Source organism: Micropterus salmoides, unplaced genomic scaffold (assembly GCF_014851395.1).
Source record: "Micropterus salmoides isolate LMB-PRFRI ecotype aquatic unplaced genomic scaffold, ASM1485139v1 Ms_hic_scaffold_9, whole genome shotgun sequence".
Classification (NCBI taxonomy): Eukaryota; Metazoa; Chordata; class Actinopteri; order Centrarchiformes; family Centrarchidae; genus Micropterus; species Micropterus salmoides.
Genome location: NW_024044681.1, coordinates 27714741 through 27785342, shown reverse-complemented (window position 1 = coordinate 27785342; position 70602 = coordinate 27714741). Strand labels below are relative to the sequence as shown.

At 39.4% G+C, this 70602-nt stretch overlaps 6 protein-coding genes across 20 annotated transcripts in view; 3 read left to right on the top strand and 3 right to left on the bottom strand.

Moving 5' to 3' along the window:
• nufip2 (nuclear FMR1 interacting protein 2) overlaps nucleotides 1-3743 on the bottom strand; it is an 11891-nt gene extending 8148 nt beyond the window's left edge. The window contains exons 1-2 of one of the 2 annotated variants that reach the window (XM_038707935.1): nucleotides 3308-3743; nucleotides 1-1665 (exon numbers count right to left, since the gene is read on the bottom strand). The exon at nucleotides 1-1665 is cut by the window's left edge and continues 24 nt beyond it. In XM_038707935.1, coding sequence (XP_038563863.1) covers nucleotides 1-1665; nucleotides 3308-3473 — 1831 coding nt within the window. In that variant the 5' untranslated portion in view covers nucleotides 3474-3743. The remainder of the gene's footprint in view (nucleotides 1666-3307) is intronic. The other variant, XM_038707936.1, reaches the window with a different exon arrangement.
• A 1275-nt stretch (nucleotides 3744-5018) lies between these two features.
• Nucleotides 5019-13494, bottom strand: glra4b (glycine receptor, alpha 4b). 2 transcript variants are annotated; one of them, XM_038707939.1, is made up of 8 exons: nucleotides 12901-13494; nucleotides 10458-10681; nucleotides 9502-9584; nucleotides 9284-9421; nucleotides 8965-9179; nucleotides 7669-7827; nucleotides 6994-7086; nucleotides 5019-6863 (listed from the first exon to the last, which is right to left on the bottom strand). In XM_038707939.1, the coding sequence occupies exons 1-8, from the start codon at nucleotides 12997-12999 to the stop codon at nucleotides 6591-6593; spliced, it is 1284 nt and encodes a 427-aa protein (XP_038563867.1). In that variant the 5' UTR covers nucleotides 13000-13494; the 3' UTR covers nucleotides 5019-6590. The 2 variants fall into 2 exon arrangements, with proteins under 2 accessions (XP_038563867.1, XP_038563865.1); XM_038707937.1 differs by having other exon boundaries at nucleotides 6994-7089; nucleotides 12901-13491.
• Nucleotides 13495-16151: 2657 nt separating this feature from the next.
• On the bottom strand, nucleotides 16152-28227 carry aifm1 (apoptosis inducing factor mitochondrion associated 1). 12 transcript variants are annotated; one of them, XM_038707922.1, is made up of 23 exons: nucleotides 27974-28227; nucleotides 26360-26490; nucleotides 25989-26109; nucleotides 25808-25831; nucleotides 24897-25007; nucleotides 23667-23738; nucleotides 23437-23508; nucleotides 22713-22784; nucleotides 22437-22508; nucleotides 22256-22333; nucleotides 21729-21850; nucleotides 21439-21569; nucleotides 20927-21017; nucleotides 20644-20728; nucleotides 20490-20566; nucleotides 20100-20208; nucleotides 19880-19987; nucleotides 19695-19783; nucleotides 19476-19616; nucleotides 18727-18869; nucleotides 17005-17129; nucleotides 16699-16889; nucleotides 16152-16598 (listed from the first exon to the last, which is right to left on the bottom strand). In XM_038707922.1, the coding sequence occupies exons 1-23, from the start codon at nucleotides 28059-28061 to the stop codon at nucleotides 16527-16529; spliced, it is 2325 nt and encodes a 774-aa protein (XP_038563850.1). In that variant the 5' UTR covers nucleotides 28062-28227; the 3' UTR covers nucleotides 16152-16526. The 12 variants fall into 12 exon arrangements, with proteins under 12 accessions (XP_038563850.1, XP_038563853.1, XP_038563854.1 ...); XM_038707925.1 differs by lacking the exon at nucleotides 23437-23508 and having other exon boundaries at nucleotides 27974-28226; XM_038707926.1 differs by lacking the exon at nucleotides 23667-23738 and having other exon boundaries at nucleotides 27974-28226.
• Nucleotides 28228-30500: 2273 nt separating this feature from the next.
• gab3 (GRB2 associated binding protein 3) lies at nucleotides 30501-43884 on the top strand. 2 transcript variants are annotated; one of them, XM_038707920.1, is made up of 10 exons: nucleotides 30501-30727; nucleotides 33611-33911; nucleotides 36015-36168; nucleotides 36267-36727; nucleotides 36909-36958; nucleotides 37815-38061; nucleotides 38643-38733; nucleotides 39151-39232; nucleotides 40955-41074; nucleotides 42692-43884. In XM_038707920.1, the coding sequence occupies exons 1-10, from the start codon at nucleotides 30569-30571 to the stop codon at nucleotides 42809-42811; spliced, it is 1785 nt and encodes a 594-aa protein (XP_038563848.1). In that variant the 5' UTR covers nucleotides 30501-30568; the 3' UTR covers nucleotides 42812-43884. The 2 variants fall into 2 exon arrangements, with proteins under 2 accessions (XP_038563848.1, XP_038563849.1); XM_038707921.1 differs by having other exon boundaries at nucleotides 30503-30727; nucleotides 42695-43884.
• Nucleotides 43885-44145: 261 nt separating this feature from the next.
• LOC119895091 (APC membrane recruitment protein 1-like) lies at nucleotides 44146-50885 on the top strand. Its single transcript, XM_038707918.1, has 2 exons — nucleotides 44146-44640; nucleotides 46077-50885. Exon 2 carries the CDS (start codon nucleotides 46184-46186, stop codon nucleotides 49304-49306), a length of 3123 nt encoding a protein of 1040 aa, XP_038563846.1. The 5' UTR covers nucleotides 44146-44640; nucleotides 46077-46183; the 3' UTR covers nucleotides 49307-50885.
• Nucleotides 50886-50999: 114 nt separating this feature from the next.
• zc3h12b (zinc finger CCCH-type containing 12B) lies at nucleotides 51000-68693 on the top strand. Its single transcript, XM_038707919.1, has 6 exons — nucleotides 51000-51559; nucleotides 56408-57202; nucleotides 57339-57478; nucleotides 57664-57898; nucleotides 59027-59133; nucleotides 59245-68693. Exons 2-6 carry the CDS (start codon nucleotides 56571-56573, stop codon nucleotides 60669-60671), a joined length of 2541 nt encoding a protein of 846 aa, XP_038563847.1. The 5' UTR covers nucleotides 51000-51559; nucleotides 56408-56570; the 3' UTR covers nucleotides 60672-68693.
• The last annotated feature ends 1909 nt before the right edge of the window (nucleotides 68694-70602 follow it).

Below are 70602 nucleotides of genomic sequence, written 5' to 3'. Positions count from 1 at the left end.
CTTTAACATCAAAGGATCCCCAGCTACACCTTCTGCCAATGTCTTTAGACTGGGCCTGTTCTTTAGATGAGCCAAACAACAAAGTGGTTTGTTGGCCCTGTGCAGGCTTAGCACCGTTGTCTTTACTGGGGACCAACATAGAATAACCCGCACCCTTGGCCTCAACTTTCGTCTTTTCCTGGCCACATGGCTGTAGCTTGTTCTCCTTGCTCATCGCACAAGCAGGAAAACAAGCATTAGACACATTGCAAGGTGTACAAGTCCTTTTCTCGGGGTCTTCAGCTAAAGTGCCAGGCTCTAAGAATGATGGGCCAACATCAAAGCAGGGCTGTGCAGCCTTGGATGCGACAGCCTGGCACTCGCTTTGAGGAGTGACCACAGTAGTCTTGTCCTCTGCGAGCACCTGGCCATTTCCTCCTTCTGGCCCCAAGTTGGGCTCATTTATGAAGGAAAGCCCCCACTGATTCTGGAAGATATCTCCCAAGGCTTTCTGATTTGTCTGAGCAGCCGGAGGGTCAAGGTGACGAGCGCTAGGGAGCACAGGTTGCATATTTAAAGGGTAAATTAAAAGAGTACACTTTCTAAGCTCATATGCTTCTCCATCTACTGGACTAGTTGTAGAGCTACAGTTACTTTCCAAAGGTGATGCTACATTCTCGCCACTTGGGATAGATTGGGCTGATGGAATACTACTAGCAGCAGGAGCAAAGAAGGTACCCACTGATGGGCAGCTGTTTCCATTTCCAGAAACAGGACCATTAGTAAAGCTAGCTGAGGTGATAGTTTTCAGAGCAGACATGGGGACCTGTGACAGTCTGACAGGAGGAGGCAGTGCCTCTCCTCCACCTTGGGCTACTTTGTTGAGGTTTTCTTTTACTTTACTTGCATAACTGATCTTGGGAACAATTTTAGCACTGCTATTGTCCACAGGAAATACTGGAGGGGGCTTGAACAAAGTCCATGGGTCCTCTTTTGAAGGCGAGGAAAGTTTGGCTTTGGGCCTTTCCTCAGTCTTTTTACCAAAGGTGCCAACTGTTTTGCCATCAGAGTTTTTCCTCTGAGATTCACCCAATGAAGCGTCTGTCGCGATAGCCCGTCTAGCTGCTGACTGGGCTTCTACTTTATGGGCTCTGAAGCCATCAAGTCTGGAAGTCACTCCCTTCTCAGTTGTCTCAAGATTCAAAGCCCCATGCTCCTCTGTAGTGTTGCCCTGCTGCATGTCTCTCTCCCTTTCTCTTATCACATTATCAGTGTTCTTGGCATTGTTACATCTGGCCTTGCGTTTCTTCGGAGTAGTATATCCACCTTCGGAGCCGCTGCCATCATTGTCCTTGCTAGAATAGCCATTCGTAATATAGCCACAGTTTACAACGCCATTTTGAAGCAACATAGAGTCTTTCTTATCCAAAGGTTGGCCATCATCATGTATCAAATCCACTGCCTTTTCATTGTCAGTTTTAAGGTCCATATTCTTCTTATGATCCAGTCCTTTGCTGCTCACTTTTGGAACAGGCGTGTACAGCTTTTGTGTTGACTTCAGCTTCACATTTGGAATACTTGCGTTTCTGTTACCATTGCTGTTGGGGGGATGCGACATACAAACAGTATCAGACAGATGCGGATTCTTCTCCCCCTCTTCCTCACTGATGTTTATTTTTTTATTGCCTGAAAGGGGAAACAAAATTAGTTTATGCTAAAATGTTAAAAACACTTCAATCACACCTCAATTCCACTACCTTGCCGAAAACTGCCCCAATTTCTAGCAAATGAATTAAATTGAAAAATGATTAAAATACTGCACACACACACACCACATTATCTTCGTATGCAAGTCATATTCAAAATAAAAGTATGAATTATCCACATGAATTATCCATTTGGTATTAAAAATGTGCATCTGCTATCCACACAGACTTAAACTGGTCTTTACAAATCACAAACAAGTCTGACAACAATTCATTTGTTAGTGAGACAAAGACAGGACAAGTACTGGACAACAGAAGAAAATATTGCTTGTTTGTTTATGGTGTTGTCTGAAAATGCATCTCATAACACAGGTTGCTCACTCTATGTAACAAGTTATGCACATATCCCCAACTGTCAGCTGCAGACTCACTGAACTGTTAGCTGATGAACTTTCTAGAGAATAGCTGAGCTGACATCAAAGGCCAGTTGATTCAAGGTGTAAAAGGAGGGCTAACAGCAGCATTTATGAAATACACTTAGACTGACAGCGAACCACAAATAAATCTATGTATGGCACAGAGGCATGGGAGCTGCTGTGTCAACGAGGGACTTCCAATTCAACGGTATGGCCCCTCATATCTATGGGCACAGCACACACAAGCTTCTACATACAGCTTCGCTTCTCTTATTCTTACCGAGGCAGGCTCTCGCTCATTTGCAAGCAAATGTATTAACAGAGCTACCAGTAAACGTTAAGTCGATAGTTACAGTGTCAGTGCTAAGCTGCAGCAAACCATATATTTACCGAGTGCTCACAATAGAGTTGCTGCGTGGCTTCACGTTGACTGGACAACATGCAACAGGCCTGTCAGAGATGACTAGCTATGGCTAATGTCAACTAGCCAGCCACTGGTTTAGCATTAACACGCCCTGGTTGGTTGTGGCGTAAGATAGCCGCCTAACACCAGCGACACAAGCAGGCAAAGGACGACAACGACATGCCAGTACAGCAAAGTATCGTGGTTGTACTTTTTTATTTATTTATAGCCAGGTAACTATAGCATTAGCTCGCAGTGATATTCTAACATGGCCGACAGGAAATGGCAGCTGAGAACATTCCAGTGGAGCCGGCTCGCTTTCCTAAACTGGACACAAGCATGCTCAAATGTTGCTCAAATGAAAAGGCTTTGACTACTGTTGAACGCAAAACGGCATGCACATTTAGCAGCTACTGGGTTTAGCACACATGGAGACAGAGTAGGGTTTTCTGAAATTATTCAGTTGGCTAGTGCAAAAGAAAAATGGGTGGTGAAACCGGCGCACAAGGTCAATCCCCGATATGTCAAACCACCACCAGCGACAACTGTCACGCAACGTCAGCTAGCCAACTAGCCAGCTAACTCAATGGTTGGTTTCGGGACCGGCAGGAGCTAATCGTCGGTCCAATCAGCGACTCACCAGTTGTAACGCTTCTTAAATTATTGCTGGAAACATTAGTTTTAATAGATAGCTAGCTAGCTAGCAGGCTACAGCCCACGATCACGACGGAGTTCACATTAGTTAGCAGATGCTAGTCGGCTCGTTGACATTAGCTGACTAAGGCTAGCAAGCGTTAGCTCACTTTTCCGGATGGCCCAACCTGTTTTCTTCGTCTGCGTTTCCTGATGCTGGCGCTGGAAGTGGCTCTGATCATTTTTTAGACAAGTTGTATGTTGAATAGAGTTTCTGTCCTCCCCGTGCTGGTGATATTGCCTTTCTTGTGCCCGATCTTTGGGCTGTTCCTCCATTGAAGTGTAGAATGTCGGACTTGTTCAGCCACTGCTAGCTCACACTGGGTGAGTACAGAGCGGTCCAATCACTACCAGTGTAAAACGGAAGCTATTTGAAGCCTTTGGAAACGTCAGCAGTAAACGTCTAAAAATGGCACTGTTTGGGGTGGTCACCGCCACCAAAGTCCATGTCTAGGATTTGGACTAAGCTATGCAGAAGTATTTAGCAGGACTTTTCAGGTTTTGGCAGATGTCTAACACTTAAGTAACAGACAAGTGATTAAAAAAAATCTTTTCAGGGTGAGAAAAACGGGGTGGGGTTCGTGTGACGGGAGGCGCTGCCACGTCTCCAGCCTGTGGACACTTTGGTGGAGGGTCCCGGTGAGACCAGCCCCACTCCCAAAATGGAAAACCGACTTATTGCAAATTCACTACCACTTTATGCAGATATTCCCTATTTATTTGTAAATATTTTACTACATGTGGAATGAAAACAAATTCCTGTTGCTGTTTCCTACAGTTTTGCCAAAAGGAGCAACATTAATATTGTAATCGCAATACATGTGCCCAAATCAGTCACGTGCAATGTATACGTCAATTTGCATATTTTCTGTGTGATATGTTTTATATGCTATGTATCTTGATTGCTCAATTTTATATCCCATTAGAAATACCAACATATATGGAAAAATCCTGGGTTCAAACTAATCCCCATATATCTGCCTAGATCCAAAAAACCACGAAGACCTATCTATTAGAAAGGATTCCTTCATCACCAACAGATTTTATCCTCAGTAAGTCTGGATGGAGCAGTGGGCAGAGTAAGTCATTGTGGTGTTAATATATTGTGTGCAATGGTTATATAGCTTTATATTTCCTCAGTGTCTTCCCTCCTTCCAACATTTTTTTTTAAATTGCCCCCTTAACTGCCCCACAATTAAAATGTCCATCAGGACCGGGCTACCATTTTTATCCGGAGACATTACTAAGTGAGTGAAATCACCCTCTTGTTTCATGTGTGAATCTGACTTAATTGCTTAAAATTCAAACAAAGAGTAAATGCACACTAAAATGTTTTGAGGCCGGATTAGAATAGCTAACTCACACTTGGTGTTAGCTATAGTTTAGGCTGACATTTGGCAGAGCTTGAAGCAATTCAAAACCTCACTCAAAAAAGTAGAAAAATAAGAGCGGTTCTTATATTGGACAATACACATTTCAATAACTAATAATTTGCCAGTTAATATCACATACCAGAAATATAAATACCAAATGAAAATTTAATTTAGTAATTAAGTCAGTCTCAAACAGCAAGAGATCCTCACCTCACATTAAGTAAAAAGGAAACTGCTTATATGGCCTATGTGGGCAACAATGATCAGCTTGGACATAAAAGAGCGAACAGCACCCTCTTGTGGCAAGAAATAATACAAATTCTCAGATTTAAGAGATGCATCCGTGTTTCACGCAGATGCATAGTGCTGATATATGCAGCATGCTCCTTCTGCTGTATATCCATGTGACTGCTACCTTTTAAATGAAACATTAATATGACAGCTTTTTTTATGACAAGATTTATTTTTAAAATGAGACTAGGTTTCTAGAGATGGACCTGGTCTCCATGCAGATGTGCCCACAGGAAAGCTAATCTCTCAATATGTTAAAATACAGTGTGAGGTACTGGGCAAGTCATGGAAACAGTTCAAGAGACAGTTATTACTGTGGCATTTTGCACTTTTAGAGTGAGGATTGAGATTAACAGTGACTGAGGAAAGTATTGGAGGGAAGACAAATCTAGTAAAAAGTCTTTCATTGCTGGTTAGATGCTTCTGGCCATAGAGAAAGTCTTACTTTTAACATTTTAATGTCATGATAATTAAGTGTGTAAATTAAATGTAATCCTTTGGTTTAGTTTGTCAAAAGCTGTTAAATTTATGGAGGAAAAAAAATTACCTCATCACAATGATGCATAAGAAAGGTTACAATATGTTTTCATATCATAGCATTTCTTTATTTTATATTGACCAACAAAGAGTTTCAGGGATGTGTTTGTTTCTTAGGAAAAAATACACAGAGACAATTTATTCTCAGCGTGCAGGCCTCAGGAGAACATTAGTTAAGCAACATGTTTTGATAACTGTTCTCATGCAGCCAATTCCCATTACCAAGTAAGCCAATCTCCAACAACCTGAATTCAACCTTTTTGTTGATACAATATATTTAATATGATTATTTGTAATCATTTTGATATGAATAAAAACTAGCTGGCATTATACACCACTCTCCAGAGCTCGTTAGCATCTAATCCACATTTCATGTTATTCTTGTTAAAGGATTGAATATTGGTCATATAAATCCCTGGAAAGTATGCAGGTTTGAAACTGAAGACTGAGATGGTTGAGGTTGAATAATACGTATTACTTAATTTAAATTTGAAAGACATTTCAAAAAACTTTCCTGTTTATATTACAGGTAGTCTTGGAGGGTTTGAAACGTAACTGATTACTATTATGATAGATAAAATAGCCATGTCAAAAAAAATAGCATTCAATCCTATATTTCTGCAGCATACAAAGAAACTAAATGTTTCCATTAATGTATTTTTCAGCTCTGTAAAGTATGGTTAATGTGAGAAACACGGTAAAGATGTTTCTGTTTCAAAGTGTAATTCCTGCTTGTAGTGATATGTTTTGTCTGATGATAAGAAACCTGTAGCTCTGGACACTGTTGACTGTGCCACCAGTTAAATTAGTGCATAATAAAAAAAAATGTAGACCTGGTAAGGGTGTGCTGTAGTCCAAATACATGTGAATCTACAGTAACTGCACACACAGAAATGTTTCCAAAAAAGTGTAAGTTGAAATACTTAAGATGCTGATTGTACACACATACTGTTCACTGACACGTAATGCATAAAGCATCCATGCCAATAAAAAGTGCATATCTTTGGAAGTATTAAAAATTAAAAGAAACCGACGGACTGTTCCATGTCGTGGAATTTTCCAATTGCATTGGACATGCAGTCAAAACGCATCTTGCATGGCTCAGCTGAGGACTCTCAGCATGTAAATGTTTCAGTGATGAGAGTAGAATTAAAGGTATCCGGTGTCTTAATGGTCCTCAGTTGTTGCATTGTCACAGTGTGGCTAGAAGGTCTTCATGTCGTAGAACTTTGTAGGTAAGCCAGTAAAGGACATTAAACATGAGGAAGCTCATGGGGAAGAGAGCTCGGGAGATGGTGTCAATCCTTTTTGCCCGATCCACAAAGCGCCTACGTATGTCATAGAAACCTAAGCCAGGAGGTAAATCAGCAAATACTGGTGTTGCATCCATTTCCGGTCCACTTCCTGTTGACAGCGCAAGTCCAAAACTCTGGAAGAGTAATCCCTGCTGTGCCAGCTCCTCCTCCTGGAAGAAAAAGACACCGAATAACCATCTGCACTCTTTGAGACGAATCACACAGCCAAACTGTGTTGTTTTTCTTTTTGAGCCACTGATTGGCTGGTGCTAAACTAAACCAGGTGACAACAGTACATACCTTGGCACAGACACTGCACCGCTGGGCTACGTTCCCATGAGGAGCATTGTTGCCTGACATTTGGCTTCCTTTCACCTTACTGTCACCACTTGCCTGCTGATGGGGCAAAAAAGGAGCACATAAATCATCACACAGACTGCATTGATCGAACAGTCTGCAGCTGCCTCGCTGTGCTGCATGTACGTTTCAAACATTGTACAGTAAAAAGCAATCATCATCTCTTTCTTACAAAATGAATATAAGTCTGACATTAATGTGAAACGAAACAGCTTGAACATGTAGTTAGAGAAAATTTCAGTGACATTGCATAATCCCAACAAAGGATTCAAGCAGATGTTTGGTGTATTATAAATATTCCAAGGCATTAATGAATCCTGCAGCTTCTGTCGTACTGCTTCATTTAAGAAATATTTTATATTTAAAGGTGATTTGTTCTATTTTGGCTTCCTAATTTTTCCTCTTCTCATTTGATTCAAAGTGAAGCCACAATATGTTGAGAACATTCAGCCAACAGTAGAATAAGGTGATGGCTTGAATTAATTACAGGTCAACGCTTTCTGCATTTCCGCGGCTGGAGCGCAACATGCAGCTGAGTTGTGTAGCTCGTGCATAGCTGGGCGTAGGGAATAGCAGGTGACAGCGGCCCGAGGGGCTGAGTGGGTGGGTTGCACTCACAGTTCTCTGTCGCTGTTGTTCTTTGAGCTTCTTCCTCAGTCTGAAGAACTCCTTGTGCTGGCGTGAAACAAAATTAACAGCTGCATACTCCAGTAGTGCGGCAAACACGAAAAGAAGACACACTGCCATCCAGATGTCGATGGCTTTCACATAGGACACCTGTGAAACCATGAAAAGCAAATCAGCAAAATCACTCTGTGAACATTAGTGTTCATGTCATGCTAGGCAGCCACATTAAAAAAAGATGGAATTACAAATCCTGTGTCAAGATTCACATGTAGCTTCATTGATATTAAACAGTGGGGGAAGATTTTAACTTAGCAAAACAACACAATTAAAATACTACTATACAAGAAAAAGTCTTAGAGTCAAAATTCTACTCAAGTAAAAGTACTAAATGTACTTGGAAGTATCAAAAGTTACTATGCAGAATTAATTGGTCAAGTAGGAACTTAGGATATTTTATAAATTGATATGTTTTGTGTGTAAAATAAGAATCTAGTAGCTTTAGATGTGAGATAAATGTAGTGGAATAAAAATATATACAATATTTGCCTCTCAAATGTAATGGAGTAGAAGTACAAAGTAGCACAAAATAAGAATCCTCAAGTAAAGTATGAGAACCTCAAAAATGTAATTAGTTAAAATTACCTTCACTCTGACCAGCTGTGGCCTCAAAATGTATATTAATGCAGGTATATTTTTGAGAATAGTTATATTACTTACGTACATTTTTTATGCTTTTAGATGTAGTGGTAATACTACAAAAAAGTGGTATTACTACTTTATATTACTGTAAAAAAATATCTGTGATGATATCTTCTACTGCTGCCTTTTGAACCATTTCCTGTGAAAATTTCCTTCCTTTTAATGCATTAAAAAACTGATCAGGGCTCAATGCACCATCAATACAACTTGGGTTGAATTGACTAAAACAGACAGCGACAAACCTGTGGTCAAAAAGTAAAGTGGCTCAATTTAAAGCTTTTTACTTGGCCAGTCACAAAGCCAGGCCTGGGTGCTACAAATGTCAACTCCTGCCTGAACTTAGGCTGAGTTTTTTCTCAGATTTTATAAACTTTTTAAAACCTTTGCTTTCTTGAGATTATCTCTGCTTCCAGTAACAATAAACAAATGACAATTATGCAGCACTTCTATTTGTCCCATGTCAGCTTCATATATGGAAGGTTTGTTCTTATGAGTAGCCGTTTCAAAGTTCACATGTCTAATCTTGTAACCATTTTTTTTCCTGAAATCATCCCAGAATGTCTAATAAATAATGAATAACAGTCTGACCTTGGGCAGGGAGGCTCTGGAGCCAGAGCTCTGTGTCGTCATGGTGAGCACTGTAGTGATTCCCAGTCCCACTCTGGCCGGGGCTGCATCCATGTTGATCCAGAACGACACCCAGGACAGGATGACAGTGAGCAGGCTCGGTATGTACATCTGGATCAGGTAGTAGCCCATTTGACGCTCCAGGTAGAATTTGACCTCAATGCAGGTGAATTTACCTATCCACAGGAGGAGATACAGGTACAAACTGACAGTCTTATTAGAAGTTGATTGGCAGTATCTATCAAGGATGTTGGTTGGCAGGTCGTCACGTGTCATGTACCTGTGTTGTAGTTCTTGGTGCAATAGCCGAGGCCTTTCTCCTCTTTCAGCACAAACTGAGGGAGCGTCAGATCATCAGCCACCTGCACCGCTCCCACATCCAGCCATTCAAAAATCAGATCATTCATGGTGTAGCCAACTAGAAGAAAGACAGATGGAAGGTTTTATGACAACATTTATGTGTAATATTTTCAGGCCTTCCTTGAAAGATTAACTCACAGCTTTCAAGCTGCATCGTACACGTCTGGCTGTCCATGGGGAAGTTTTTCAGATCCATGGGACAGGAAAGGGTAAGCGTCAGCCTGGAAAACAGAGACAGCAACACCATAATGGTACTGGAATGGTGTGTAAAATAAAAAAAGGTGATACCCTCTCACTGCATCCTAGCTGGAAACCCAGCTAGCCCACATCACTAAACCCACAATACCAGCCGTGTCCTGCTTATGTGTCACTCAAAACCTTTTTGCACATTCACCTTACATTAAGGGTCACATCAAGCAGCTCCAACCTCTCGACACCTGTCCTCCTTTCCATCTGTCTACTCCACTGTGCCCCACACAAACCTCACAAAGGACTGACAGGTGCTGACTGACAATGTCAGCCTTTATGGAGGGCTTGATGTAAAGTGGGCTGAGAATACAGCACCGCAGTCAGTAAAAATAGAAGAGTGCTTCCACCCTCACATGCCAGAAATCAAGAATTTTGAGAACATTACATTCACAGTCCATGCCAACACCTCAGTAGATGTGTTGGTATGGACTTTGCTGATGTCTAATGTATTGAGTGTCTGTTGCTGCCACTGCTGTTTTTGTTGGGTCTTTTGGTTCATTTTTAACAGAATTACGGATACGGCTTTAAAACATTTCTTCCTCTTTGTTATATTCTAATGATAATTCCTCACCATTACGCTACAGTTCACCGCTGCTTTAGTGCCACGTTACTGAACTGATTCTGTTTTAGCCTGCAGTTATTTTTTAATGTGAACTTATTCACAGTGGGTGCTGGACAATACAATGACAATTGAACTGAACTGGAGTGAAACAAACATGTTGTTGGACCATATATTTAGAGCTGGCATCTTGACAAACCATGGAACTGGATTTGTAATGTCTGATAGAGGTATATAGTGGTGTATTACTCAGCCAGAGCCACAATTTTTTTTAAAAAGCAATCACCTGATGCTGTAGAGGACATTTCCATTCTGGAATATCCGAAGCAGTTTGTTGTCTGTTGTAACCTCGTGAAAGTTTGCTCCCTTTTCATTTGCAAAGAACAGGTCAGGTTTCCAAATAGAGTCCAACATTGAGGGATCCAGGTCCAGAGAGTCATCTGGATATTCCTTATATGCTAGTCGAGGGTCATTCCACTGCTGTCGCAGAAATACATTGAGCCTGTAGTCCTATGGAATTAAATTATAATTAGAAATTAAACTAGTTATAGTTATAAATTACTGAAACAAAATACACTGTCACAAGTGGCAATTGTGGAGTTCAGGCCATAGTATTATATTGAGAAAAACACAATTAATAACTAGACTATTTTGCATATGTCTGTGCATCTGATTATGGTGTAATTTTATTATAACCTTATGAGATGGTCAAGATCAAATGAACAGGAATAAGTCACAAGCAGGAAACAAATTAACCTGCAAAAAACAAGAAAGAAGCATAAACGCTGACAAACAGACTTTAGTGCTCATAACCTAAACGACAGAAAACTCCACTTACAATATCACCAATTAAACTTTGATGGCCCTCCCTAGACATATTTTAGAAAATGCATGAGTTTTCCTAACTCTAAACTTGAATACATAAATAATAATGTCTCCAAACACTCTGCATGGGTCTCATAAATAAGGGATAGTCCCTTATTTGACAGATACAGAGATATGAGAAAATCATAACTGACATTATTTACTGAACCTACAAGATGGTGTTTCCCATCATTAATTAGTCATAATCTAATGGCAGTGTGTTTAGGCATCATGGAACTTGCTTCAAATGGCCTCTCCAAACAGAGGGAGAACAGCCAGAAACGCTTCAAATGATTAAACACCAACGGGTCTGACGCGTCTGATAAATGAGCATTCACTAGCTCGGTTGTCCAAATAACAGACTGAAATCCCTGCATTGGCAGCAAGTTAAACCAGCTGAGGCCTTTTGAAGCACAGTTAATATTTCTAAAGAAAGAAAGTTAATTCTGATATGTGACTCACTAGGCTGCAAAGAGTAATGTTTATTATGTTGTTAAGGAACAGCTAAGATATAAATTAGGTGACTACATATTTAAATTACAATACATTAAGGTATTATTAACCACATGAACTCAAGAGAAAACATACATACTCAGTATGTGTGTCTCCTGGCCTGTATAATGGCACTGGAACAAATTCTAAACAGTTCTGCCTTAAATTTGGACATTCAAATTGAGGAACTGAGTAATTCCATGTTTTGCCACTTTGTACTTCTATTCCACTACACTTGAAGTGTACTTTCTACATTTATTTGACTGCTTTAGTTACTAGTTGCTTTCAGATTCAGATTATTGATGATTATGTTATTACAAAATGTCAACAAATAAATTATGATATATTGTTATACATTAAGCTACCCAGAATTATACAACATAGTTAAACCCCAATCTTGCAAGATGCAACATAAAAGTTAGCTTTACACATTAATAAATCAATAATTAAAATCCAAGAATATAATATATTATTCTGAAATGGGCCATTCTGCATGAGTACTTTTACTTTTAGTATGTTAAGCATATTTTGAAGCTTATGCATGTCTACTTTTACTTTTGTAACATTGCAACAGTGCACGATGTATTTCTACACTGTGATATTTTTACTTAAGTAAAAGATCTGAGTACTGAGTAGACACTGAAACATGATGCTCAACACCTGTGACAAGAATCAGTGGTGCAGTTACAGTACATGAGTCGGGGGGATTATTTTTGAGTAGTACCTGTTGAGTATAACAACCTATAACGCAGAGACAATATGAAACTGATACTGAGCAATAATATGACTATGAAACGGACTACTACATACACCTGAGTAGTTTTTAGGCATCACTTTTACAGTCTTTCCTATCAAAGAGACACCTTGAAAGACAGATGGAGAGCACAATTATTGTGCAGAGCATAGCAAGAGAAAGTAGGAGTAGGATAGTGTTTAAGACCTCGCTTTCTCTTGCTACTACCACCCTACACAGCTTAATAGTGGTGCAAGCAGTTATATGAAAGAACAGCAGGCCTACTTCATCTAAAACCTGATAGTGGAAGACCAGTTAAACTGATATAGGTGCCAAAACAGATCCATTAGTGTGCACTTGTGGCTGATATAAAGTGTAAAACCTTGACTTCATGTCCATGTAGACGCTACTGCTAAATTATATATTTAAGATAAGTAGCCTATAATGTATATAGGCCTGAAGACCAGAATTGCCACTTACTTACATTTATTGCTGAAATATTTATCATACACTTGATGTAATTAGATGATAAAAGCAGACGTTCATCTGTTGTATCTTCCAGATGATCTGATTTTTTTTTTTCAGCATTAGACCATCCAAAGAAAGTGCAACCACTTAGGGTTATAAAGACAATTCTCACCATAGTTGTTTCAGTGATGGATCCGAAGCTGTTGATGAAGATGTTACAGGTGACATTGACAGGAGGACCTGACAGAAGCACATTGTCATTACACATCATAGTCACACTGGTTTCTTAAATACCACTGATGTTTTCTGAGGAGGCTGCATGAAGTATTGAAGCCGGTATAGAGCAGAGCGTTCCCACAAAACAACATCTGCTAGTTCTCTTCATGATATCCTGATAAATAGACTTATCCAAGATGACCAGCATGAAATTGTGTTGTCATTTTCCAGTACGCTCCCATTAGTGTATTCCATCTGTCGACCACCGAAACCTTAAATATTTCAATGACTCATTTCCTAAGAGGCAATCATTTATTGATTCTCCTTTAGTTACATTAGTGTATTTATAGATAATCAGCCGGGATTTACCCAGCATGCACTGACAAGGATGTGGAGCAAGTATGAAATATATATGAAATGCGACCCCAGAGACTGAAGGGGGGGAAGTATGTCAGAGAGAATCTGCTGGCTCTACTCACAACGAGAGATTGGACTGAAATAGGCCTGTGGGGTAACGTACGAGGGGAACTGCACATTTCTGACAAAAAAACATTCTGAAAGAGAAGTCTAAAAATATCACAACCTAAATCTGTGGGTCAGCATAAAAGCAGTACACATGAAATAAAAACAAAACACAAGGCTCCTGTGTAAAAACATCATGGCCCGCAGCATATCTCACTCCTGACCCATCTGTGAATGATTTGTGCCCCCTCACTGCCCAGATTGTTGTGCAAAATGAGCAGCGTATGTTCTCACACCTGCCCTGCCCTGACGGAGGAGGTCCTCCCACTGCATGGCAAGGTGTGTTACCTTTGAAGTTTGGTCTGATGCGAGCGTCATAGCCAGATGTGCGTCCCATCAGTTTGTCCAGAAAGTCAGATGGAGAGGGGGGCTTGGTTGTCCTGCTGGGGAGCTTCACCTCCTTACAAAGCACAGACCTGCCAGGTGACGGGACAACCGACTCTGGATAAACTGATATACATTTTTTTCCTTTATATTTAATACTTCCAATTTTCCTTCAGTAAATCCACTCATCTAATTTATACTAGACATGTACAATATCTATAATTCTAGCTGGAAGGGGGTTTACTGGTTGGCACCATAGACATCATGTGTTGATAACTGTATGAGAAAATTTTTTTAAACTTCTTTATACAAAGACCCAGCTTTAATAGCAAGTCACATTACCTGTGAAATTACTTGGGCATACTTCTTATCACCTAAAATCGATCACAAACTTATAGTATAATCCTGCATTTTACATTAATGAACAGTTTCCTTTAATGGAACTGTTGTCTTTTAATTATATTATTAATCATTAATATTTCATGCATGATTCTTCTCACTTTAGGAGAGCAGTAAGGTTGACATGCCTCTTTGTCAAAGAAGCCCACAGATCATCTGATGTCTTATGATCATTAGCTACACACAGTCTCTGTCAGTCCATTTTAAATGCAGTAAATCCACTCAGGCATTTGCATTACAATGTCTAACCACATAACAATGTGCAGATTACAAATAAGTTCAGGAAGGTTGCCTCTTACCTGCCTTGCAGAAAAATGACAGATGAAGCCCACACTGTACACAAGATGTGCAATAACATTCTTAGTTTGTGGAAACAACAGAAATAAGACCAATGGAGAGAAGAACTGCAAAAGAAAAAAAGCAAAGATGCAGGGAACTTGTTGTTGCTCTTCCAGCCAGGCTGTCTTCTGGACTCAGCTGAGCATCCCTCCCTCTCAGCAGGTGTAAAATACAGGAAGCTGCTGCTGTATAATTCAAAATCCTAGGGAAGTTTTTTTTTTTTTTTTTTTCATCTGCCCGTGTTTGTGTGGACGACTTCGAGCTTTATCTCTTTTTTATGGCCATATACATGTTCAAGGAATTACTGCAAGAATATTTAAAGAGACAGGACCATCTTCAAAGCAGAGTGGCCAGCACAGCTCTTCATGACAGCATCGGATAAGCAGAAATGTTGGGGATTCAAACATGTGACATTTACAGTCACGTTTTCTGCTGCAAAATAAAAGGGCTACAATTTAATTGTATTATTAAAGACATAAATTATTTTTTAATAAGGTGTCATGTTTACCATTGATCAAATATGGCTCAGGAATCACAACACTCCAAGTTATTATTAACCCAAATTCACAAATTGAAGCATGAATCAAATGCAATGAATAAAGATATCCTTAAAATGAAGATATTCACCAAAATTGTAATGACACATATCTTAAAGAAAAGTACAGTGTAAATTTGTCAACAGATCTTTAAGAGAGATCTGATCATTTAAAATAAGAGTGAATTGTCCACAATTATAAGAACGTAGTATGTAACCGCAACAAAAGGGTAAGAGGATGAAGGCATGTTCCAATTAATTCAATTACATTGCAATTAATTCAAGTGTAACACGTGTCACACACACACATCAGTACATATCCAGAGGTAATTTATCTTTAGCAGTGCTGTCCAAAGTTTCTGGTCTAATTATTTCATCTTCAAATTGCTGGACAAATTCAAATATAAATGTGGAAGCTCGTGCTTATTCCTCCATACGGAGGGGGAGGCTGTTCAGCGATTTACTCATGTAAAATTAATGTCAAAGAAAGCGACGGGACGTTATGGCTGCACGTGTTTGCCTCACACTTGAAAAGGCCGCCCCACACTTCGCTCTAGAGCCCATGGTGTCAAATAGGATAGGAAATGTGTGAGAATACAAAGCATGAATGCTTTCCTAATAACAAGAAGCCCAAGGTAGGGAAAAAAACAAACAAAACAAAAAAAACCAAACAATGTTTCTGCATGCTTGAACATTTTTACCTCCGGACAAGATAAGTAGGTCAAGCTTCATTTTAATGCTGCTTTTGCTGGAGCGCACATTGGCTCTACTTAATTAGATTATACTTTCACACACTGTAAAACTTACTTGTCAGGTGCCATTTATACAAGTCTGCCTGTTCCCATTTAAACTAACAATAAGTGCTTTTAGCTGAGGTTACACCTGTAACATTTCCTCACTCCATTTGAAAACGTCCTATCACCATAGTTCACATGCATGACCCAATTAAATTTGCCAAATAGTACACATTGATTAAAATGCTCCAGGACAGATGAGCTCAACCACACAGGCTTTAACACTTAGCTCAGAATGCAGTTCAACTTATCTAGCATCAGTGCCATTATCTAGGAGCAAAATAATGGGATCACTCCAATTTAAAAATAGCTTTTATTGCAGCTTTTCTCACAGCAAGCTGCTCTGATCACACAGAGGAAAATAATCCATGCTTGACATTTTCAGCCTGGTGGGGAAAAGCAGACAATCACATCTTGACGATGATTTAAAAGAAAATGCAAGCAAAATGTTTGGTGGAAGATGAGACACTGACTTCTCCTGAATAGAAAAAAACAACAACAACAAACAGGTGACGCAGGTACAAATTCCAAATATGAAAATATTTCAACGACATGACGTGATTTACATGAATTTCTCCGTTTTGTAAGTATGATCAGTTGTGTGGCAATGGCTGTCAAAGTTCAGTCTTAACATGAAGTGTAACTCCCTTTCCAAGAGTGTCCTCCATCTTAATCCTCATGGATGTTGAACAGCTTGGCCACTTCATTCAGATCTGCGTGTTCCTCTCCGTCCTTGATAATCTACAAATAACAGATATAAACAATTTTACAATAAACAAATCTATATTTTAGTCTTTAATATGACACAAAGGCATTTTTCTAACAGAGCGACAGTGCTCACCTTCCTTGCGATGGGCATTCTGTTGAACACGTTCCACAGGATAATACCCACCACCACTTTGTCTCTCAGGTAGAAGATGACTCCTTTTCCATAGTCGTCTTTGTGTTGCTCCATAGCGGGAGCAGGCGTTGAAGAAGCCACTGGGCTAGTGGCCGTGTCCTCTGTTTCACTTTCTGAGCGGATCCCAGTTCCTGCAATACATTTAATGGGTAAAACTAAATCTGACCTTTAGTCCATAACTTCATTCTTTGTTTTTGCTTTATAAGATTACGTTTTTTTGAACTAACTAATTGAGAATGCTCCTACCTGACTGCTCTGTAGCAGCTTTAGGTGTATCCTTGGCAGTGGCTTTGGCAAACACCCCTACTGTTGGTAGGCTGCTGTCAACAATCCCAATCGCCTCATAGCCTACATCAGGACCCAGGTCACTCCTGTGAGAAAACATGCGATTGGAAAATATGTTGAGGGCATAATACGATTCAGAACAAGAAACATTCTCTCTCCTTTGATTTGTTTTTATTGTGCTATGACAAGACCTTTCACTACTACATGGAATTGAAGAATAACTTTATTTAATATTATTTCAGACGAACTGCTTTCACCCCAACATTTTTAATAATATTGTTTTTAGAGTTAAGCCAATATATAGACACTGCAGCTTGACTGACACTGGAAAAAAAATCTTCTGCAAATTTCTGTTGAAAATAGTTTTGCCGAAGTTCATCCTCCAAGGTGAAGTGCAGCAACTTCTAGTTTCGAAAACTTTACTGTCAAAACAGCTTTCAAAACGATGTGTATGTTTGTGTACCTCTCACAGCTTCTGTTCTACACACGCACCAACACACACACACACACACACAAAACAAACAGGGCTGAGGGGACACTTGTTAAAAATGTACCTGTGAACATCAGTGATACCCCCCCACCGCCACTTGATGAGTTTCAAGCTGGCTGACCTGAAGTAATGTCACAGCTAACTGTCCTTGAAAACTCACATGCTGTGTTCACTCTGCCCAGGGAGCCTGCGCACTAAATGTGTACAGCTTCATTGAGATTTTTAGAGAATCTGTTGGCACCATTTCAGTGTTACTGTAATTAAATGTGTTCTTGAAATAGTTTACCAAAAGACTGACAGTTCACATATGTGTGTTTATATTGTATTTGACCAAAAGGCCTTTGATTTTAAACTGACCGTTTTCATTGAGGAGTAAAAGTGGAATATGGAACAAGGGGTATCTCTAGAGTATGTTAAATATAAAACAAAAATGAACATGATGACCTTTTAAATGAACTAACTGCTGCTGATGTCCTGTTAGTGTACCATTGCTGTTTATATGCCCAGGAGGCATCACAGTATCCTGATTCTGCAGACACGTTACCATGGCATTCATGAGAATATCAACATATCATCTATCTACATCTGTTGGTGCATCAACCATGCTAGTTTGACTAATGGCCCTGTATTTTTTTTTGGACTGCAATGAACCCATGTTGTCAGCAGTGTGTCAAATTTCAGCAGCTGCTAAAAGCATGCAGTCACAGCATTCATCTGTGCAGTGCTTGCCTCCCTCCAGTTCAATTTCTAGCCACCCCCCCGTGATCATATCAGTAATGTTTTTAACAGAGTTACTAAATTTATGATGGGCTTAAAAATGTCTGGCGCTGATAACGCAGCCCTCTGGTGGAAACTCCTACCCTAATGTCCGCTAAAGGCATTTTAAATATTTCAGAACTTAATGGTATTCAGAACTTCAAAAGCAATCATGCATGTTCATCTGACTTCTAAAAAAAGAATAAACCAGAGTCACTTATATTTGTACATGCTGCCCCAGTGCCCGCTTATTTATGTGTATTCAATGAATGTGGACCTGTGTTCAGACTGGATCTCGCTTTCCCTTCATTTCCACTTCAAGCTGGTTTCATAGCTTGCAGCCACGGCTCTCATTTGCAAAATGGTTTGAATCTGTGACCCGTGAAACCCTTGAATTAGCATCGCTAGCAGGAAATACGCATTACTCTAATACCCACCAGAACATAGACTGGTGCCAGTAGGGTTTGTTGGCTCCTGTCATGTTCTCCCCTGCTAGTCTCCCGCTCACAACGGCATGATCATGGTGCTCCACTCGTCTGCGGCCCAGTCTGATGTCATAGAAACAGGCAGCATCTCCTGCCTTAATACAGAGAGAAAGGATTAAGGATTTATGTGGCACTGATTCCAATCTCTACCTAATTTTCAACTGCATTATATGTCTACAGAGGTGCATTGCTGCTGGACCATGACCCGAGTTTGCCTGAGGAGGGCACTATAATACAAGATAAAACTGAAAGTACTGATAATGTCATAGAAAACTTGCATCTGCACACCTTCACCTACTTTACCTACCACAATTAAACCTCAAAAATGGAGCACAGTGGATTTTGTTTGTTCTTCAATTTATTTATATTCAGTCAACATTTTGTTTTTTTACCAACTCTTTAACAGTGGGTGATAAAAAGAGAGCTGCCATGTTTAAATAAATACATGTTTTATTCAACTTGAAGAACAAGGGTGAGTCGTATCACTAAACAACCATAAACTCCATGAACATTCATCCACTTATCATGAGTCTCAGCTTTTTAAAGGAGATAAGATACAGTTAAAATTGGCACATGGGGTTTAACATAAACAGCAAACTTGCTACTAACTGGTGATCTCTTTCACTAAATTAAGTATACATGATCATGATCTTGTTGACTGTTATTAAAAGGCTTCAGCTACCTTATGAACATTAACTTACCACCCAAATATTGGATCTAGCTTGCAGCTCTGCATTGACCCGATAGCCACCAAAGTCAGAGTCCACCTCCAGACCGGCTGACTTAGCAAGGTCAACATTTGGCTCCAGGCCAACAGCTGCAACAATGTGATCGGTTTTCACCTTCAAGGGGAGACGCAAGATAATCAGTAACTAATACGTAATTTTCCTGACTTGCACTGAACTTGCGCAAGAACCTACCAATCTGCCATCCTTCAGTTGGATTTCTAACTTATCATCTTTGCAGGTCACAGACTTCACCAAAGCTTCTGTGATGACTTTTACGCCCTCTATAAAACCAAATAGAGCAAATTTAATAAAGAAATGAGGAGATAATAAAATTTAAGTGTAACTAGACATGCTAGAGTACTAAACAGGACACTAACCTCTCTTGACTTTTTCTGTTGTCCAGTTACTCAGGTACTCGGGCAACACTTTTCCCATGTTGCCCTTCTCGGGGTACATCTGTATCACCTCCAGGTCAGACTCATGTGCTGAGAAAGAGGAGGAGCGATCAAATAACAGAGCAATAAATTAATTCAACATTCAAACATCAGTATTATCATCATCATCTATTCTGTCATTTTCTCATCTCAGTAAGCTTACATCTCCTGCCGAGGGCACAGGCCAGCTCGCTGCCCAAGAAGCCGCCTCCAATGATTGTGATGGACTTGATGTTTCTGGTGACCTTATCCAGTGATTTGAAGTCATCGATCTATTGAGAACAAGATTTGGATCATATGTACTCTTTTTTTATTGGGGTAGTTGTATGTCACAGTTACTCTAAAGACATTAAAATGGCCTTATATTAGTGTGTTTATATCTTTGTGCACCTGTGGGACTGTAGATTCATTTATATATAACCATCTAAATATTTCCATCATGTCATATTACTCCCACAGCCAAAATATGACAATTCTTTGGCGCTTTTACCATCAAGAAGAAATTCCCAAACTGACAAAAAGCTAGCACCCCTCCTTGTGGCTAGACACTGACCTTGCGGAACAAAGTTGTCTTCTGTGTCACCTCCTCCCCTGCTCTTTCAATGACTTGTAGATTTCTTGGAACACCGCCTTAGGAGAACAGTTCAGATTAGCTTCCACCAGGTTCAAGCCACATGTAGTAATCAATACATTTTAAAGTGGCTCACCTGTAGCGATCAAACACTTGTCATATGAAATCTCAGTTTCATCGTCCAATTTGACTTTGTTTCCTCTCACATCCATCTGAACCACCTAAAATGGATCCAATCATGTATTTGAGAAAAAAACGTGTCAAACTGACGGTGAAAGACAGAAGGAGAGAGCAAAAAATGTACATTTACATCTGCCACTAAAATTCCTCACTTCTGTATGAATATCATGAACTGTATATAATTATGAAGTCAGCACACTGTAGTGTCTGAGTATTAAGGAAATCAAATATAAGCCAACCTTTTTGCCAGTGAGCACCGCCACTCCCCCATTTTCTGCACTATCCAATTCCTCTGGATTAATGTAGAATGATGCTGGCTGGAAGTAGATACTGGCAAATAAAGACAAGGTATTAAAATCTTTGAACACTTTCCATGTTTAAAAAGGAAAAAAGAAAAAGAAAAAAATATACAAATGCACATAAACACAGCTATAAATAAATCAGCCAAATATTTTAATATTTGGTATTATGGAAGTAAAAACACCCTGTAAATGTATTTGCAGCACAGGAAAAGATTTTGCTTTACATCAACAGTTGTTTGTTGCAAATACTGTATAAAAAAAATAAATAAATAAAAAAAAAAAAAGGGGGGAAGTTAGTAGTAATAGAGTTTAGTAAGTGCAGATAGTTCCCATGAACTATCTGTCTAACTGACTCCACTGATCACAGCAGAGAGAGACAATTATTGCAACAAAGGAAGACAATAAGAAATAATTCAAGGTATTAAAAGCGGAAGACAGTAAAAGCACACCTTCTTTCCTTTCCATTCCACTGTTTGAAACGCAGTGTTTCCGTCACACTGGGGTCATCAGAGAACCACAGTTCCTTAGAAAGAGGTGGTCTCATGTATGGAAGGTCTGGCTCATCAGTCACAATCAATACCTGGTAGCAACAATTTAAAAAAGGCATTAACACAGGTAGTGTCACTTGCCAGGCACAGTACATTAGGAAAAACATGTAAATAAACTCAGGTACAACTATGTCAAAAATTAACTGAATTCTTTGCCTGGCTTTTACTGTTAAAACAGAGGCCTGAGTGACCTTTGCACCGGGGTCTCTGGCTCGAATAGACCGGGCTGCGGCGAAGGAGGCGGTACCGCCACCGATAAGGAGGTAGGGGGTGTGTGAGGGGACCTTGAGAGAAGCAGGTGTGGAGTCCACTCCTGGATTTTGCACAAGAGAGCGACAGCAAGCACGAGAGAGAGCGAGGGTGAAAGAAAGAGGGAGAGAGCAAGACAGGCAAAAAGCAGGAGAGACACACAGTCAGTGCATGATCTGGGGTGCTCATCAGTACCCATGGCTTACACAAATACACCTGAAAGGAGTAACTGGAAAAAGAAATTATATTTTTTCATGTGAGTGAGAGTAACCTTTATCATAATAAGAACCCAAACAATGTGAAAACCCATGAACAGGCAGGGAGAAAAGCTGTAATGACAAAAACAAAATGTGGAGATTAACATTAACATTATCAAAATGGGGGGGGGGGGGGGGGGGGGGGGGGGGGGGGTATCAGTGTCATGTCCGCCCTCATCCCTGCTCCAACCGAGTCTGGACTATGGTCTTACCACTCACTGCCACAACTTCAGGCTGAGGCTCGGGTGGCTCTGCTGAGGGGCTTTCAGCTGCTGCTGCTGCTGTAGGTTCTGTTAGTATAACCGGAGCATTAACCAGTTAAGACAAAATAAACCTTCAGATGTGGTAAATGTACATCACTGGTTCCATGCACAGGTCTGTCCGAGTGCTTACCACTCTCCACAACAGGTGCAGGGGGCGGCTCTGTAAGCTCTGCTGGGGACGGCTCAGAGGGGGGTGATTGTTCTGGTAGCATAGTGGGAAAGTTACATAATAACCTCTGATGTGCAATACAGCTAATATGTGCAATACAGCTAATATGTGCAATACGGCTAATATGTGCAATCCAGCTTTAACTGAGCTGTCGCATGTACATACGCCACAAACTCAGCTCAGATGGAGTTCAGTATTTCCTACAGAATGAGTTTACCCTTTCTACTAAATTCTTACCCTCCTCAACTACACGTGCAGCAGGTGGTTCTGCTGCCTCCTCGGGGGGCGCTTCTACCACTGGCTCATCTGCTGTTGAGGCAGTCCATAGTATGGATTTTTTTTTTTTTTTGACCAGGATCCATGCATTTCTTTAGATTTACCGTGGGAACATTCTGCAGAGCATGCACACCATCACAATAACAACCGCAAGTTGCCCAATTAGCGGGTAACTTTTACAGTGATGTACATACTGAATACCACAGAACACCACAGAACACCAGACATTACACAACCGGTATATATTGACAGAAATATTATCAAGAAGATGAGTACGGAGTTGTAACTTCTGTCAGTGTTGATGACAGTGTCACTGCTAATTTCTACACAAGGAAGAGCAGGAGATAGAAGCAAAAAGCACAAAGCAGGAGAGAGACACAGTCAGTGCACCTGAAAGGAGTCAATGCAAAAAGAATTTTTTTTTTTTTAATGTGAGTGAGATTAACCTTATTATTATTAGAACCCAAAAAATGTGAAAAACGAGTGAACAGGAAAGGAGGAAAGCTGTGACGACAAAAAAAAATGTTAAAAATATAAATAGGAGAAAAGGTGTTAACAACAAAACATATAACAACATTCTCAAAATGTGGGGGAAGGGTATCAGTGTTGTGTCTGCCCTCTTCTGCGCTTCATTGCGGTAAATGTACATCACTGGTTCCATGCACAGGTCTGTCTGAGTGCTTACCACTCTCCACAACAGGTGCAGGGGGCGGCTCTGTAAGCTCTGCTGGGGACGGCTCAGAGGGGGGTGATGGTTCTGGTAGAATAGTGGGTAAGTTACATAATAACCTCTGATGTGCAATCCAGCTTTAAATGATGTATCTACGCTACAAACTCAGCTCAGATGGAGTTCAGTATTTCCAACAGAACGAGTGAATTAATCAGATCAGTTTACCCTTTCTCCTAAATTCTTACCCTCCTCAACTACACGTGCAGCAGGTGGTTCTGCTGCCTCCTCTTGGGGCGCTTCTACCACTGGCTCATCTGCTGTTGAGGCAGTCCATTTAAGATTATATTTTTTACAAGATTATAGAAGGGGAAGGATCCATGCATATCTTCTCCTGCAGAGCATGCACGCTAAAACAGTAAGAATTGGAAGCTGCCCAATTTGTGGTTAACTTTTACAGAGACATACTGTATACTGCAGTACACCACATACTGCAACAACTGTTGCATATTTGACACATTATCAAGGAGCTGAGTATGGAGTTGCAACTTTTTTTCAGTGTTGATGACTGAGCTAATTTTTACTCAAGCATGTCTTACCACACTGATGTTCACAAGGACCAGACACTTTTCTGTTTTCCGTTTTAACACTTCCTGTTACAATTAGATCTCAGAAGCCACATGAAAGGAAATACAAGTAACCCACTTTAAAAGGGTAGCTTCCAATTATGAATAACAGTAAAGTACTGCTTTTGAGTACAATCACAGCATAAAGTTCGCCAAAGTAGGACACTTTCACAGAAAGTGTCAACCGAATGGGTGCAGTTTCATATCACAAATATGACAACAAAGAACACCAGGAGCCAAAATATTTGTAGAAAATTTTGAGAACTCCAACCACGGTCTCTCACAAAAAACAGAAATATTTACAGTTCAGAATGGAGGAGAGTATGTGAGTGTGAAACTTTATAAAAGGTTAATTTACATTAGCCCACAAACTGAGAAACAGAACGCACCGAGCATGACAAATGTCTCACTGCATACAAGGAGGTGAGTGAAAAATAAAACAGATGCAACAAGCAGGCAAAGTCACAGTTCATGCAGTAAACCTCTCGGCTTCTGGATTTAGACTCACACAGACAAGACAATGCCGGTTTACAGTATCCAAGGGGCCTCGTGTTTAGAACATCATCACCATAACATTTTTAATATTTTACTGCAATTATGAGAAAAGTGTAAAGAGAAGTGAAAAGACTGTTTTCCAGCCTGCTTCTTTTGCACTAACATGACTGTACCAGTGAGTGTTGCCATTTCTGATACCCAACTTATCTTCAAAGTATAATAAGTGTAAAACGTGCAATAGAGCAAGTGTAAAAGTAACACATTTTTCCACATCTTTTTTTCTGTTACTTTTTGGTTCAAACATAGTGTTTAAACAGGAGGAACGTGTCATGCAGGTATATAGAAAAGTATGCAGACCTGGGGGCGGTTCAGCTGTTTCACTGGGGGCTGCTGCTAATTCGACGTCAGGGACTGGAGGACTTGGCTCCTCTGGTGAAGGTGCTGCTTGAGTTTCTGGCTCAGGGACGGCTGAGAGAAAAGAAAAGATAAAATGTTAGCTTACAAAATTATGAAATAAGACTGACATTCAACATCATTTCTTTTATGTAACGTGACGTTCAGAGGGGCTTATTAATCAGAAAGAGAACAGGGTTAAAAGCAAGTCATTTAAATTTAATCCACCACTACTTTAAATACAATTTTAAATGCAGTTTGTTTTGCAGTCTCAAAATCTGTTTACATGGCAATAAAGAGGAAGCTTAACTGTGTAATGCCGAGTCAGCTGTTTCCAAGCCTACTCTTGTATTGTTTTTGTATTATTGTCTCTTGGGTATTATTGTCTTTACACTTTTTAAAGCACTTTGTAACTTGTTTTTGAAAAGTGCTCTACAAATAAAGATTATTATTATTATTACTACTCTTACACCAAATAACCTTTAACTGTTATTTTATTTTCAAACATAAATACAAAAAATAACAAACATAAATAAAAATCTTTCTGTGAAAAGAGCACAAAGACAACAGCAAACACTACAGAATAGAATAGAAGATACCTTTATTGTCTGCATTTAACCCATCCCTCAAGGGAGCAGTGGGCAGCCACTGTGCAGCGCCCGGGGACCAACTCCAGATGTATAGATCAGTGACTAGTCAATGGCACTGACTGGAGTACCTAACATCTTTTTATACAGGCAATGTTCTCTCTTTGTTCACTGTTATAAATATATCATGGTCAAGTTTAACTACTATTACGTTATTAACACAGGTGAAGTTTGATCTATAAATGTTAAGATAAACATCTACTCAGAAATGAGAGAGAAATCACTCACCCTCTGTCTTGCTGGCTTTCACAGCTAAAAAAACAAACTAAAAAATCAGTAAACTAAAAAAGGATCACACTGGAATGATGTGGCTCTGATAAGAGTATCTTCAGACTTTGTTTGTTTGTGTAATGAAGTAAACAGTCAAAAGTTTCATTATTATTAAACTCAGTTAATATAAATCACGCACCGGGAGGCTCTGACTGGATGGGTGTGGTTGGTTCTTCTGTGGCGGCTTTTTGTGATCTGGATGAAATTTCATTAATACGGTCCTGATATCTTTGTTGGTCTCCCTTGATAGTTTGGTACGCCTGTGAAGACAAACACAGCCCCCTATTTAATCACAACCAGTTCAACTCTTACTCTGTGAGTCTGCCCCGATTCTGCAAATCAGATCTGGTCAGTTTTTCAGGCATGAACATTTGCAAACAGGCAGAGAATGAGCTTCTGGATGAAACCCAGCAAACACACAGGTAATGTACTGAAGAGCACAAACTCATTTCCAACCTCTCAATTATGATTTCCAGTGCATCTACTGTATGTTATGGCAGACTAACTCACATAAATTCCACCACCGAGGCAGGCTGCTCCAACCAGAAGGACATACAGGTGGTTTTCCCCACCCCCTCCTGTAGGCCCGGTAGACATGTGAGCCACGGGTACACGTGCTGGTATCCTGCCATTGGGCAACCCTGAAAACAATTTGGCACATGACAAAATCTTAGATTGGTCAAAACCGCACCACTGTCAGTCCAACAATATTGACAGTGCTCACAAAGAGTAATCCAAACAAAAGGTCAGTCATAGTTACATCTCCACGCCATGTATTATACACACTGAACGTGGATTTACAGATTAAATGTGTCATGTTTTTTTCATTAATAGATCTTTTTTCTGCATTGTGGAGTTGGGTGAAACACTCAAAATGGTGCATGACTGGAGATGCACTCCAATCTTTGTTTTTGTTTATGTTGATCAGGCTTACCACGTGGCAGCTGTCTGACTGACAATGCCACTTAATTAAACAGCATATTAACTGTTCAGTCAATAACATCTCCCTTTGCTATCTGGCTGGACACCACCGATGATGGGGACAAGGCATAAGTAAGACGGAGCGTGACACTACATGTTCCACCAACTTTTCTATAGTTAACGGCATGTGAAAAGGCATGTGCAGTTAATGTATGCATAAAAACAACAACAACATGTCAGCTGATGCCTAGGCCAGCTGCCAGCTGTAAACTATGAAGGTGACAGTTATATTAATGTGACCGCTAAAAGAACAGAATGGCTATCTTGGTGACAATTTTAAATTATGCAGACATGGGACTAAGCAATTGTTGCAAATATTTGTGTAAATGCTACTGGCTGTGTGATCTGCAGAACACCCATGAGGATGCTGGCAATGAGAACATGTCTTCTCACAAGATCTTCAATGTAAACATATTATGCTGATATTCAGTGTTGAATCCCTACATTTCATCCTGACTTGAAATTCCACCAAATGGAGGGGCATACATTGGCGCTATGAATGCACAAGAATCCTTGAGCTAAGTAGGTTAATTAAAGGAAGCACACTCAGAGTTTGGGGTTTAGAGGCTTGATGATCAACCTCTCCCATGAACTACTTTCCTCTATTAACTCCCCATCATCATTGCTGCCATACTTGCAGCAGGACTCTGTTGTACTTGCTGTGCTTATCCTTTCAGGGTTACAAGGAGCTCAAAAAAACCCGTGATCCAAATCAAAGTGTGCTTATGAAAGCATGACAGGTTACAGAAAATGGTGTAACACCTGTCACAGAAGCACACTGCAAACAAGGACTGTATCCAAGCACGTAAAAAACACTTGTGGCAATGAGGGATTATTTTAATATTAGCTAGCGTTGCTTATTGACAGGCTTCGTGCAAGAGCTCAAACAGTTTAGTGAAAAATGGTTTAAGTTAGCTATAGGACATCCATGTTGCCTCTTGCTATGTTAGCTCAGTTAAGGTTAGCTTTGTATCAGCCACACAAAGGTCAGAATACTTAAACAAAGATACGAGAAGTCACCTAGTAGTAACCTGGATACACAACCCGCCGACATAATGTGTTATGTGCAATGTATGTTTGAATTGAGGCCAGGTATCATGGAAGGTGCAAGTTAACGTGCTGTCACTAGTTAACTTAACTTACCTGCTCTCCTCACATTCTGCCGGCATACAGTTGATGAGGCTCTAGCAAGAGGTGCAAGCTTTTTCCATACATTTCTACATTTCAGCATTGTGGCTCAGCTCCGCTGTAACGGTTCCCAGTTTACTAGCCGGCTTCTCGACAGGAACACTCGCTAATTAACGCTAATGAAATGCTATAGCCAGCACACACACACGCTCACACACACAACTAGCAACACCGAGCTACACGCCAAGGCCAGAGACAGGTCACACGTTTCTGGGGAATCATGGGTAATTGTAAAGACTCTTTGAGCACGTAAGATTGGTCACCGCTGGGAAACGAAGTAGGGTAACGCCTTTGAAACAAATATGGCGTCGCCTGTGATATCAGTTAGGATGTAGTTCCGTAAAATCTTAAACGACAGCAACGTTTTGTTGTTATTTTTCTGCTATGGCAGATCCGAACATCTTTGTAGTGGTATTCAGCTACACAGTTGGTGTCATTTCAGATTAAAACTCTGTTTTATATAGGCCCACAGATATTGGACTCTTTCCTTCAAGACTCTTTGGTAACTGCCGTAAACCCGGTTCTTACGTCTCACAGCCAATGTTCACCACTGCTGATGCCGCAGCCACAGTGCACTGCTGCAGTCCGCAGTTTATTTATCATGGGCTAACATGTTAAGAAATGTTTTCCAGGCAGTTTTAACAGAGACGAAACGGAGACAAAGGAGGAGGCAGGTACTAGAGTTCATAACAACATGAAGTTGTGTAAATAAACAATGCAAAACACATGACAACATAACAAAATTAACAATAATAAAGATTTACTAAATAAATGTCATCTAAAACACATGAGGTAAATAAAAAACAAGCAAGAAAAAAAAGGTTTGTGTTTCTTCACATTATTTACATAGTGTCCATGGATTTACTAAATGAAGACATAATTAATGTAATGGAATTAATGTGTGTAAGGTGGGTGTAATGTAAGTAATGTACACACATTTTCTCTGAGTAATGAATTTTGAATATGAAATTTGCCCAGTGATAGATCATACAAAATCATAAACTTGATCATTATGTCTCCCCCTGGTGGTCGCTCAAGAAATTTGAAAAGCGGTTAGATTGAGTCTGTTTAGATTTAGCCTACTGATTAACTGTAAATGCAGAATGGTAATTTTGAAAGCTCGCCATGTTGTCTTCTGAAATGGACTTAAAAGTAGTCTGTGTTTATCTGTTGAAAATCATTATTATTAAGGCAGCGGATTATTCATGACAGGAAATATCATTTTCATTTAGACAATGAGCATTTATTCTTAATCCCCTTCAGAGAGGAAATCTGAAATGGTGATTAGATGCGCATTATTGGTGGCATCTCATCATTTTACTGGCAGGAGAAGTTATAAAGTGAACTTCTCTTACAGGATGAAAGGTGATTTAATTGAAAACAAGGTATTGTGTTGCTTTGTTTTCTTTTGTGTATTTCGTCAGCATGCCTGTCTGATGTTTTTATAATATGTTTGATCAAGTGAATGATAATAATTTATCTATTATAGGGACAAGTATATAGCATGAACCAATGCCACATACCACAGCATTTATAGCCTAAACTAGTCTGCAATGCCAGTTCCTAGATGGGCCATTATACAAATACACAAAAATACACAAGAAAACCCACTCAAAAAATCACACACCAATCATATAATATAATTATCACAAAACTCAATGACGAACACCATTATTCATGACTACATGACTTATCCCTCCTTTTAGTTTAAATAATAATAATATCCCATTCATGATCCATAATGAATTACACATATTAATCCCCGGCGCAGAGGAGGAGGATTTACGAAAGGGCACCTCCTCATCACCTTACTGAGCCAGGAACCCTGAGAGGTACCAACATGTCACTGAGCACGTTAGGGGCCTGGTTATTTAGGCATTGATGGATACGTTTAATATTAGCAAACTGAATGAAATGCTCAAAACTATGGCAAGGCTGGGATCTTGTCAGCTTCCTATGCAAAATTTTAATTGCATGGTTATATGTCATATTAAGAGGCTTGATTGTTGTAGAGGCTGCTTGTGACTAAGAAGTTACATAACAGCTTAAATGTGAAAAGATCACTGGAATGCATAAAACTATTTAAAGCATTAAATTGTAAGCAGTCTCCAAAGGGTTTAAATGTATGGACGTTTGCTTTTGCAACCTTTCTTACCAATTTAACATGTTTCTCAGTTTTAAAGTGTGAATCTAACATAAGACCAAGAATGGAAAACATTTTACTTTTTAAAGCATTCAGATGGTTTAACACAAACCTTAAAATAAGATATTTAACATCATGTGACTCAGCTGCTGTATGTGACCAGCCAAAGACATCTCAATCCCCAAATCTGTCAGAACCTCAGTATGCGTAGTATTTTTCTCCTTTATTGCCCTCCCACCCCTGTCCGCCCCAGATCAACAGCTCCATCCACTTGCCCCGAGCACACCAAACACATAACTCTCTCTTTTGCTCTCCCCTTCTCTGTCTCTCTCTCTCGCTGTCAGTGTGATCAATTTTCTTGACTTCCTTCTTTTGGAGTGGCTAGGCTGAATACCAGAACACAGGATATGCTTCGCAGTGCTCTCAGTTTCTCAACAGCAGCAGCAGCAGAAGCAGCAGCAGCAGGCGTGAGGACGACACACTCTGCAGTCAAGATGAGTGCTGGGGATGTAGTCTGCACCGGCTGGCTCATTAAATCCCCCCCGGAGAAGAAACTAAAGAGATTTGTGAGTAGGAGTACACACCGGACACTTGTTTATGTCCTCTGCTAGCTGTAGGAATGCCATGTTGATCTGCTGGTGAGCCGTGTGTGTGTGTGTGTGTGTGTGTGTTATGGTGTGGAATAATGATTTAGAAACAGACTGTGGGTTTGTATGCTTTGGTTAAACTGAGCTGTAATTCAATCTCCTTTGTATCGTCTTCCTCATTTTTTACAATAACGCCTGGCTTTTGTGTTTTGGCTTGTGGGCGCACTTTGTAGCCATAACAACACGGCATTATGACAATAATAATATATCACAAACTCCAGATGTACCTCAAACAGACATGGAAATTACTCCCACAACATACAGCCTTCTCTGTTTTGCTGTTGTTGGGGTCATGTGATAATGTTGGGCTGGCTACTCACTGCTGTTTGTTGGATGAGCGTGTGTATTGTGAAACATGGGAAGTAATACCAGAGGCAGTCAGACACTTCAGACTTAAGTGACAAGCAGAAATAGTCTGGCTTTATGATGGCTGTTTGCACTTCCTCTGTACGAATGGAGGACGAGGAGGAGGAGGGCCATTTGCCACCACCAGTACAGGGAAAGGGTGGGTGGAGGTGGAGGTGGAGGTGGAGGGAGAGGTGTGCATGTGCATTGATGGGGTTTGGGGCGGGAAATAGAAACTTATTTTAGCACACTATGCAAATCCTGTTGTTGCCAGAAAACAAAGTCCTGTAAACACATGTTTTTCAGACTTGTAAGGACAGGCACAGTATCTGCCTCAGTATTCAAATGACAAGTACAGGCACATAGCATTATGGAAATGTTGATTATCTCGATCACATTTATCTTGTTCTATGGCAAAATTTAAATCATCAGACAGCATCATCGCATACTGTTAGTAAAAAGTGTTTTGATGGTGTTCACAAAGGTGTTTGTTTAGTTGCTGTTTGTTTAGTTGGCTGCAGCTCCTTGGTTTTACTTTGGCACCTTGTTTAGAAACAGAAGTATCAACACACTTCAGACCTAATCCTTTAGGATGTGGAACAAATTTTGTTTTCTGATTGCATTTCCACTTTCTGAAATCATAAGCATGCGTTTGACAGTTGCCCACTGTGCCCAGTTCACCTTAGTGTGAGGTGAAGCTGTATTTTTTTGTAGCGCGTTAGATCAGTTTTGATATTGTCATATCCCTTGAAGCTAATAGACTTTTTATGAAACTCTATTAAAAAAACAGTGACAGAGGGCTTTTATACTTAAATACATTTCCTCAAAAGTAGCAGTGAAACAATATATTTGCTTCTAGCAAACAAACAGCTGTTAATATTTCTAACTTACCCTCCCAGAGGTCACAGTAAAAGCTAATATTAAAAAAGAAACTCTTGAAAATTGATTAAATACTGAATATAGACATCTAGTATCTAATTCTAAGCATTGTTGATACCATAATTTTAAGAATTTTGAAAGTGAATATTGGAATCATAACCTGCACATGCATAGGTCTTTTTCACTAAAAACATTTTAACATGTTGCGTCACGAAAAGCTCAGGGCGTAAGTAATGAAATTAATGAATTCCATTCAGCTGCTTCAGTTTCAGGGTCCTGGTATTGTGCATGCTGGCTCACGGTCACACTGTCATGGCTTACTGGGATAGAACGGGTTAACCAGCATTTTCCAGACTATTCAATCGCATCTCAAGGTCTTTCTCAGTATATTAAGTTTGCTCAGTTGTCACCACCACTGACTTCCTGCTTTCATGTGACTGGTTTCATACTTAGGTCACGTAATAACAAGTAAACAAACTCCATCCGCTGAGGAAGACCATGAGAGGCAGAAAGCTCTTGATATAACTAGTAGGCGAACCATGAGTTCAGATTGTTTTGTCAAACCTCAGCTTAATTCTCTAGTTAGCCATGTTCTCTTATTAAAAATACATGATAATGGGAAATATGGGCTTTATCCTGCAGATAAGCAAAGATTGGAAGTCCACTTTAATGAAAACAGTCAAACTTTCTGACCTGCTCTGCGCTGCACTTGCTTTCAATTCTTCTGAAAGAGCAAAATAACAAATAAAAAAACAGGGATCAGCGATTACCTTCACCATCTACTGCTATTAGATGCACCTGGGAGTGCAAACTTTCTGTATTCAAAACATCTATGGGATCAAGACGCCATCTGTTTAGTTACGGTTTCCTCTTAAGTGTGGCAATATATTGGCAGTAAGTGTGGTGCGTCTAACCATTTCCTGGTAAAGCGCACACATTACCAACTGACTTGAACAGGAGCAGATTACCCACATGCAGAAGTGTGTTCAGTGTTTTCACACCATAAAAATATCAGGAAAGGCTCGGCCCCAACAATGAGCACAAAGCCACAAAACCAAGTGTGAAAATGATATCTATACATTCACCATTTCTTGAAATATGACACCTGCACAACTGGGCTGACTAGACACACTCTATGTAGTGAGGGTTGAGGTGTGACATGTTGAAGTAGATCTTTGGAGCTATAAATACCTGTTAAAAGTTTCAGCATTAAGTTTTCAGAAAGTCGTCAGTAAAAAGCAGTGACCAAGTACTGTATTAATACCTCTTTCGTTGTGTTAGACATTTTCTGTTAAATACAGTGAACTTCCTCTTCTCTGTACTTTCTGGGAAATCTGAGTTGAGGTTCCGCTTACTGACCATATCAAGAGCAAAAAAATTGAGTTTAAAGTTGCTAAGTTAGCTGTTGAGAGAAGGAGCTGCAATCTAATTCCCATGACTGGCCATGGATAATAAAAATTCATGATGTGAGAAAGGGAGACGTTTCTGTTGAGACGTACTGTGAATATTGCAATTTAACGATGAACTTAAAACTTCAAAGTAGCTCCATGATGAACAGTTTGTCCCTTTCTCCTGCAGGCATGGAGGAAACGCTGGTTTGTGCTTCGAAGAGGTCGCATGAGTGGTAATCCTGATGTGCTGGAGTACTATCAGAGTAAGAACTCCAAAAAGCCAATCCGCACCATTGATCTGAAAGAGTGCGAGGTCGAAATGCTGAACGGGCAACTCAGGATAAAGCGAGACTTCAATGGAAAGCACCTCTTTGTGGTGAAGACCTCAGCTCGCATTTTTTACCTGGTGGCCAAAACTGAAGAAGAAATGAACGGCTGGATCAGTAGCATCAGTCAAATTTGCCAGTTTGGGAGCCTGGAGGATGCAGGTAAAAATACACAGAAAGCTTTAATTCAATTCAGTTTGAAATGTGGTCGTGTTGAAGCTGCACTTGACAAGGTTTTTTGTTCTAAAATATGCCCGACTCATTGGAAGTCACAAAGTATGTGTGGAACACAGAAGGTCATCCTGTTCACAAGTCAGAAGAGTCACCCTGCTGCTCCAGAAGAAATTGCCGTCACTTGTCCCCTCACAGAAATGAGGAACTGAAAATCTAACTTTAGAATTAGGTTAAAACAAAGTGTTTATTTGGTGCTGTGTGGTAAAATCAGTCACAGTACGGTATTAAACAGTATTAAAGCCCTCAAATTTCAAATTGTTATATCTTGCACAGTTTGTTCATTTGAAATTCTTCTTCTAAAAAATTCTGCAGATAGTGGTTTCAGGTAACATTTATAAAACTATATGCACAAATCATCTAGAACATTTCAATGGTGTTTTGAGTATTTTGCATTGTTACCGTGTTATTACAGTTATTAAGTACTGTGTGGAGTGTTTGTTTCTAAATTCAAAAACACCTGAGGGATAGAGATTTGCAGAAATAAATTGCTAGAAATTGAAATAAATCTACCTGAATGATCCATGCTTTTCGTTGGATCCATGAGTGGCAGACTTAAAAAACACTGTATTAGCTGAAAAGTCAAAAGTCCTAAACACGGTTTGCTTGCACAGAAGTGTGTTTTTTTTCATGCTGAGAGATTTCTCTGTAACTGAGCTTCTAAAACCACACACGTGTACGTCATAACGTTGTGGCCAAAGCTATATGATACAAATCATATTTGTTTTTCTCTCTACAGCAGCGGCAACAACAAGAAGTAAATGTTGCATTATTTTATTAAACAACAGCTCTTCATGATACTCTTCTGGAATGGAAAGGAATTTAGATGAGTGCTCAGGTCAAGCAATGTATGTGGTGTAATGGCATTCCCTCACATTTGATCATAAATCAGACTGCCATCTGTTTCCAACAGTTCAAAATGTTGTAGTTGCTGCTTGCCTGTCACGTAGCCTGATGTTGCAGCTAGCTGTATGATAGCAGATAACAGCAGATAACAGGGAGCTGAGGTCATATTCAAATTAACAGATAAATAATAAGATTTTTGTATCACTACAGTGAATGTGCTTTCAGGCTATACATAATTAAATATCTTTTGTGGGTAGATGTGGTGCTTTAATCGGCCTGTGACCACTGTACTCCTATGGCGATTTCTATTTCTATGTTTACACTTGCCAGCATATGTTCACACTACAGTCAGGGTGATGATGTTTTGACCTTTGCTTTATTGTTGCTTCAAATGAAAGCATAAGTAACAGTAATGTTTCTGAGAAGACTTCAGGACTTGTCTGTTAAAACACTGTCATCTGTGTGAAGGAGATAGAGCAACAGCACGAAGTTGCTGATATGCTGCCCTGCATGTTGCCCTGAATCACATATGTGTCTTTTGCTCTGCAAACACATATAATTGATTATAGTCCAAAATTATAATCCACACACTTAACACCGTGATACAGATTGTTACTGTAGTTTTTATAGAATTCTTTATTAAAGTTATGTTGCTTTAAGTAAGGGTTTAACATAGGACAGCAGTAGATCCTCCTTCTGTGCAATGGCACCTCATAACTTTTGCAAAGGAAGATGTCGTTCTGCACCCACAAGAGAACACAGACGCCTATTAAGGGTAGCAAATGTTTTATGAGAACATGCAAAGACTTTTGGACCCCCCTCCTCCCACAGTTCTGCAGGGAGAGCCTTGACTCAGTGGCCTTGAGTGAAATGGAACGAAACAAATTTCTGAACGAGGGCCAATCTGACTACAAGATTGAAGAATATATAAACAAAAGAGGGAACAGGGCTCACATGTGTCTACTTTCAAGGTGCCTGCAAAAAAAAATACCATTCCTCTTTTCAAATTCACCTGCTCCATTTACAGTGTACTATGTGTAATGAGAGCACAGGCTGGGAGAAACCTGCCTGTGTGTGTGTGTGAGGTCTTTACGTGGTAGCTAGCATTTGGTGTCAGTGTGTGATAGCAGTGGTTGTAACTTTTCAGAAACTACACACTCTCTGTCCCTCTCTGCTTGTTTTCCACAGAGAGCTCAGAAGAAGGCTTTCCTCACACCCCCACCTCCCTTCAGCCGTCACCTGACATCTCTGACCGAGCGTCTTTATCAAGCCAACTAGATTCCAGTCATCCACCGGACTACCTCTTTCTCTCACAGTGTGAGACAGGGAGTGTAAGCACTAGGTATGTGAAATCTGTAAAACACGAAATGATGGCAAAATGATGGGTGGTTCATGTTTAACTAATACAATGTGTCCCCCCCCCCCCCCCCATATTTATAGACATGACAGCTTTTCAAACTCTGACATCTCTCTGGAGCAGAAGTCATCAGACAATGCTGTCAAGGATATTGTCCCCTCACCTCTTTACAACGATTCCTCCTCATCCTCCATCACTCTTGCTGACTCCAGTCCATCTCTTTTCCTCCAAGGAAGGTTGACAAACCCTCCTTTCAGCGCTCCATGCACCTCCATGGCTTTACCATCATCCTCCACCTCTCCACTACGTCACTGTGCCGCAAGTGTCTTTCAGTTTGACAAACCTTATCATTCTGCGTCGCTTGAGGCAACGGGGGACAGACAAACACCTCCTTTGCTGCCGCCCAAGCCTAATCACCGTCCAGAGCAGCTAAGTGATGAAGTAGCTCACAGGCCAAGGGTAATGACTGCTCGGCCTTTCTCAAGCCACACTGCATTTTTTCCCCGGAGGACTTCTCTGTCAAGCCTGGACCATTTCAGAATAGGTATGTCCTCAGTTGGAAAGCAGTTTCACAGTGTTTGTAACACGAAAACTGAGAAAGCTGGACACAACAAAATTAACTATAATCGTGGTGCTACTGTGATGGGGCAGCATACTGATTAATGTTGATAATAGCTGATTGCAAGGGTTGAAAGAATGTCATTTTTCAATAATGTATCTTTTAGGAGATGCTGATAGCAGATCAGCGAGGAACAGGAGGCAGAGTCTTAATCTGGTAAGAGAATAATCATTTTTCATTTTACATCATCAAAAATTTTGGGAATTACACGAGAAGAGTGATGCCATTCTCTTGTGTCATAAGTATGAAACTATAGGTTTACCATAGCTTAGCAAAAAGACTTGAAACCGTCTTCATTTGTTTAATCACATGACAGGCAAATTGTCTTACTGGAGCTTCTGCTGGAGCTATAGCTAGGAGATGGTTAGCTCCAGTAGTCTCCAGGAAGTCACTGTACATGGCCAAGAAATAGTCCAGCACATAAAGGCACATATTCCCCCAAGACATTTTTACCCTTCTGTTTTTGTTCCCATTAAACAAACAACAAGATAAAACGCGTTAATTGGTGAGCTTTAGAGGTGCTAGTAGGCCAGTGGTTCTCAAACCACATCCCCAAATATAGTCCCCCCCCCCTCATTTTTATGAATCATTAACAATACAGGCGATTGAAAGATTTAGGTTAGCAAAATAAACTTGCTAGCGTCAGAACACTTTTGTTTGTTTATGACACAACATGAATCAAATTCATGCAACTTTGTGGTAGGCAGATATTACTGTTGGACCGGTTCAGGCTGGCTGTTTTCTTTTGTATCCAGTTTTTGCGCTATGCTAAGCTAACCAGCTGCTTACTCTAGCTTCTTATTTAACCTTAACCCATATTAACTCTATAGACACAAGAGTGTTAGCAATCTTCTTATCTAACTCTGCATATATATGTATATGCAATCAGAATAATTTGAAAGGTGCTATAAGCACATAAAAATTCTCCACACAGTGGCTTTAACTAATGTTCCAGTTGTACCAAGATAACCGTTGCACTTGTCTGATCTTATGATGCTTTGTCTTTCCACAGCCTTGTTTAAATACCATACGAGTTCAAAGCTACCAGGACGAGTCATATGTCCCCATGGCTTCCCCTTCTCCCTCTGTTACCACTGGTGATTGTGATGGATATATCCCCATGAGCCCTGGGGCATTCAATTTCCACAATACAAGCTGCAATGTTGAATCCTCCACAACCCTCAGCCCACTAATGTGCAAACCTGGAGATCTTGCACCACCTCCAATTCACCGGCATCTCAAGCCAATTTTAAGGAGAGGTGAGACAGCTTGTTAATTTTTTTGGTGTTGTGGAAAACTGAGTGTTTATTTCTACTTAGGGGGTCTTTATGTTTTTGAGTGTGTGGTCTTTGTTAAACTTTAAACAGGTTTTACAAATATATAAAATGATTCAATGACTCATTTGCATTGCTGTGCTAATGAAATGTTAGTACAGGATTCATACAGATACCAGATGCACATAATGTTTTCATTTTTGTTTTTGGGAAACCTTGATAAACTATGTAAAAATGCATACAGAACATGATGGGGGTACTGTTTCTGGACAAAATAACCATCTATAAAGAGGTCCAGCAGTTTTTCTGCCCTTGATTTTGCCAACGTAGAAACACACAATCCCACAGAGAGGGGGCAAACATGTGGTTTGCAACTAGGCATTTAATTGAGAGCCTATGCCTCACATGCACCCATAGTGCTGCTGGACCTGCTTCCATATTCTAAGTGTTGTTTTGACCAGGATGTTATTTGTGTAGGGGCAGTGTCTGAGGCCATCTATGCGTGGACTGGCACATTAGAGAATAACAATCAATCCAATAACTTTTTTCCTTTATTTGGCTCACAGCTCGACCCCCACCTCTTGACTTGAGAGGCCTCTCTACAATCACAGAATGTCCCACTCATCTTCCTTTGAGCAGAACAATGACTGAACATTGGTGAGAGAGAAAAAAAAGTCTCTTTATCCACAAAGTGGAAAATTTATAAAAACAATGTAAAAAGATGTTTACAAACATTGATGATTTAAAAAAATCCTTTGACAGGATCATAAAACATTATTAACTTAAATGTAGATGTCATCCCTGCATTAAAATACCTTATACCTTCCAGTTGAAAGTAATAGCAGGTTCTAGTCATGTGTTTTGGTTATTGGACTACTGTTTTGTTTACAATTACATAAATCATTAAAACATACATTATGACAAGTTAAAGCTCATTTTGCTTTGGTTTTACATATACTTACTCCAGAGTAAGAGTAATATCCTGTTTTGCTGTTTCTATTTATAAAACTTCATAGTTGGTTGCTAATCTGATGCTAATTGTCCCTATTTTTTGTTTTTATTATATGATTGCAGCTTTTCAGTGAACTGTTTACCTGAAAGAAGACTTGAGAATGCGGACAATCCAAGACTTGATGACACAAACTGCACTGCTATGGTAAAATTTGTATTTACAGTGAAAATACTTTTTATTTGTTTTTGACTTGCAATTTTTATTTGGGAATATACACATTAGTCATACGATAGATGACACATGATACATTCTATTTCAAACTGACTCAAACTACCCATTCCCACACCTACCCAACACGGAAACAAGAAGGTGTCAAGCTGCATTTAGAGTGGCTCGTATACAGCTATTTCCAAGGAGACAAAACAATTCTGAAGAATATATAATTTCATAATACAATTTTAAAATAATATAATTTTTTGAAAACAAATAAATAAAATAAAATGAAATAATAATAAAATCTAAAGACAAGCATATCTCTCCCATTGTAAAAATGAAAAAGGTGTGCTTCCACCTCTGTTTTACACTAAAGCCTTTATAAAAGAAATATACATGACCCACATGAGGAAATATTTGTTTGTCCTATCCTGCATCATAGGACAGTGGTTCTTAAAGTTTTTCACGTCAAGGATCCCTAAACTGACACAAATTAGACCACAGACCCCCATTTGATAAGATTTTGTCTTAGAGTTGCCCTTCTGATAGGATTTTGGCTTTCAGGTGTTTTATTACAGAAAGTGTATGAAACCCATGACCAGTATAGTCTTATATTATGTCATTGTGTTACTTATGGTTGGAGTGAAATTAATTAATACCTTTTTGCTGGCTAACACCTTGAGCCCCCTCAAGGACCCCTGCTATAGGACAGTCTTTCATATGCAGCTAATTTTCCTAATTCAGTCACCCGGTATCAAAAAAGGAGGCTCTCCAAGCTTCTTTATTTGCAATCATAATCCAGTCCGGGACTGATACTCCAGTTTGTGGGCCATACGGTCTCCAATGTTAATATCTGCGTGTCATCATACTGTGACGCTGCAAAACTGTCTTAATATCCATCATGTGAGCAGAAAACCTTAAATCCCTGTTGGGGTGGTGATGGTGCAGTGGATAAGACACATGCCTTTGGTCAATTCCCCACTGTGACCCATCCATCAATGTGTCCCTGAGCGAGACACTTAACTCCTAGTTGCTCCAGAGGCATGCGACCTCTGACGTATATAGGAATTTTAAGTCGCTTTGGATAAAAGCGTTAGCTAAATGAATAAATGTTGACTTCAATATCACCAGTATGTAGCCAGATCATTTGGTCATCGCTCTCCTAGTTTTTGTTTTAAAGAACACTATAAAACAACAAACTCTGACATTCTTATAATTGTCGGACCAGAGTGGAAAATAGTGTGCACAAATATCCACACAGCTAAGAATGTGGGTGTGGAAAGTGAAAATATACTGCTCAGCAAACTATGATTGCACTGGGGACCTTTCAGGGTGTGAGAAATTGTAACAGTGCAATGATGACGTGCTGTTCCTGGACATGGAAAATTATTTCCATAAAATACAGTTTTAAGAACACCATATTAGTCATGTACTGGTAGTCATGAGCTGGGCTGTCCTGCTGCACAAAAACATGCTGACACGATTCAAGTGAATGCACACGCAGTTAGCTTCCTCTGATTTCCTAATCTCAATCTGAAAATGAACAGTATAAGTTTTTATTTAATCAGTGATTTACTGATAATGCAGCACATATGAAGTTAGATCAACAATTAAAAACTAGCAGACTTGACTTGAATTGTATGTATTTCGGATCATTTCAACTCGGAACAGGGATGATTCAGGAGGGTCTTCATCTGTGTCTTTCTCTGACAGGAGTCAATTCAACCGTCCTATCTCACCTTTGACGGAGTAGTTCAACCCTGGGCGAGAAGATCAAACCTTGACTATCTGTCACTAGATTTCAATTCTGCATCCCCCTCTCCTGTGCAGAAGGTATGTCTTGATTATTGTAGCCTACTGTAGCCTCTGTAGACAGTTTCACTTTTTCTGTCACCTTTCCTACCTATACCATTTAAATGCTACAAGCTTTGGATTTTACTGAGGCATTCTGGGAAACAAATTATATCACTGTCTAAAGTGGAGAGAGAACACTGATGTGTAGATCTAACGATGTGTAGCATGTCCATATTGACCAAAGTTTAAACATTTATATATACATCATACATTTGGTATGCATGATCTAAGCAGCTTAGAACTAGCTCAAGGGGGCAACACGGTGGTCTTCAAGAGGTTTTATACATCCAAAAACCAGACCAGGCTTCTAATTGAGAACTGTGTTTATTTGTCAAAACATGTAGCTACACCTGCCAGTAAAAGAGACAGGTGTCTAATTGGGACTAGGCTTTTAGGGTGCTTTCACACCTGCCTTGTTTAGTTTGGTTAAATCGCACTAAAGTTTGTTTTCCCCCTTGGTGCGGTTCATTTGGAATGCAGCAATCGCACTCGGGTGCGCACCAAAAGCGGACCAAACAAGCGTACTGAGACTACCTTGAAGAGGTGGTCTTGGTACAGGGCCAGTACTCTGTGTAGCCTACTTTGAGTCCATAAGACATTTGTGACAGCAAACCCACAGTAGTAAACCCCGAGGGGTATATCATTACAATCACGACCTACTAGCTCCACTAACCCTTATTATTGCTATTTAAATGACCAAATCATTGGTCACTACGAGGGTACCTATCAACTTTAATTTTAATTCTTTATTTTAGGTTGCCTTTTTAATAACTGGCCAGGGACAACAGATGGAAATAGCCTGTTGAGCTAACTCTAGTGTCAAGACCGCCTAAACCGAGACCAAATCATGACAAAGAGTTTATCGAGACTGAGACCAGACGAAGACTTTTAGGGGCTGAGACCAAGTCGAGACCAAGACCAGTTCCCCACATTATATGACACACAACAAAATGTGGAACGAGATCATGGGTACTTCTCAAATTGATCTGAAAGATCTGAATTCCCATTAAAACACCCACATACAAACGCTAAGAGTTGAAATTAACGCAAGCATCACAATTGCCGGGAGGGGTGACAGTCGTTAACGGTAACAACACATTTTAATTAGGGTTATTTATTGCATTTGAAGCAATACGTTTTAACAAATAAATCAGACAATGCAAAAGCAATTTTTTGATCTTGAGACCAAGACTGGTCTTGAATACTACAACACTAGCTAACTCTGGCTCAATTACAGTTACTTTGCTGTTAATTAATGAGCACTGTCCCTGTCAAATAAACAAGTAAATTAAATTAATCTTGTCTCCTTGCTTGACTTATGATATCTTGAAGCAGCTGATATAATAATGCTGTAATTATGGCCCTGAAGAATTTAGTGTTGTGCACAACATCACTTATGATAAGAAATGTATGATCAAAGATATAGTCGTTAAAGTTTCGACAGCACACTAAGCAACATCAGTAATTTAAATACATTTAGTGCAACACGAGTGTTTGTTCGTACAAACCATGGATGCAGTACCATGTTCATATTTGAAACTGTTTTTAAAATGTAACCACATCACTGTCTCCTCATCTCTCCTTCTCTGTGCCTAGCAGAAGCCCTTTCTGTCTGATGAGTACAAAGTGGATTACGTGCAAGTGGATGAGAAGAAGACTCAGGCACTGCAAAGCACCAAAATGGAGTGGACAGATGTCCGGCAGTCAAAAACATGAATGGAAAATACACGATGAAAAAATCAGGAACACTTGGTTTCAAGAAGACCAACAATAACACCAGCACGGAGGACAATTATGAAGAGGACCAAAAACTATGTACAAGCACTTTTAAAAATCAGTATTAAATAAAATAAAAGCACAAGCGTCAGTAAGCAGTTACTGTAGGTGCTTGTTTGAAGGTTGGAAACACAATATTTCACTGTAAAAACATATTTAACTCTCAGTAAATCTGTACTGTATATAATACCAGATTGTGCTCTATGTCACAATGACTTTAACTGTAGCACAAGTTTTACCAAAATTTTGAAAACAGCAACATATTGTTAAAAGAATTCTGTGTGACTTGCTGTAAATGTAATTGTGAGTAATTGTGACTGTAAAGAAGAAGAATATTTTAATCATAAAATGTTTTATATATATATATTTCTCTTTCATAAAGGGCATAAAATGACTCAAAACGATTTCTCTACAACCTATGCAGCATTCCTTTAGTGTTTGCAATGTTTTCATGTTACTGAAATAGCAGTGCATTAAACATTCAACACTCTGAGAACAGCACACTTTTGCTTTATAACTTTTATGTCTGTGTCTAAAATGTTGGGGGGGAGGGGGGTGAAGGCTTTTATTTCAAGTGTGCAAGTGAAACTGCTACTCTGCACCCTACCAAGCGGTATCTATAAAGATTCAGGCAGGAAGTTATGGAAATTATTTCACGTATATATCCCCACAAACCTTGATTTGAAAATGTTATCTTTGGTTATACTGATTTTAAGACAGAGGACTATTTTTTTGTGACTAACCTTTTCCTGCTTCTAGCTAAATATTACATCCATGAGTCACAGTTCAGTTGAAGCAAACCATCAAACACTGTTTTCATGATCACTGTCAAAAATTATAATTGAAATAATTTATATTTTTTATCCATTTCCTTTACACCAAATGTCTTTTTTCTCACACATTTTTATTTATTGTGTTTTTGATTATTTATTTAATTATATGTGTCATTTGTCTTATGCCTTCCCTTCTGAAATGTTATGCTTATGCTCTGAATAAAGTTTATATAAAAAAAATACTTCCCTTTAATTCACAGATGACACACCAATCAACAATTATTTTCATTACACCTAAGCAGACGAAAATACCTCACTTACAGAAAAATGTGTAAAACATAAAGAAACCCGTGTACCAAACAATGTATCTGGATATTTTGGAGAGTATATATGTAATATCTAATAGATTATTGGTATTGTTGGTATTAATATTAGTAGTAGTAGTCGTTGTAGTAATAGTAGTAATATAAAACACGCGTTACACACATGCTGCGTCATTAGTATGCGCCGAGAGGAGAGTCGCCAAAGGCGATTTGGGAAAATTACCTGAGAAGTCGGGAGAGGAAGATCATCCGGCATTTAAACGCTGGGGTTTTTAAGTAAAATCGGCACGCGTGGCTATAGTAGGCACATTAATTCAATCCATTTGTAGTTGGTCTGCGTATTTATACCATACTGCTTTGCTGCGATGTGATTTAACGTTATCCACCGCTAGCAACTGTCAGACTCACATTGCAGCCACAAACTGCAGAACACACGGGTGGCGAGTGTTGTTAGCAAGCATCCCAGCTAGCTAACCGTAACGTTAGCTGGAAACAAATGAAACCGTATCTGGTCTGAGCTAAATTACTCTGGGGCCCGAGTCAGCCACAAGCCAACTGCAGTAACCTAAAGTTAAAGCCAAGTTAGCGTCACCAGAAACCATGCATTGATAACAGCGTCTTTTGGCCGAGAAACCAACACAAGCTCCGTGCGGCGAGATATTGGCTTTAGTTGGTAAGTTTGTTTACTTCACGACTCCGTTAGCACAGACGTTAGAATGTGACTTCAACGTTAGCTACCGTCTATTGTCTTTGCTAATTCTCTCTTTGAAATTACATTTTTCCAGTATTTTCAACACACCTTCTACCGCTGATCTTTGTTGTGGCAGAGCAGCTGGAGGACGGTTACACCTACAGCCTGTTGCTTTATCACCTTGGGCTTATACATGTCACAATCTTACGGGTTTTTATTTATCGTTGATTAATGTTCAGTCAGTCACGTATGTAGGTAATTGTGTAACTAAACAGAAAAGCACAGAATATATATTTGGGTTTTTTTTTTTTTTTTTTTTTTTACCGCGGTTTATCGAACTCTAACTCTGGCATGCATGATATATATTACTATACGGTTGTAACGTTATTTATTGGTGTAGTTGAGTATGATTTACTGACAAAACAATATATACACAACATACTTGCAAAAAGGCACTCAAAACAATAAACATTCAATACAAAGGTGAGAGATTCAATATGAGTATGGGGTATGTATACATACGTACATAATCACCTTACTGTCAAAGAGTAATGAAACTATTTTATTTACATATAAGAAGCTGGAATCAAATAATTGTGATTAAAATAAATAACTCAAACCGGTTAATCGATTATCAAAATAGTTGGGCGATCAATAGACAATTTATTGATTATTAGGTTCATTGTTGCAGCTCTAGTTTGACCTGTCCTTGATTCATGGCCAAAGTGGCACCATAATAATATTACACAAATGTTCTTACATTTATTTATACATATTTTCTTGACAAAAGAATGGTTTAATAGAAAGTGAGCCTGCTTAGATCTACGTTGGCAAATAACAATCCAGCAAAACAACACAGAGAGATATAAATTACACAAAATAGGACATAGCAGACCATTGAGCCAGGAAATATACAAGGACAAGTATATGCAGCAGGTGCCAAGACAAAATATTAAAATGTACAGTGAAATAAACGGTGAGATAAGAAAGCGAATAAGACAACAGGACACCACAGAGGCATAAAAACTTGAATGCAGTTGGCAAAGTTGGGGCTTGTGTTCACTTCAGGTGAAATCGCTGCAAGTCACAAGTGTCTGAAAGAGAGGACCGGCACACGTGGCCATAGCACAATGCACACATTGAAACAACAAGCCATACAGACATTGAGTTGACATGAAGAGGAGACTAGTGTAGACTCCAATCCACATCTTCCATCTCGTTATCATAATACAGTGGTGGATGTCAAAAAAAGTACAATAGGCTGATGGCCACAGTGATACAGATGACACCAGTTAGTATTAGAAATCTCACTCTCCTAATGGAAATACATTTACAAATCTGCAGTGCGCTTCATATCAATGTGGTTAATGTTCAATTTGAATTCATTGTTGATTTTGGTCTCAACTTTCTCAATTCAGGGCTCAAATCAGATGGAGGACAAATTCACTTCAGTGATCCTACCAGCTGATTCAGACATTTCAGCTACTATGTTTTCTGTAGGACTCCTCTTGTAAACGTGGTCGCCATGGCTTCTCGCAAGGTAGATGAGCCACCGAGTGACACCAAGGATGTAGCTTCAGTCTCCGAACAGCTTCCCCGATGTAGCCCTGATGACATAACGGAAGAGCTTCAGTTGGATACGATGAATGCTACGGTAAAATCACAGAAATCTGGAAGATTTAGGAGGACTGCCCTGACATTTTTTGGAGTTCGTAAAAGTATCTGTCTTTTACCAAGTTTTTTTGGAGGAAGGAGTAAAAATCAGAACAAGTGGTCTTCTAAGAAAGCAATCACCAAAAGCAGGACACACGATGGGATAAGTAAAGTTAATCATGATGAAAATCTGAGGAGTGGGTACACCTCAGCAGCAGATTTTGAGTTCCACAACCAGATGGACTGTGCTGGAGAGCTCCACAGTAGCTGCCACAATGAATGTAGTCACCCAAATGCTGACCAGAAATCCCTGACTCTCACCCGGCAGAAAAAGGGTTTGAGGGGTCTTTTTCAAAGTTTTAAGCATCACAGAAACCATAGAAATAGTGGATTGGATAAAACTGAAATGATTGCAATGTCCTCCCGTCACTGCAAAAAAGAGGTGCCTGTTGTCCAGGACAACACCAACCAGTATGTCACGGAGTGCCTGGGATCTGAACCTGATGTGCCTGATTTTGCAGATGGTATATTTGATATTTCCAATGGCCCTGAATGTATTGATGCTGATGCGGTGGCTTCAGAGAAGAAGAGCAAGGAGCAAGAAAGCCCAATGTCTGGGCTTGATGATCAGATGTGTGATGATGAAATGCAGGAAATGAGTTTGGTGGCTGCAGTTTCCAGCGAATATGTGGAGAACTCAAGAGGACACAGTGAGCCTTGTCTGAAACTTCAGATGATGTCTGAGCCTGTACTGAAGTCTGAAACACCTGCTGGCTCGTCAGATCAGCTAAACCTGCTTTTTGGAGATGTTGCATCATTAAAGAGCTTTGATTCACTCACAGGCTGTGGGGACATTATTGCGGATCAAGAAGATGACAGCATCACAGAGAGCACGGTTTCTGGAGAAAGGAGCAGAAATGGAGGAAAGAGGGCCTCTTGTTATCTTACTTATCAGGGTGGAGGTGAAGAAATGGCCTCACCCGAAGATTTGGATGAGGAGTGTCTTAATGATTTCTGGGGAAATAACGTGTCAGAGGAAACTTGCTATTCTTGCAACCAAGACCACACAGATTTGACTGTGGACCTGACAAGTTCTCACAATATGGACAGCAACAGTGCACAGCAAGCCAGTGGCATGGACAGTTCTTCAATTGCTGATGTGTTAACTCCTCAAAGTGAGCATCAAGAATCTGTTCCAACTAGTGATGAGGGCTACTATGATTCAACCACACCAGGGCCAGATGAAGGTCAAGAAAAAACTGACAGACTAAGGACAGACAGATTACCCAGGGACAGTTACAGCGGTGATGCCCTTTATGAACTGTTTGCTCCTGACGAGAGTCTCATCAGTCCACTTTACGAAAACAAATCAAAACTGCCCGTTTCAAAACAGTGTGAATATTTGAGTGAGCCAGTTGGCGTAACAGATTCTGCCTTTGTTCCAGAAATGAATCGATTACAAATCAGTGCTGAACTGTATAAAGGTTGTGATTTTCTAGAGATGCCGAACACATGCAGGAAATCCTCGGAGTTGGGACAAAATACGGTTGGTCAGCTGGAAGTTGGCATGAATAAAAACCGCAATTTGAATTCAAAACCACAAGTGTCAGTCAACAAGAATGACATAGAACCGGATATATTTGAGGAAAAGGGAAATATCCCTGCTTCCACTGAAAAAATAACAAAATCCATAAATGCCGATGGTGAGAAAAGGCACAGCAGCATATCATTTGGGAGCACATCTGACCCAGATTTTGAAACATTTTGTGAACCCAAAGAGCAGCATCTTGAGGAAAACAAGCCTGTGGCTCTACCTTACAGAAATATCAATTCTCAGTCTCCAGCCTGCAACAATGATTTGGACGATGGGCAAACTGTGAGTTTCTCTCAAGCACTTGTGGACTACACAAAAAACACTCAGATGCTGAGTAACTTGCACAACAGTGTGGATGATTTGGAGAGAAACTCTGCCTTCACTCCAAATATGCAGGCCTTACCTACCATAGTCACATTTGATGTAGTGGATATGCATAATGAGGGCGAATACGATGAGCAGATTCACATGGAACTGGAGGAGGACATTTCATCGCCCTATCAGGAGTTTGAAGAAAGCTACCTACAGAAAGATGCATTTGCTGAATGTGACTATCAAATGTTAGACCTGTATGAGCAGAACCTGATCAGTAATACATGGGCAATCGCTAGTCTCCCACGGCACCTAGGCCTTACAAGAGTCAGTCAGTCCATGGCTAATCCGTTGTCTCTAGACAGGAGAAGTAGGTCTCTGGACACAGAAAGCCTTGAGTTGAACATGCCTGACACATACAGAGAGAACAGTGCTGCTATCGTTACCTGTCTTCAGACTGAAAAGGACTCTGAAAGAGATTCCTCACCATATTACAAACAGAATGTACTTGTGTCTGCATCGGAGGTTAGAGACAGTAGCAGCATTATGGCCTTATCATGGCAAACAAGGTCAGAAATGACTTTAAGCCTTCCTCTGACTGCTCGGGAAGCCACAGAAGAAGTACAGAGCCTCAGTCAAACCGAAGTAGAACACAAAATATTTTGTAGTTCATCCAGCAATGATTTTCCCAACAGTAAACCGCAACATCTTTGCTGTAATGTGTCAGACAGAGTGTCCTGTGATTTAATTTCGCAGAACACAGAGCTTTACAGTAAGCAGTGTCACCTTCCCGTGGAGTCAGATCCTTGTTTACCTCATAGCACCTTTGTTTATTCTGGAGTGACGGAGGAGGCGTCAGACGATGTTGATGTGGAAATGTTCTGTAAAGCCGCCACTAATTTGCCATCCTATAATCAGTGTGGTAAAAGCAGACCTGCGGCTTGTAGGGATGGAATATCTCACACAGGGAGTCCTCTGAACGCAGGGGTGTCTAAAGATGAAATAGCCATCCTCAGTGAAAAAAGAACACCCAGAGATGTGGCGAGCCCTGTGGCCTGCAACAAACTCTCCGAGGCAACCTTAAATTGAAAGTCTCTCAGTCATACAGTTCGCATTATGCTTTTATGTTGCATCCAAATGAAGAATTGTTGCTTAATTTGGACTCGCTTAACTGATTTTTTTGAAAAGTTGTTGTACTTTAATTGAAATTTGAAAATATGTCCCATTATGCTGAGTTAAGTACATCGATGTCTTATTAGGAAGTCAAAAGGGATTGTCTGCATTTGCACAGTAATTGTCGCTTTCTTCACATAGATCACATATTACAGTGTGTTGAAAGTATTTAAGCAAGTCATTGTTTTATTCGCAGTTAAAATGCTCACAGATTCATCTCATTAAGCTATTGAGTTGTACTAGAAAGTTTATATGCACATGTAGCCTCAGTATCCAGGTCTCAGTGGTAATGCCACACTTTGTTTTGGAGTATTCATTTGCCTGGTTTCCATAGCACTGCCGAACAGGGCTAGCCAAGCCTTGCTAGCAACACATGTATGCTTATGCTTTAAGTGCCGGCTTATGTTTGTGTTTACTGCTTTCACAGCTTGTTCTCTGTGCTCCAGTAAGGTTTATGTTGGCCTGTCATGATGCTCCAATTTAGCGTCTCTAGCTGTTTCCTTGGTTTACTTAATTTCAGACCAGATTGGGTTTAGGAAACAACAAGAGAGGAGTATGTCAGGTCACAGACAGGAATAGTTCCATCCACAATATAAAACATTACTCTTAGTACCTTCATGAGGTATATTTGAAATACGTTAAGCTTTTACTGCATTTGGCTTTAGCTCAGAATATCTTACAGCAAGTTCTTCTCCTCAGCCCAGAAGAGGATAAGCAGTTATAGGAAATGTACAGATGGACTGATAGTTCTTGCATCTTAATTTGAGATGACTTTTCATTTACACTTTAGAAAGCTTTGAAAGGAAAAAACTGCTTTATTTGTATAGTACATTTCACATGCAGTTACCCTGTGTATGAAATTGATTTACATAAGACACCGAAGAAACAGCCAGAGTAAAAAAAATGGTAGAGGAAAACAAATTATAAAAAAGCTAGTAAAAAAAGCAAATCAAAGTTTATAAAAAAGCTAGTAATAGCTAATTGTCTGCTTCTAGCCAGACAAGCCAATTTTGGCCTTATTGTGGCTGTTTTTCTTTGGTCCCATTTCCGACAGCTTGACCACCTGTGAAATGCATCATTCTTACTGAAATGATGCACTCCATTATGGCATTACTGTAAGCTTGTGGAATGAAAAAGTAGTGGAACTGAAATAATATGTCAAAAGATAAACTAGTTGAATAATTTTCTCGTGCATTTAATGTTTGGTCAGTCAGAGGTTAAACTGTCACATGATGTTTTTTTTATAGCGTAACAAACAAATGTCAAAGAATTTGTATTTATATTCTCAGCTATTTGTACACTGTAACATTGTATTCAGAATGGTTGTTACACATTGGCAATATTCTTTTTGTTTGAGTTTTCTTTTTTCATTTTGGATTTTTTATCGTCTCAAAGCTACATCCATGTTACTTTAGGGGATTCCTCTTGAAAATATGTACTGTTTTGTCAGATTAGAACACTGCCTTACACTAAAATAAACACAAAGAGACAATTTTTTCATTTTCTCTCACTTGTTTGGCCAACAGAAGGGAAACCATGACAGATTAATAGTGTGTTGCAGTGCTTACACGTAAGCACACCTATAAGCAGTTTGGAGTGTCAAGTTCACTAGAACACCTGAGGAGAGCGTGTACATGAAAGCCCCCATTCAGGTTCGACACAAAGCTGTTGTGCTGCCACATGACAGCACAAACTTTAGAAATCACTGTCTTGTTTGTGCATGTCCTAAATATACATAGTGTAGCTATTGTGGCCTCAAATACAATGAATCAATACTACATTTTATTACAGTCTACATCCATATTCATTTGAGTTCACAAGTTATTCCTCTTATGTACCCTAGTAAGAATCTATGACAAGTCGGTCCTTGCTTGTCTGCAAGTCTCCGTGTCCCTTATTTTCAGCATTCACACAGGTATGGGGTAATGAGTTGTGAAACTGTCGTTACAAGCCACAAAGAAAGCATCATAAAAGCCCTGCGTTGATGGAAGGTCTGACTAAGAGGCCAGGTGAAGGGAAGGGGGCGCAGAAATTTAAGTTTCTAACGACCCCGATGTCTTTTCAAAGCTTAGGTTACTTGTTTCCCTCGCGTTATCTGGCAACCCTGACCAAACTGCGACAGCGCCAATGGCAGCAAAACATAACTGTGAAGAGGATGACAGCAATAAGGTGAGATGAGCACCGTTTGAAGTGAACGATGGCAGCGATATACGTGCACATAATGTAGAGAATCATGTTGTGTTGCTGGGGTTTCACCCCCGTCTGAAATATTAAATGGTCGTCAACTTTGTTAAGTTACTATAGTATTCCGGCAAAAATGTTAGCACACGCACAGCAGCTAAAGCTAACTAGTGTTAGCTTCCGTTTAAGTTAGCCTGTGGAGCCACTGAGTTGGCTATTATCACCGTAGGTTAGCTAACTGCCTAGCTTTGCTAACGTTACCGTTAACTCGCGTTAAATAGAGACCGGGTTTGCCTGACAAGACTGGTAGGAAGCGTTAGCTTGCAGGAACAGCCAGTCGTGCTCTAGCCATTGACCAACAAGATTAACCGAGGTAGGCCAGTCAGTTTATGTAGCTAAAATGTTGACTCTCCAACTGGCAAAGTAACGGTACATAGGTTGATAGCGTGTGCTAACCGCATCCCCGGGCCTAAGGGTGTCAAACCAGTTATCTCTCATCAAATCCAATCACAAAGGTGACGTCGTGTGCAGTAGTAATATCATAACGGAATTCGAAAAAGTGCATTATCAGTATGAAATCTCTTTAACTGTCATATGCTTTAACCTTCCTCCATTTCATCCCTAATGTTATAAAAAACGCTTCAGATTTTTGTATTGACGTGTCAACTATTTAGCTGAGAAATGCAATAACATAGTCCACCTAAGTTAATTCAGCAGTTATGGTCATTGCAGTGTTTTAATTTATGTGCACGTTCGTGTGGTTTGCTGTTAAGTAAAGACAAAACTGGCTTACCGGTCATATCAGAACACAGTACAATCCTCACTTTTCTCTTTGCCTATTGTTAGTATAACTGTTACCGCTACTAAAAGGAAACTGTCTTCAGTTTATGCTTTGAAATAAGTGTAGTTTCCAACGCTAAAAATCCCTCTTTAGGGGATAAACCAAGCACTCAAAATGTGTACTTTAGGTTTTTGTTCAGCTTCATAAACCATTGAGATTATACCATATGACAGGGAAAGAAATCTTTTTATCAATGAGACATCTATCTGTATTGGTGAAGTGTTAGCTTGACACACTGGAACAGGTCGTGGAACATTTTGGTGATGGTGTTGTCTATGTTGTTGGGGTGGTGATGGAGCAGTGGTTATGACACATGCCTTTGGAGTGAGAGACCCTGGTTTGAATCCACTGAGAAACCAATGTGTACCTGAACAAGACACTTGAGACCCAGTTGCTCCAGAGGCGTGCGACCTCTGACATATGTAGCAATTGTGACACATATAGCAATTGGAAGTCGCTTTGGATAAAAGCGTCAGCTAAATGAATAAATGTAATGTGTTCCCGTCTTTTGATATCTAAGATGGCTTGTGAACAAGTCCTCCAAAAATGTAGTGAAATGATAATCAGCCAGCGTTCAGTCTTATTATATCAGTAGACATGCCACCAGGTCTAAAATGAGATGGGAGCATAGTGTCATCATCTGATCAGTGTAAACAAGAAAAGGAGATCATATTGTTTTTGTTTGTTGGCGGGTTACTCCCATGGTTACGTTGAAGCATAATGATGACCAAAAATGTACCCTCTTAGTTTTGTTTGTGTATGTTTGTGTTTGTCATTCTTTCTAGGCCCAGACAATCTCCACTTGCCCTTATGGCAGACCACACTGATTATGTGTTGCAGTTGCCCCTGTTCCCAAGAGTAGTTTCATAGTGATGGGTCTTGGGTCATGGGTAAAGGTGGTGGCCAAGCATGCTGAAAGTATATGTCAGAACTGTCTTTATGCAGAGTACTGCGAACTGTTTGTGCTGATTCGGTGTACAGACTTTGTGTTCAGACTGCAGAAGGAAGAGGTAGATCATTAATCTTTCACCTTAGTAATAATGACTTTCTTCTGTGTAATTATACAGAATATTAGCGTCGTAGATATCACAGTAACAATTACATGCTTTTCTCTAATTGGTCTGTCTCATAAACAAACTGCTGGGTCATTTTTGTATTTTTAGATTTGTATATTGTTTTAATTTCAAGATATCTAACTAGACAAGTGGTTCATGCAACCAACGCTGACCATAGTGCATTTTATCCTTGCTTCATACTATGTAGGGTCAGCAACGCAAAAAGATGGCTTCAGAGACTTGCTTCACTTGTTGCTATGAAACAGAACTACACGAGCCTGTGCATGTGCAGAGATAGTCTGGAGGCCTCACTGAGTCTAAGCCTGTGAATCTGGAGGTGGCAGGGAAAGGATTGGAAGAGAGAAGAGAGAAGGAATGCTCCCTGAAACATGTACTGATGTGGTCATAAAATGTCTTACATGGCAGCGGGTTGTGTGAGTTTACTGCTGAGTGCCACAGCAGTGCCTCAACATCCCACTTTGCTCCGTTCATTGTTTTAAATGTTCAAACCTAGTACTGCCATTAAAAGGCAAGTATGCATTTGTAGCAATAGATTGACCCTCAAAATATCTATCACCCTTCAAGGTCTTCTATAAATATCAATCTTGTGTATGACCCGACAAGGTTGTCGCCAGTGACATTGCTATTTCATTACATGAACTAATGTTGAAAGAGGAAATCTCAGATCATTTGTTTTATGCACGCATACCAAGTATCCAGATTGATCTGTCTTTTTCAATGGTCAGCGCTGATCGAGGTCTAAGTATTGTTATTTTTATTGCAAAATATGCTGCCTCAAGAGTTTTAGTGTAGAGTTGTAGTGTAGCTATAAGTGTTGTGCATTCACTGCCTGCCTGAAGAGAGATGATGAGCCGTGTTTGTGTTAGTCGTGACTGGTAAAAAGGAGTTAGCTGATGACAAGGCTGTGTTGCTAAGCAACCCACATCATGGGCTGCGCCTCTTGAAGCTCGAAGCCGGCTGTTTTCTGCTCTCTGCTATAGTGTAGTCCAGTGTTTCTGTTCATTAATGCACTTGTTGTTAAGATTATTTGATTACCAATTTCCATATGTAAAAAATAAATTACACTACACAGCTGTTGGTAGTGGTACATGTTTATCCTTGCAGGCTCCCTGAAGTCCTGCTCTGCTTTACCATAAAACAGCTTTGTTCCCTTAGGAATTACGTTCAGTTCAGATTGTCTGTCAGAGGGCCGGAGGTGCAGGGATTCACTGTTCAGCCCACACTTTGTCTCAGGTTATGTTCACGCACTCACCTGATGTGTGTCTGGCTCGATCATTGCTTGCGAGACCAGCAGTGCTCACAGAGGCGAGGATTGTTCTGCAGTACATGAACACGTTTAGTGCAGGAAGACTGGGGTTTTAATTTTAAAAGCAGTCAGCCGGAGAGACAGGGAAGTTGGGTCGTTGTTTGCTGTGATTTGTTCCATATTGCACCTACAAGCAGGATGAGATCATTGACACAGTTTCTTTTTTTCCTGTATGCACCTATTTGTTTGTTGTGAAAAAGTGCCAAAGTGAATTTATGTAATATTCACATGCTGATACTGTCACCATCTAGCATTAGTAAAATATTCACAATTCAGTTCAGGTTTGTTGGTATGCAGTGAGAAATTTTCCAATAACAATTAGGACAGATAAGTTCACAAATGCATCAGTGCTGTAATGCTTTGCTAGAGTTTATTGAAGAATGTCCTGTTAGTTACAGCTAAGTAAATTATTGGTGGTACATTTGTAAGAATAAATAGTTTTGTAGGTATGACATTTAATATTTCAATTAGAAAAAGGTTGACAGTCAGACAAAAAATGTAGCCTGCAGTCTTGGCTGTCATTGCAGACTATTTAACCACCCAGTTTAACTAGAAATGTAACCGAAACAAAAGACTAGATCTGATTTTAGTTTTGGTGGTTTGTGGTTCACAAATGCCAAAACACAGTTGGACAGAGAGAATGTATATATGTCCATATTCAGATCAGTTCTTTCCCTACAGTGCTATGTTTTTTTGGTGACTAGTTTATCTGGGCAGGTGACTAATATGTTCCATTAGTCTGATTCATTTTGTCACTTGCCCCAGATAGCAGTGTTTCCCACAGGTTGAGAATTTACCACAGGTGGGATGGAGAGTGGGGTGGTGATGGAGATGAAGACTCTGTCTACATTAAATCCTCTAAATGTTAAAATGCAGTTTTCCTTCAAATTCACAGTATAGTTCTTATTTACATATTTTTTTGTTTCTTTCCACTGAACAAGTTTAAAATAATCATGGTGAATAATTGCACATTAACCAGCAGTCATTACCAAGAAGTGATTAAAAAAAACAAACTTGTTTTATAATTGTGTCATCATCTGACAAAATCAACCTAAATCCAGGTTAATGACCGCAGCTCTGCTTTTAAAATGATCAACCAAAGAGAAAATTAGAGGTAACCCAAGGATGTCTTCTTAACTTTACTGGCACTGTGGCACAGAGTCCCCAACCCTCAGTGCGCTTGTGTCATTGCTATGCAGAAGCTCTGTTTAACATTTACACACTCAAACACCAAGCTGGTGTTTTGAAGATTTACAAACAACAGGCCATTTTGGAAAAGCTCAGTTTTGGGGTTAGTTAGGACAGAGAGCTAAAACTGAGAGGAGAAAGATGTGTTTACAAATAAAACTGGTTTACCATCTTATTTACTCAAAGCTGCAGTTAAGATCACAAAGAATTCACAACAGTTGCACTGGAAATGTTTCATTCTAGTAGACTCTTCTATCTTGCTACGCTTTCAATTGCTTCTCCAGTCAGACTTTTGATTGTATAAAATAGGGAAATACAAACAAATTAAAGTCTATGCATAGGAACAGAGGTAAATTATTTGTTTCAAAATGATTAAAATTTTATTTTTTATTGAAACATCCCATTGTGTTTTTTCTATCTTTCAGGATTTAATAGTTTGATTTTGCCTGCCCACAGAGGGGAGACCGTGTTACTTGGGCTCTAAACAAAGAGCCTGTAGCGCTTTAGTCCGGCATTGAGTATGATTCCCTGGTTGCGGTGGAGGTGAAGAGGCATGGGGTGGAAATCTGAGGTGTCAAGACGAACGTGATGACAGTATGGTCGATGGTGGAGAAGCTCAAAATGGAAAAACGCCCATGGAGGGAGGAGAACATTGACTCAAGCGAGGCCCAGCATGCCACTGACGATTCAGAGGATGGAAGCAGCTCAGAAAGTGAATCAGAAGAGCAGCAGTGCCACAGGGTTCAGGTGAGCAGCAGTAGGTGTAAAAAGAGGGAACCCTTGGCTGTCACAAAACCCCACCGACAGCTCTGTCGCTCTCCATGCCTTGACCGGCCCAGTTTTTCCCAGAGTAGCACTGTGCAAGATGTTCGTGAGGATGAGACCAGCGTGGGACCAGGGATAAAACATTCCAGTGACCGGGAGTACCAGACGAAGATGGAATTTGCTTTGAAGTTGGGCTATTCGGGAGAGCAGGTGGAGACGGTGCTTAACAAGTTGGGGGCTGCTGCACTTATTAACGACGTTCTTGCTGAGTTGGTAAGGCTTGGAAACAAAGTGGAGCCTGAAATTCAACCTGGCAGCAGTACGGCCACATCAATATCGCGGTCCCCCTGTGTTAAAGAGACTGTTAGTCCAGAGGTGTCAGTGGAAGATGACCCTGTGGATACCCATGATAACCTCAGGCCCATCGTCATTGATGGCTCAAATGTGGCAATGAGGTAAGAAACTAACAAACATACACTCTTTTAATTGGTCTGTGCTTTATACAGAACACACTTACATTCTGAAACATTTGTCCTTCAATGGACGTCCCTTTGGTGAGGTTGAAGTACACCACACTGTTTTCTTTTCTAGCCATGGAAACAAAGAGGTATTCTCTTGCCGTGGTATCCAACTTGCTGTTGAATGGTTCTTGGAGAAAGGACACAAAGACATCACTGTGTTTGTCCCAGCCTGGAGAAAGGAACAGTCGAGGCCTGACGCCCTCATCACAGGTAATAAAGCAATTTTTTTTAGGTAGTTGCTGTTTAAAGTTTTGTGTATGTTACTAAAGCATGGAGTTGTGGTGTTGTCATGGTTATCATTGTGATATTGATTTTGGTTGTTTTTGATGGAATTATGATGAGCCATTTATGAAATGTTAACCAGCATTAAAATTTGCATGAAACATCTCTTTCAGATCAAGAAATATTACGCAAGCTGGAAAAAGAAAAGATCCTGGTTTTCACCCCATCTCGGCGAGTTCAGGGCAGGAGAGTGGTGTGCTATGATGATCGCTTCATAGTGAAGCTGGCTTATGATTCTGATGGAATTATTGTGTCAAATGACAACTACAGGGACTTGCAAAATGAGAAGCCAGAGTGGAAGAAGTTCATAGAGGAACGTCTCCTAATGTACTCATTTGTCAATGACAAGTAAGAAACCCGGATGCATTCTTATGGCAGCCAAACTATGTAAAAATGCACTATATGACTGTTTCACCCTGTGAGTATAGTCATAGATTTTGAGGATATGATCTTTGTTAAAACGAAAGAAGATACTACTACAGTACAAACAATGTTTATATTAGAGTTGGTTAGTAGTATAAATGGTTATTTATTCAAAACATTTTAAGACTATCTGTGACAAGGGCCCCATGAAATCCGTTTACATATTTGACAGATTATGTTTTATTTTTTCTGAATTCTTTGTTTTACAATTTAAGTACATTATGTCATCAGAGTGTCTGAATCATCTATCCATCCTCAATCGCTTATCCTGCGTACAGGGTCGCGGGGGGCTGGAGCCAATCCCAGCTTACATTGGGCGAAGGGCAGGGTACAACTTGGACAGGTCACCAGTCCATCACACGCCACACATAGACAAACAACCACTCACGCTCACACCTATGGACAATTTCGGAGACACCAATTAACAAATTAAATGTCTTTGGACAGTGGGAGGAAGCCAGAGCACCCGGAGAGAACCCACACGGACACGGGGAGAACATGCAAACTCCACACAGAAAGGCCGGGGCAACCGGGGTTTGAACCCATGACCTTCATGACAGTGCTAACCACGAAACTGCACAATGAATACATTGTTGCAGTACATTTAGGTACTATTGTGAATTGTCCTCAATGGCCTCTGTATTCTGCTGAACGCACCAGGCTAATAAGTGGATCTGACAGAGGCTGCTGAGCCCTGCCCTTGCTGAAATACAGAGAGTAGAGGAGAGAAGCTGTGCACGTAAATGACCAAAAGGACCATAGCAGCATTTATAATGTTAGGAAATCCCCTAATTTTTATAAATAGCATCCAAATCTTTTCCAGATTCCACAATATTCTGTGTTTTACAGTTGATTAAATTTTTATTGTCAAATTCTGTGATTCCGTCTGTGTTTTCCGCATTGCGGAAATCATAGGGCCCTTTGTCACATAACCTATTTAGTCATTCTATTATGACCTTTGCTAATTAGAAAGTCTGGGAGATCACTCTTTATGCTGGAAATAATAAAGCTGACATTTAATAATGAAACATTTTGAATGACTTTTGTGAATAGGTTTATGCCGCCTGATGATCCATTGGGAAGACATGGTCCAAGCTTAGAAAATTTCCTCCGCAAGCGTCCTGTTGTTCCAGAGCACAAGAAACAACCATGCCCCTATGGTAAGGTCCTTAAATGTCGTTTCAAAGCAATGTCTGAATAATGTTGCGTTTTTGTCAGCATAATTTAAGTGTTTAATTATCTTGACTTGATTTACTCTTTCTTTAAACAAGGGAAAAAGTGCACATATGGACACAAATGCAAGTACTATCATCCAGAGCGCGTCAACCAGCCTCAGCGGTCGGTGGCTGATGAACTACGGGCCTTTGCCAAATTGTCTGCAGTGAAGACGATGAGCGAGGGGGCTTTAGTTAAATGTGGTACTGGTCCAGCAACTGTCAAGGGGGACAGCAACTCGGAGGCCAAACGTGTGGGACCCAAACGTCAGTCTGACCCCAGTATTCGCTCTGTGGCCTGTGAACCTCCAGAGGCACTGTCCGTTATGAGGAAGTCTGAGACAAATTCAGTGCCTTCCCTTGTGTCCGCTCTCAGTGTGCCCACCATGCAGCCTCCCAAGAGCCACGCAGCTGGGGCCTTGAACACACGATCAGCCAGCAGCCCAGTTCCAGGTTCTATGCAGTTCGCACACAGTTCTCTGGAGCACATGTCTAGTGTACAGTACCCTCCTATCTTAGTTACTAATAGTCATGGCGCCTCTGTTACATACAGTGAACAGTTCCCAAAGTATGACTCAGTTAGCGACCATGGCTATTATTCACTGCACAGTGATTTTTCAAATATGAGCATGAGCAGCATGCATAATGTCGACAGTTTCTGTAGCATGGAGCACGAGCATGGTGTGTATCAGAGAAATCCCAGCCACTGCCCTGAGTCCTGCCTCAGCCATTCAAACAGTGACTCGTTCTCCTCTTATGGGGACCTCTACCCAAGCTCTGTGGACAGTAGCTTAGAGGAGAGCATGAAGGGGCAGCAGCAGTCTCCCGCACAGGGTAGGATGCAGACTTTCTCCCATGGGTTTCGTCATGAAGCACTGACCAGGGTACAGAGTTATGGACCAGAGGAACCCAAGCAGGGCCCCCGAAAGCAGTCTGGAGCTCATCTAGCGCCACATATCCAGCATGTTGCAGTGGGAGCAAGGTCCAGCTGTCCTGGAGACTATCCCCTAACTCAGAATGTCCTCCCACCTTTATCCTCACAGCCCACACGGTCTCTTGGTATGACTCGTATGGACAGCATATCGGATTCAAGGCTATATGATAGCAACCCAATGAGACAGAGGCGACCTCCACTGTGCCGTGAGCAGCATGCAAGCTGGGACCCTTTGCCTTGTGGTAATGAGTCCTATGGGTATCATTCATATCCATTGAGTAACAGCCTGATGCCATGTTGTGAGCGGGTGATGGTGCGCAGCATGCCAGACAAAATGGAGCAAATCTGGAACTCTCCATGGGAGATGCCATCTGCAGCTGAACACCAAGAGCGGTATGTCATCCCAGACCACCAGTATCAAACATATCGGAACCTTTGTAACATCTTCCCTGCTTATGTAGTCCACTCAGTAATGGAGAAGAACCCTCATTTGACAGATCCACAACAACTTGCGGCTGTCATTGTTACAAAACTGAGGTCATGCCATTGAGCAGTTAATCTTGTTAAACATTCAAAAGTGGTATGATAAGGGAAATACAGATTTTGATTGCAAAGATAGGCACTTGTTAAATGTTGCTAAAGCTGCAACATCTGCCCTCAGGAGTTTTTAAAAAAAGGTGGGGAATCTGGCAATCAGATTTTTCTTCACTAAAATGACAGAATCAGCATAGAGTAAGTTTGTCTAATAAGTTTGTCTCAAATTGTAAGCTGTTTCGAATATGAAAGCTACGTTTTTATATGGAGTGTGGTGCAGTTTATATGAGGTAACACCTTATTAGAAATCTGGTTCATAACACATTCATACTACCTGAGCAGGAGCTGCATAGCAGCTTTGTACCATATCCATGATTAACTGAACATTTGTTCATCATTAATTCTAGAAATATATATTGAATAGTCAGCTAACATTTGGCAGGACTGTTCAATGTCCCTTAGATCAATTCTGAATGTGTTCCTGTTGATTTAATTGGTTACATGATATAAAAAATGATGTATGGCTGCCCAAAGTGTCAAAACTAAACAAATACGTAATAACAATCTCAGGAATAAATTGTGTAAAATATATAAATGAAACAATAATCTGTGAAACAATTTTTCAAGTATTTTTAGCTACTCAACTCACTTATGAAATGCAGTTTCATCATTCTTTATTTTTATAGTTTTATAGAAGTTTTTATTTTATTCCATACTGGTGTTTTTCCCAATGACACCACATTTCCTGCTACTAGTAACATAATGTCACTTGTCATGACAGTGGTTTTAGTTTATTTGTTTAGCACGTTTGGTACAAGTCCAGAACAATGCAAGGAGGGAACGAAGCCAGACTAGGCTTGTACAGAGTTCCACTCCTTTTCCCATATTAAGTCACGAGATATGCAGACTAAGCATCAAAGTAGAAGAAAAAAGAACAACAACAAAAAACAGAACACACAAGGAAAAAAAAAATGAAAATAAAAATAAACAACAAGCGATAGAAAGCAATTCAATACAAACCAACAATACTTAGAAAAAAAAACTACATAAAGGCATCAAGCTAGCAGTAGTAAACTCTTCAAATGCTTTTTAAAAGCTGAATAAGAGGACATTGATCGCAACGATGGACTTAAGTCACTCCAGAGCTTAGGACCTCTAAAAGAAATATTAAATTGATGTCTTGTAGTTCGTGTGATTGGTAAGACTAAGTTATTATTACTATGTCTAGTGTGAAATGAATGAACATGTGAGATAGGAATAAACAAATTCTGGAAAGAGTCTGGTAGATCTTGTTTCCTATATATAAACTTATGCATAAGTAAACATATTTGATAAATATTTACCTTATCAATAGGGAGAACTTTAAATTTATTATAAAGAGGGGCCGAAGGAGCGTATCTATTTGAATGTGAAATAAATCTGAGATATTTTTTCTGTATAACTAATAATTTCTTAAGGTGGGTAGGATAAGTAGCTGCCCAAACAATGTTGCAATAATTAATAAATGGAAACAAAAAACTATAATATAAGGTTAAAAATGCTGATGAATGAACCAAAGGACAAACCCTCCTCAATATGCCCAACATTTTAGCTGACCTCTTAGATACAAAATTGATATGGTTAGACCAATTAAGACCACTATCTATAATGACTCCTAAAAATCTGGTATGCTGAACCAATTCGATTTGAGTATTATTTATGAAGATCTTAGATAATTCAATTGGGTAATGTTTGTGAGTATTACAAAAAATCATAAAGTTACATTTTTTTATATTAAGAGTAAGTTTGTTCCATTGAAACCATTCCATAATATATGATAGTTCCTCGTTAACCATTTTTATTAGAATATTGAAGTCATGGTGCGAAGCTACAAGATTTGTATCATCAGCGAATAGAACTGGGAGGAGTTTAGTACAAGTCATAGGCATATCATTAATATAAATTAAAAATAAAAGAGGCCCCAAAATTGATCCTTGAGGGACCCCAATCTTAATTTGTGACTTCATTGATTCATAGCCTTCCAGGTAAACATATTGCTCTCTATTAGCTAAGTAGCTTCTAAACCATCTCAAGGCAACATCCTTCACTCCGTATCTACTAAGTTTAGCAATCAAGATATTGTGACTGACCGTATCAAATGCTTTACTCAAGTCCAGAAAGACTCCAAGAGCATATTTTTATTGTCAAGAGCTGAAGAAATATAGTTTACGAGTTGAATAAGGGCATGCTCAGTAGAGTGTCGCTTCCGAAAACCATATTGATGTTTGTATAAAATATTATTAGCATCCAGGTGATTAAATAATCTCAAATAGACAAGTCTTTCTAAAATTTTCGATATACACGGGAGAATTGATATTGGCCTGTAATTACTAAAATCCTTGGAGTCACCGGTCTTGAAAATTGGTATAACCCTAGCAATCTTCAAATTTTGAGGGACAATTCCAGTTCTCAGAGACAGTGAGAGAATGAATAATTAGGTAAGGGGAATAAAGAAAATACATCATCAGTCAGCCAAGTCTCAGAAAAAGCCAATACTGAATAGGAAAAACTTAAGGTAGACAGTAAAATTCTTAATTCGTCATGATTTTTAGACATACTACGAATATTCAAATGGAAAGTAGAGAAAAAATTATTAGAAGATTTTATAGTTTGATACAGTGAGTTTACTTGTCCTTCAGAGTAATAGTTACAAGACAGTTTTAATAATTTTAAATTAGATTGATTTACATCAGGATTAAGGAAACTATCGTAAATGCCACAACTGTCTATATTCTGCTCAAACGGATTAAAAATAAGAGAGTTCTCTTCAGAGATGGGCAAGTCGATAGAAGCCATAAAAATTTAACTGGCAAAAAAGTCGACACAGACTCACGTGAAAAAAACTGACTGCCTCCAAGTTGAAGTTGTCACCGCTCTCAGACCTTACAGCCAGTCACATGCCCCACCCTCTCCGAAGCAAGCAAGCTTAATAACTGCCACCAGATTTAGCCAGTTAGCACCTGTTAGCTACAGCAACAGGCATACTGGGCCCTCATGTGAGGAGGGCCCACAAAGATACTAAAATGAATAGCCGTGGATGCGGGGAGGCGCACCATAAATAATTCCTATGCACTGGGGCTGGGCGACTAATCAAATTGTATATTCAATAACGATTTTGGCTTGCAACGATCATGAAACAAGATAATCGAGACTGTGCCGCATTCTGTTGCTCTCAATTTGTCTTGTGTTACAAATCCAGTGCACCCCTTTCCTTTACAGCGGTGCACTCTCACACCTTCGTAAAAGCCCAAACTCGCTGTTAGAAAGTCCGTGGCCAGTTCAGTCCATTACCTCAACAAGTCGGAATACTGCCATTATCACAATGTGAATTTAAAAAATATTTTTATTTAATTATTTTACAAATTGTTGGTTCATGTAATTAATTTATATATTTTACATATTTTATTCATTTTTAGTTTCATAATTCCTTTTTTATCTAATTAATATTGATTACTTTGGGGTTCCATAATTGTGATGGCCCGCTGGATAACCATCATCATTGAAACCCAACTTTAACAAGAATCCTAACTAATGTAGCTAGCTTGTGTAATACCTTTTGTGAGTCGATGGGAACTAAGTGGATCAATAAACAGGTTAGCTACATAGCAACACAGTCAAGATAGGAAGTTATAACTCAGCAACCTCTCCCACATTTGCCTTATTAAATCTGACAGAAGAGTACACACATTTGTACACCATGTAGCTTTTTATGAAGATCTTGTTCAGGCCCTGTGAATGTGTTATGAAAGGCATTTAAAGTGTTTCTGGTGCAGTGAAACTATAAATAACCTTGCGTATGTCTGCCTCTGCTGTATATAATTCTTGTGACTTGTTTTTGCATTTATTTTGAAGATAAGAAAGAGGGAGGTAGGTACATACCTCACAGCATGAACTATGACATTTAATGGCCTTATATCTGAGTGACCTCACGCTTAAGTCATTGTCTGATTGGTTTCAATGAAAGTCTTAGTCATTGAAGCCTCCTATTTTCAAATGTAAAGCACTATCTCAGTATCTAGAGAGATATATTTTCTCAGCCTCACTTAACAAAGCTACTATTTTGGTAGAATTTGACAGTGCACAAAGCAAGCCAAAAAAGAGATTTGACTTGTATACCTGTGCACATATCTATGTACATATTATCACATAAAAAGCCATTATGTCAAAGTCATTTATAAGCTGCTAAATAATGCCAAAAAAAGATAGAATTTATATACTGTCAGAATTCTACATAACTTTACATTTTGGTTCACAGAATCGATTGGATTATAGTATAAACTAACATTGTGTTTGGATAATTTCCTATGGTGTACTGTATAGTTACCTTTCTGATTTTATTGGATGCTACGTCCAGGATTTTCCTATTTATATATTTGTCAAATTTTGTTGTACTGATTCTTTTCAATGTGAAAATATTCAAAGTATCTTTGTTTCAAACAGTAGCTCTAATGGACTCTTTCAAGTTGTCAGTGGAGCAGTTTGTTTTCAGGAGCAGGTTCATTTTGTTGGACTACTTTAACATAACTTTAGTCTGATTCCAAGTTTTCGTCAGTGACCTGAGTCCTGATGCATGAATGAGAAATGAGAAACCTAGTTTCTTTTATCAGTTTAAGGCATTAAAAGAAACTTGGTTTATACAGGTACCATCACTCTAGCAGTAATCCAACAGGATTAAATGTATGGCCATGCATCATTGCATCTGGAATAATTACATCCAAAGTCCAGTCTATGCTGAACAAACCTAGTGATTTCCCTATTGTTAATATAAACAGTAAGTCAGTAGTTTAATTTAAACACATGCACCCAGTAAAACTATCCGATGATAGAGCCCATCCTCTTGCTTTACTGTCAGTCCAAATGCTCCAGTCAAAAAAATGTTATCATGGCACTGTCCTATTAACACGTTTCTTGGATACCATATCGGATACTCTTAAAATATGACTTAACTTGGTTCAAAATGTGGAGGGGGGAGGGGAGAAATCTGCTTTCTGACAAAATACGTGTAAACTGTGGTTTTACAGAAATCAGACTATTGCAGTGCATCTAAACAAGTTTCATGCCTTAACTTGATTTTTGACAGTCACCTGGTTTCTTATGTACATGTAAACGGAGGAAAGCTTTGAGAATTAATTTCAGTGGGCTGTGATGTGACTTAAGGAAAAGTTGTAGAAATGTTAAGTGTTTGCACAAGGAATTCTGCAACAGACTATTTACCCTATGTTGCATTTGTCAGATAAAATGCTAAGAATACAGCTGTAACAGTTAGGTCTGGGAGTGAGTTAAATATTGGACTCATTTTGTGTTATCTTATAGGATGAGGTTTCAATAATTGTGTAGTTAAAAAAAAAAAAAAAGTGAATGCTAGAAAGCATGTTGAAATTTGCTGTATGGCTTGGGGGCTGAATTGCATATACATGCAGCCAGTCTCCTAGGATCATGGAAGGGTTTGGCTGTGCCTTGCAGCACATTGCTCTCAGGATGCTTTCAATTTTCTAATTTCTCTTGCCCTGCCAAAAACCAGTGGTTACTGGCAAGAGTACTTTGATCTAGCAGTGATATATTTTGTGAAAATCCTACATGTAACATGTAGTAACTTTTAAGGTTAGTTATGTACAGTTATAATGTAGAGATGGAATTGCAAAACTTTGTACTGTTTGTGTATATCCTTGTTATGCACCTGGGTTAATAGGGTGGCTTTACGTGATTCAGCTTTAGTCAGATGAAGCGATGTTTGTGTCCATTAAGGTGTGAAGTTCCAATGCAGCCAAAGACACAAATGGGCTTTAAAATCTGCTTAAAGACCATTTGTTTGTCCATATTTTTATAATATGCTGATTGTCTGACAGTTTTTGAGCCAGTGATCTTGATTCGACCTTTACATTACATTTGGGGCCTAAGGATGCTAATGTTGGATGCTAATCATGACAATTGGTATGGCCCCCAGGTCCATCAGATCTCTTATTTACTTATGGGGCACATTAGCATCAGTTTTGCTAAGCACATTCATGCTCCTGTGAGGATTAACTCCCTTGATTGTAAGGATCCATTGCCTTTTCTCTCCCCCCACACCCTCAGGACACAGTGCTATATTCAGCCTACAATTGCAGTGAGGTTGTAACATGTAAAGCCAACCCTAATAGCAAGATCATGCTTTGAGCGCATTTAAAGGGAAATGCCACTTAATTTCAGGATTCATGTATGTCACCCCTTTGGCTTACTATTACTGTAGATTGCATGACAGGGCATTACAAATTTGCAGTATTTTATCACATGCCTCTGAAGGAGATGAGTCCACCTAATGTTAAATATCAGATTTGTGTTAAGATTCATTGTGAGTCAAATGACAAAAATTGATTAGGGCACAGATTATTGTTATGGTGTTTTATTAATAAATAATGAAAAACACAGGGAAGTGATGTTGAGCTCAAACACAAAGTCCAGAAAGTTTGACTGCCACTTGTAGGAAATCAGAGCGTCATCAGACTATGTTTTGATGACATCACAGACCCGAATATTTGTCCTTTTAATTTAGGAAAGTGGTCATGATTACAAAGAAAAATGGCGTGAATTTTTAAACTGAGTGGTATTACTCTTTAACAGGGCTAACTATGTGAGCCTGACTTTCTCATTGGTGGTGCTTAAAAATATATATATATATTTCTTTATAATGTTTAGGTACAACAGTGGTATATGAACAGACATAAAGAAAAAAAACAAACATTTGAATGTGTTTTGCCCAAATGAATTTTTGGGCTTTGCTGACTTTGTTTTTTCATGAAAAAAGACTAGGCCACTTTAGGCCAGCTGTCTGTTCATGAGAAGGTGAAACAAACTGCCTAAATGTTTCTTCATGTGAAACAATCAGATTGCAAGGCTGCTGTCAAGGTTGTTTCTGGCATTTGGCTAAAAGTTTGCGTGCAATCCTTTTTCTTTTAAATAGTTTAATTGTCATAGGTCCCAAAAAAAAGATTGAAGGTACTGTATGCTTTGATAAAAGAAACAACTCTAAAATTTCAACAATTGCTGATGGATATACCAAATCAAGAGCACAAGTGTTTTGACTTCAGTATGCTAATGTGGTTAATATGGTATCCTTTTATGTTTCTTTTTGTGATAGTGAGATCCTTCTTTAACCTGAACACTGGAATAGTCAATTGCCCTGATGAACTCGGAGTACGTTTACTTAGGTGTGTTAAGGAATTAGTAACTGTAATGTGTGCCGCAATGCAAATCTACCAAAATGAAAATGGTCAAGGTTCATTATAGTGATTTGTTTTCATTGTGGGAATTATCCTTGACATCTATGGCAGCTGAAGCAGTTAATGATAAAATAGATGTTGTAAACAGTACAGTACATTAATGTCAAATCAGTTTAAACTCAGACAGATGTTTTTATTTTGTCATTAAGAGACTGTTACTCTATGGTTTGATAAAGATGTGCACACATTTCATTTTAACTGCTGATTTTGCACACAAGCTTGTGTGCTAGTGTTTCTGGCACAATGCCACATTGCTAGCACTTCTCTGTAATTAGATAAAATGCACTGAATGTGTGTATAATTCTGAAATAGTATTGATGGTAGCTGCCCTTAAGTTTAGACTCTGCTTTCACCGATTCTGTCTGTACATTTTCCCCCACGAACCTTAGAGATATTTACAATTTAGTCCCTGTTCCTAAGACTACTTCCAGAAAGATTCTGTTTTCACTGGGCGATAGATTATTTCCAGTCCAAAAATAAAACCCTCACTATCACTACAAACGACTTTCAGTGTATCAATCCAGTATTTTACTGCTTTGCCAAAAGGTTAAACCTAGAGCCAGGATGGTTGTTCACAGTCCCCACCCTCCCTCTGAGCGCCGCAAACATCTAAGCCACAAATGTCTAGAATTGACTTTTGCTTGTTGATACAAATTGTATCTATACCTTGAATGTAACAAAATATGAAATGTATAATATGAAAATAGTTTTATTTAAATAAAGGGGGAAAATCAATGCCATAATGTGTGTGACACTATGTGTCACTGGGAGTAGCCCATTGGTATGTACTAATTCTTACTGGGTACAGTAGTTAATTTACAGGGACATTTACGTGCTACATAAAAGTGCACAGATACCCTGTGTACAGCAGTAAGCATTATGTCCTCTTTGTACATAGTCACGTGTGTGTGTGTGTGTGCGTGTGTCTCTCTCTCTCTCTCTCTCGCTCTCTCTCTCTATATATCTATATATCTATATATATATATATCTATATATATATATATATATCTATATATATATATATATATATATATATATATATATATATATATATATATATATATATATATATATATATATATATATGCTTTATGCTATTTTAATGGGAATTTCAATATTTTTGAGTATATTTTGCCTAATAAAACATGCCAAAGTTATTCTACAGTGGCTTTGTCAAACATATCTTGTAGTGATTCAACACATGGGTTGTCATGCAGTGAATTCTGTATTTCAGGGGACATAGGATATCTTTTCCACACACTGTAAACTAAGAGTAGCTGAACAGCAAACGCAAATCTGTGTCCAGCCTGATGGTTAAAAAACGGTTAAAAGCATAATACAGAAATTGCACTCTGGCATTGGCTGATCTCTGCATGCCAGATGATGTCACCACATACCCTCCATATGATTGACAGGCAGCAGGCGACAGCACCAGTAACATACTGACGCTAAATGTTTAATTTGGTGCCAGTGTTTAGTCAGATTTGTGTTTAATGTTTAATGCTCTTTCGAGATACAAATCCTTTTTAAAACAGGAATTTATTAGGAGTGTTTGACAGTTGATTTAATGACTAACCCTGTATGTTTACAAAGCAGAGATGTGTTCAATTGTGATTTATTCTGCTATTGAATTATTCACCAATTGTAATATTATTTTTTTGGAATCTGAGGCCAGTTTGCATACTGTTGTTTGAAATGAAGTCTGTAGGTTTTAGCTGGCCCTAAGGGAATTAGACTAGTGCTATTTTCAAGATGTTAGAACTGATATTGTCAATATAGTATTAACTTAAGTTCAGAATCAGTGGTTAATGGCTAAGATCAAGACCAAAGTGATTTTTCATGTGCGCACACATACATACCTGTTATGATAATTGGTTCAAACACACATTCACAAACCGTTGTGGTCAAATAATTGTGAACCCCTTGACGTATTACCGTTTCTGCTACCACTGTATAATTTAAACATGTAATTGTTGTACAAAATGCCACGACAAGAGGTACACACATTTGAACATGACTGTGGATATATACGGTGTAATACTCAGGTTAAATCACACAAACATTTTAAGTCCCATTCTTGGTTGTTTGCTAACATTGAGAAATGCTATGGTCACATTTCTAAAGTGGTATAGGTCTCCTGTTTGAGCAGACCATTGTGTCTGCAATGTAAAAAGGGAAATGTAAAGCAGTTTTTTTGTGTTGTGATGATCTGCAGTATTGTAATCCACACTGACTGGAAAGCATTGCTTTTATAGACCAAAATATACAAAAATAGACTATTTGGGTCTGTGGACTCAAACAAAATGTAAGTCTTAATGACAAAAAGTGTTTCTCTCCATAAATAAAGCAAAGTTCTGTTCAAACTGTGTTTTATCTTTTTTTCACAAGTCAGGAAAGAGGCTGTCGAAGGTTTTGTGTCACAACTTAAGTTATTTTACGTCAATAAAATAACGTGACTTCGTAAAGAAGAAAATATTTCCCTTTGTCAAAGTCTTACTGATCAATATGTATAAATCTCATCATCCGGCAGTGTCTGCACTATGTAGCATTTCCTGGGATTGAAGCTTTTTTGTACAAACTGTTCAATAACTGCTACACATATCAAATAAGTTAACCTATAACAAAGGAAATAGGATAAATCTAATTCAG

Coding starts and splice junctions, on each gene's coding strand:
- gab3 (XM_038707920.1), top strand. CDS start 30,569: ATGCTTCGCAGTGCTCTCAGTTTCTCAACAGCAGCAGCAGCAGAAGCA. Junction 36,169..36,266: donor ACAGGGAGTGTAAGCACTAG/GTATGTGAAATC, acceptor CCATATTTATAG/ACATGACAGCTTTTCAAACT. Junction 38,062..38,642: donor CAAGCCAATTTTAAGGAGAG/GTGAGACAGCTT, acceptor TTTGGCTCACAG/CTCGACCCCCACCTCTTGAC.
- zc3h12b (XM_038707919.1), top strand. CDS start 56,571: ATGACAGTATGGTCGATGGTGGAGAAGCTCAAAATGGAAAAACGCCCA. Junction 57,203..57,338: donor GGCTCAAATGTGGCAATGAG/GTAAGAAACTAA, acceptor TTTCTTTTCTAG/CCATGGAAACAAAGAGGTAT. Junction 57,479..57,663: donor GCCTGACGCCCTCATCACAG/GTAATAAAGCAA, acceptor CATCTCTTTCAG/ATCAAGAAATATTACGCAAG.
- glra4b (XM_038707937.1), bottom strand. CDS start 12,999: ATGATGTGTAATGACAATGTGCTTCTGTCAGGTCCTCCTGTCAATGTC. Junction 10,682..12,900: donor CCATCACTGAAACAACTATG/GTGAGAATTGTC, acceptor TTAATTCCATAG/GACTACAGGCTCAATGTATT. Junction 7,828..8,964: donor CCAGAGCCTCCCTGCCCAAG/GTCAGACTGTTA, acceptor ATGGTTTCACAG/GTGTCCTATGTGAAAGCCAT.
- aifm1 (XM_038707922.1), bottom strand. CDS start 28,061: ATGCTGAAATGTAGAAATGTATGGAAAAAGCTTGCACCTCTTGCTAGA. Junction 26,491..27,973: donor GCAGAATGTGAGGAGAGCAG/GTAAGTTAAGTT, acceptor AATTGTTTTCAG/GGTTGCCCAATGGCAGGATA. Junction 19,617..19,694: donor AACTGAAGGATGGCAGATTG/GTAGGTTCTTGC, acceptor CTCCCCTTGAAG/GTGAAAACCGATCACATTGT.
- LOC119895091 (XM_038707918.1), top strand. CDS start 46,184: ATGGCTTCTCGCAAGGTAGATGAGCCACCGAGTGACACCAAGGATGTA.